General features: G+C 49.3%; 2 protein-coding genes across 4 annotated transcripts; both read right to left on the bottom strand.

Moving 5' to 3' along the window:
* Positions 1-8646: 8646 nt before the first annotated feature.
* Positions 8647-21532, bottom strand: Pdcd2l (programmed cell death 2 like). 3 transcript variants are annotated; one of them, XM_052712311.1, is made up of 7 exons: positions 20863-21532; positions 20572-20744; positions 20385-20445; positions 17270-17637; positions 15529-15639; positions 9737-9885; positions 8647-8825 (listed from the first exon to the last, which is right to left on the bottom strand). In XM_052712311.1, exons 1-7 carry the CDS (start codon positions 20968-20970, stop codon positions 8695-8697), a joined length of 1101 nt encoding a protein of 366 aa, XP_052568271.1. In that variant the 5' UTR covers positions 20971-21532; the 3' UTR covers positions 8647-8694. The 3 variants fall into 3 exon arrangements, with proteins under 3 accessions (XP_052568271.1, XP_052568270.1, XP_052568272.1); XM_052712310.1 differs by having other exon boundaries at positions 17270-17643; positions 20863-21530; XM_052712312.1 differs by having other exon boundaries at positions 17270-17475; positions 20863-21529.
* A 2863-nt stretch (positions 21533-24395) lies between these two features.
* Positions 24396-54259, bottom strand: Gpi (glucose-6-phosphate isomerase). The gene is made up of 18 exons (XM_052712897.1): positions 54031-54259; positions 53128-53218; positions 52808-52876; positions 51219-51338; positions 44138-44221; positions 43895-44041; positions 42186-42257; positions 41445-41489; positions 39264-39317; positions 30760-30820; positions 30383-30426; positions 30137-30289; positions 28995-29124; positions 28764-28840; positions 26470-26598; positions 25067-25142; positions 24866-24932; positions 24396-24782 (listed from the first exon to the last, which is right to left on the bottom strand). The coding sequence occupies exons 1-18, from the start codon at positions 54150-54152 to the stop codon at positions 24647-24649; spliced, it is 1677 nt and encodes a 558-aa protein (XP_052568857.1). The 5' UTR covers positions 54153-54259; the 3' UTR covers positions 24396-24646.
* Positions 54260-54951: the final 692 nt, after the last annotated feature.

Raw genomic sequence — 54951 nt, 5'->3', positions numbered from 1 at the left:
TATGACTCTATATGTAAGGAACATGTGCAAATTAAGAAAATTGTTATCTCGAGGCAGTGGTGGCGCACGCCTTCAATCCCAGCTACACAGTGACACTCTGCCATGAAAAACAAAACAACAAAAAGAGTACACTCACCAAGCACTCAGGAGGCAGAGCCAGGCGGATCCCTGTGAGTTCGAGGCCAGCCTGGTCTACAGAACGAGATCCAGGACAGGCACCAAAACTACACAGAGAAACACTGTCTCGAAAAACCAAAAAAAAAAAATAAAAAAATTGTTATCCAAGCAATATATATTATATTGGCAAAGGATAGGACTCGATGCTCACAAAGAAAATGGATATTCTGGGCTGAGGATGTTGGGTGTGTTTACCATGCTCAGAGTCCTAGGTTCCAGTCTCATCACCACAAAAAGCAATGTTGGATGTGGCGCAGGAGGCAGAGACAGGGGAGTCTCTTTAGAGTTCAAGGCCAGTTTATTAGATAGCCAGTTCCAGGGTATTCTAGGGAGATTCTGCCCCTCACAAACACACATGCTTCACACCAAATAATATTTTCATTTATTACATTATAGTGCTATTATAAAAATACAAAAACGAAAGTCTGAAATTATGTTAGTGCAAAAGGAATTGTATTAGACAATAGATTTTAAATTATAACTAGGGTTGAACACACTTTCATTAGTCAAAATGGGAACGATTACAGTCTGCACATTTTTGTTAGAAGTTTTGTTTTGTGGCAGGGTCTCATATAGCCCTGACTTGTCCATTCTCACTATGTAGATCAGGGGCTGGCCTTGAATCGACAGAGATCTGCCTGCCTCTGCCTCCTGAGTGCTTGGTGAGTATACTCTTTTTGTTGTTGTTGTTTTGTTTTTCATGGCAGAGTTTCACTGTGTCACCTTGGCTGTCATAGAACTCACTTTGTAGATCATGCTGGCCTCGAACTCACAGAGATCTTCCTGCCTCTGCCTCCTGAGTGCTGGGATTAACAGCTTGTGCCACCACCGCCTGGCTGTGTGTACTTCTTAGATGTACCTGCTTCCCAGAGACTCAGAAAGTGAAAGTGGTTCAAGTTTGGCTTCCAAGGAAGGCATTGGAGTTTCTTATCGGCCCAACCACTGAACTGATCATGGCTGGTTGCTATATACCTTCCATTTTTAAAAAAAAGTTAAATTTTACAAATGTACAGTTGAATTGATTGAACCTTTTCCTGCATCTTTGACCGTAGCTGGGGCATCTCCACCCTTTGTGTTTCTGGTGTAAATTACTTGGGCTCTGTGCTTTGCAATCAGGTTGATAAGCCATTTGCTAAGGGACTCCTGCAGGGCTGAGTCTCTGAGACCAGAGCTGGGGTAATAAGCCTACATATAGCCGGGCGGTGGTGGCGCATGCCTTTAATCCCAGCACTTGGGAGGCAGAGCCAGGCAGATCTCTGTGAGTTCGAGGCCAGCCTGGGCTACCAAGTGAGTTCCAGGACAGGAGCAAAGCTACACAGAGAAACCCTGTCTCGAAAAAACAAATAAAAAAAATAAATAAAATAAAATAAGCCTACATACAATGGGGAATTTCCTTCCAGTTGTCAGATGGAGCTTCGTTAAACAGCATTAGGTGAGTGAGTTCTAGGGGACCTGACGCCCTCACACAGACATACGTGTAGGTAAAACACCAGTGCACATCAAGTAACAATTAAAAAAAAAAACACAGCACAAGGTGCCGGAGCTTCTCCTGAACGAGCCTGGGGACCACACTCCTTTTTGGCCTTGCCCCCAGATCGGCTCAATGGATTTGTCTTTCTTGGCCAACGTTCTGGCATCTTTCTTCTTGTCGTTCTTGGGAAGTGTAGTGAAGTGCAGGGAGCAGTGACAGGCACTGCAGCCTCAGAAGATGTGGGGAAAGCTTAAATCCACTTTCCATCATGTCAGCAATCCAGCTGACAACCGTTCACTGTGTAGAATGGGAGAGGACAGAATGACAACCAAAACCAGTTTTCAATTTTCAGTCTACTCATGAGGCACCCACTTATCAAGCTTCTTCACCTTTCCAATTTGACTGTTGACTGAATGGTCCATGTTGAATTCTGTGAAAACCACCCCTGCAGCTGTCAACTCCTGATGTCATCCATTCCGCTCTTCAAGGCTCTCATTCACTGCGTCTGCAGAACTCCCTGAGCCACCACTAAGTGGGAGTCAGCCAGCTGTTCCTGAACTGCTGCTCTGTGGACTGTTACTTAGCAACCAAATGTGCCATTGATGAGAGTCATCTCTGCTGCTTTGTCGCACATCCTGAACTCAGATCACAAAATTACTCCGATCTGTTTGCCTCTGCCTCCTGAGTGCTGGAACTGAAGATGCGTGCCACTACCACCAGGCTTCAAATCTGCATTTTGTCTAACATAATTTCCATAATATAAAATAAGCTGCAAGCAAGTCATTAAAAAAAGGGCAGGAAATGCATATCAAAATGGTATACAGCATAGCCACATTATCAGTATACTCCATGGGCTGGAAAGATGGCTCAGATGTTAACAGGACATACTGCTACTGTTAACATAGTAGAGGACCTATTTTAAGGCAGCTCACCACTGTCCGTAACTCCACCTCCTGGACAGGAACACACACACACACACACACACACACACACACAGCATACATTCACACAAACATGCTCTCATACACATAAAAAATAAAAATAAACATTAAAAATATATTCCAATATTAAACAAAATTTCAGCGATACAAAAACTGTAATTACTTTTGCACCCATCAAATATATACTGTGGCTTTAGTCAGCCATTCAGGGCTGGTAACTCTCAAGGCAGGCCACAGAGCTAGACAGAATGCCTCTGATGGAATCAGGTCACAGGAACTCTGATCATTCCCGACTTTTCTGTCTTGGAAGTGGCCATAAAGAAATTCCCAGGGGCTGGAGAGAAGACTCAGCAGTAAAGAGCACTGGCTGCTTTTCCAGAGCACCTGGGTTCAACTCCCCGTACCGACATGGCAGCTCACAACTGTCTGCAACTTCAGTTCCAGGGGATCTAACGTCTTTACATCAGTGCACATAAAATAAATTTAAATAAATTATTTTTTAAAATAAGAAATTCCCTGATTTACACTGATCCCAGTACAGGCAGTGTAGACAAAATTCTAAACAGTCTTATTAAATAAGAAACACGCCTAACAGCAACTTTGAAATCTTCAAAAGGATCACAGGTGGGGCTGGAGAGATGGCTCAGCGGTTAAGAGCACTGGCTACTCTGCCAGAGGTCCTGAGTTCAATTCCCAGCACCCACATGGTGGTTCACAACCATCTGTAATGAGATCTGGTGCCCTCTTCTGGCCTGCAGGAATACATGCAGACAGGAAATTCTATACATAATAAATAAATAAATCTTAAAAAAAAAAACAACAAATAATTGAAAAATAAAGCCATAGTTTTAAAAAAAAGGATGACAGGACCCCACAATGATGATCCCACACAGACTATGATAAAGCTGTTAAGCTGATTACCACCACCAAAAGATCTGCTTTGGACTACAAACTGCTCAGGGCAATTTCAAGATGGCTAGCTGAGATGATCCAGATTCACAGACTACTCGAGCAAGGACTCGAGACAAGACCTGCACTTTCGCATTATGCAGATACTGGACAAATGATACAACTAACTCTCTCAGGACTTGACAATTAACACAAAAATGTTCTTTTCAGGATTCCCTAAAGATGTCTTCGCCCCCCAGAAAGCAGGAAGTAATTTTAAGAATACGACACCCTCATTCCCAAGAGGTGGGATATGTGGTTTTTGGTAGTTTGAGTTACGGATATTGTCATTGTTTATGATGGTTGGTTACAAGTTGTTAATTGTTAATGGTAAAAAAAAAAAAAGCTAAACAAAGGAGATTAGATACAAGGTTCTTGTTTAAAAAAAAGAAAAAAGAAGATATAGAAAAGTAGATCATTGAATCTACTCTGAAAAAAGAGAAGATATAGAAATGATAAAAGGTTGATTTACTCAAAAAAAAGAGAGACTATGGACATGATAAGATAAAAAGGGAGATTATTGAGTCCACTTTTAAAAAGGAGCGACTTGTTTTAAATAGGATAAGTAATGAAAATTTTATCTGCATTTGTCAGATGTTAACGGACTGGACATTGTTAATATATTATAATGGAGTATTTTGTCTGAATCTGTCAAATGTTAATGGACCAGAGATTGTTAAAATAATTCTTGACTGTATATATTGTATATACTTATTGGATAGTTTTTCTTGTATTAGTTATAAGCTTTTTAAAATTTTAGACAAAAAAGAGGAAATGTGGTGATATTGTGTTCCCCAAAATATTGTGCACCCTAATAAACTTATCTGGGGTCAGAGAACAGAACAGCCACTAGATATAGAGGCCAGAAAATGGTGGCACACACACCTTTAATCCTAGCATTCCAAAGGCAGAGATCCATCCAGATCTCTGTGAGTTCAAAGCCACACTGGAAACAGCCTATGGTGACTCACGCCTTTAATCCCAGGAAGTAATGGCAGGAGGCAGAAAGGTATATAAGGCGTGAGGACCAGGAACTAGAGCCTGGTTAAGCTTTTAGGCTTTTGAGCAGCACTTCAGCTGAGATCCATTTGGATGAGGACACAGAGGCTTCCAGTTTGAGCAAACAGATCTACTGAGGAATCGGCGAGGTGAGGAAGCTGTGGCTTGTTCTGTTTCTCTGATCTTTCAGCGTTCACCCCAATATCTGGCTCCTGTGTTTTTTATTAGTAAGACCCTTTTAGATTCATGTTACAAGGCAGCATTAATTAGATGTACTTTTTCTCTGCGTGTCTGCACGTATGTACACGCACTCTATGTGAAGGCTAGAGGAGAACTCAGGGTATCTTAATCACTCTCCACCTTATTTCTATTTTTCTGTGTGTGTGTGTGTGTGTGTGTGTGTGTGTTTGAGTTCCTTTGCACCATGTACATGCAGAGCCTGTAAAGGTCAGAAGAGGGGTCAGATCTCCTGGTTCTGAAGTTTGTGAGCTACATTGTGGGTGCTGTGAAACTAAACCCTGGTCCTCTGCAAGAATAGTGGGTGCTCTTAACAGCTAAGTCCACCCTGGTTGGTATTTTTATGCATTTGTCTGTGGTTCTGTTTCTCAGTTCATGCTCATCAAAAAAAAAAAGAAAAAAACAACAGTAACTCTAAAGACAGAAAACAGAAAAAATTGCCATTTGAACTGTTGACTTTCTCTGCAGCTGATTGGCTCACCAACCACACACAGGCTAGCCTAGAGGATTTCTTATGCTACTACCTGGATGTATCAAGTGTAGGAAGGACAAGAGGGCCTCACCAGGGCAGAGGGCACTCCTGCATATAAGCTGAGTTCTCCCCCCAGCACTCAAAACACCATCCTGAAGCTAATCTCGCAAATGCCCTTCCCAGGAGGCTGGATATATGCCCTGCATAATGAGTTCTAATAGGAACTTACACTGTTAAGTGCAGGAAGTGAGAGTTGTAAGCCACTCCCCATGCAATAATCCTGTTCCACTGTGCCTCTCTATTCCCGAGTCTTTAACAGAGCACTAAGTGTGTAACTTCCTTTTTTGACATTGCTAGTTCTACAACCCACAGCCTCACACACAGTGGTGCATCTAAATGGGTGTATAGCAGACTTGTTTTCGTCACATATGGTGATATTTTATTTGTACTGAAATGTGATTTTATTTGTATGTTAATAAATAAAGTTGCCTGGGGGTCAGAGCTAATAGCAAGCCATAGCAGAGCAGGGCGTTGATGGCGCACACCTTTAATCCCAGCTCTTGGGAGGCAGAGCTAGGTAGATCTCTGTGTGTTCAAGGATACAGCCAGCATGGAGACACATGCCTTTAATCTTAGTACCAACCATAGAAGACCTGGAGGTCTGTACAGACAGGCAGTGACAAGGCAGTCATGTGGTTGGGCAGAACAGAAAGTCTACATAAAGACAAACACACGGTAAGGCTCTGACCTCTTGGGCTTTCATCTTTGCATTGGCTCTGTGTTTCTTATTTAATAAGACGGTTACTTCTACAGTCACATGTCACAATGTCTTACAGGACTGCAGGAAAGCCTCTGTTCAGCTGTATGGTTTAAATAGGTAACCCCCACCACAAGTACACATAACCAAACTCAAGGATGCTTGAGCAGAGCTGGGGAGATGGTTCAGTGTGTCAGAGCACTTGCTGTGTAAGCCTGAGGCTCTGATTCAGACCCCAGCACCCACATAACAAGTGGGTGTGGTCTATTAAGGCCTGTTGCTCTATAATTCTAGCACTGGTGGGGATAGAAACAGGAAGATCACTGGGGCTCACTGGTTGCCAGACTAGTAGAAATACATGAGCTCCAGGTTCAGGGAGAGACTGCGCATCAAATAAGACAGAGAATCCTAGAAGAGGTCATTGGTGCCTTCTTCTGACCTCTGTGCACCTACAAACACACACACACACACACACACACATGAATGTAGGTTTGGTCAGCAGCCTATCTTCACCTGAAAGTAGGAAAGGGAGAGACAGAGGGAGAATGGTTACTATGAGGACAGCCTGGAACTGTCTCAGAAAACTAAAAACGGGTCTGGGGTTGAAGGTAAGTTGGTGGAGTGCTTGCCTAGCATGCCCAAGGCCCAGTTTTGATCCCCAATACTCTATAAACCAAGCATGGCAGTATGTTCCTGTAACTTTGGAAGTGGAAGAAAGAAAATTAGAAGTTCATTATCATTAACTACACAGCAAACTGGAGACCCTATCTAAAAAAGAATAAGCAATGTAACTCCTAGCAATCTGAGAAGGTGGGAATGGCTTTTTTTTTGCGCGCGGGGGTGGGGGGGGGTTGGGGGGGGGTGGGTAGTGCTAGGGATGAAACCAGGGCCTTGCCAAACTCTACCACTGAGCAACCTCCCAACCCAGCTAACTCCCTTTATCATCCCCATTAGTACCTGCCTTAAAAAGATCCAGTTAAGCAACAATTCTTCTTGCCAGCCACCTGAAGGGCCGCAGCTGTGGATGTAATCCGTCACTTTCTGCTCTAGTTGGAGTAACTGGTCTAGCCAGCTGAGGCAGTCACTGTCTATAGCACAGACACCACAGAGAAACCGGTGGTGCTTTCCTGGCACGGCAGTGAGCGAGAGATGAACAGCTCTGTGCAGTGCTGTGCTCAGCCAAGCTCTGCGGGGGCCTCTCTGACCAGAACCTTCAGTTTGGACACACAGCCACTTTCCTTCAGAGAGCTCTCACCAGTTAACTGTGCACATGACCACACCCCACTCATCAGGACTCCTTCTCCTCACTGCAGAGTCAAGAGCATGCTGGAACATGATTAGCGGGAGTGTTCCCACACTGCTGTCAGGGAGAAGAAACGAAGGGGCTAGTGACACAGAAACGGAATGCAGGAAGGGGAGACTGGGCAAGCGGACAGTTAGATGGTAGGCCATGGCACGGAGATCCTTCCTGGGATGCTGCAGGAGCAGAACGCTGAGTGAGGGGTCACAGGGCAGGTCTAGGCAGCCAGGTCTAAGGGCAGGACTCTCTGTAGGGCTGAGAAAGGGTGCAGTAGGGTACACTGGAGGGGGATGGGAAGATGCTGATTGCTGCACTAGAGACAGAATGCCTACCAGGGTGTCTGTGGACAGAGTCACTGTCCTCCAGGCCAAGAGGAAACACTGTAAATGCTACCATGCAGATAGTCCCTGATCCACGCAGTCATGAGGGGCAGTCAAGCCCAGCACAGTCTCCAAAAGAAAGAAAAGGGCAATATTAAAAATAACTGTTAAGCCTGGTGGTGGTGGTGGTGCACGCCTTCCATCCCAGCACTAGGGAAGCTGAGGCAGGCGATCTCTGAGTTGGAGACCAGCCTAGCCTACAGAGTGAGTTCTAGGGCAGCTAGGGCTGTTACACAGAAAAAACCTGTTTCCAAAAACAAAAAACAAAACCAAAACAACAAAAAATGTTAATAGCCAGGTGGTGGTGGTGACCTATACCTTTAATCCTAGCATTTGGGAGGCAGAGGCAGGAGGATCTCTGTTAGTTTAAGGCCAGTCTGGTCTACAGAAAGAGTTTCAGGACAGCCAGAGTTACACAGGAAAAACCCTGTCTTGCTGTTTGGAACCTGGGGCTTATGCAGGGATACTTCACTCAGCCTGGGAGGAGGGGACTGGACCTGCCTGGACTGAATCTACCAGGTTGAACTGAATCCCCAGGGGAGTCTTTGCCCTGGAGGAGATGGGAATGGGGGGTGGCAGCGTGCAGGAGGGGGGAGGACAGGGGAATCCGTGGCTGATATGTAAAATTAAATTAAATTATAAAATTAAAAAAAAAACTGTCTCGAAAAACAAACAAACAAACAGATAAATAAATGACAGTTAAAGCTGGGCATGATGGCCCTTACCTGTAATCCTAGGACTTGGGAGGCTAAGGCAGGTGGATTGTAGAATTCAAGACCAACCTAGGCTACACAGAGAGACCATGTCTCAAACAAGACAAAACAAAAGAAAAACAACAATAAATCAAACAAAAACATTAGTTAATAATTTATATGCTAAGTCTGAGGCAAGAGGATTGCTACAAGTTCAAGGCCACCCTGTCTCAAGGGAAGAGAGAAGCTAAAATAAGGTAAACACACATAGATTTGAATATGAAAATTTGTTTTAATTTGTATAAATAAGAGGAAGTGTTCTACTTAAATAAAAATTCATCTGGGTCTTCTTGTATAATACAGAATTCTTCCATGGGAGTCTGCTGATTCGGAGGCCAGCAACTCTGCTCACATGTGTAAACGAGAATTGTTCCAAATTCCACAGCAAGACCTGAAAAATACCACATGCTCTAGACCCCACCAAGGAGACAGTTAAAAGGTACATTCATGGTAAGGTGGGTGCTGGGAACTGAGCGTGGGTCCTCGGGAAGAACAGCCGGTGCTCTTAACCACTGGGCCATCTGTCCAGCCCCGACCCAAGCCTAACTCATCGTCCTTGTCAAACGGTGTCATGTGTTGTCCAGGCTGTCCTCAAGCACGTCCTGCCTCAGCTTCTCAAGTAAGGAGGACAAGCAGCATATCCCCAGCCCTCTAAGCAGTTGACAGAATTAACTGATTACTGTGTGGGTGTTCCCTGTACTTGTGGAGGTGGAGGGGCACGAGTGGAGGTCAGAGGTCAGCTCCGTAGAGGCGGTTCTCTTCTTATGTGGCTTTGGGGATCCAACACAAGTCAGTAGGCTTGCACAGCAAATGTCTTTACGGGCTCAATTATCTCCATGGCGCTTATTTTTACTTTGTGTGTGTGTGTGTGTGGGGGGGGTGCTTGCATGTCACATACTCCATGTGAAAGTCAGAGGACAACTTTTGGGAATAAGTTCTCTCCTTCCACTGTGGGATTCAGGGACCAAACTCAGGTTGTCAGGTATTTGGAACAAACTCCTTTATCCAATGAGACATCTACTTTACCCTCTGAGCCATCTTGCTGGCCTCTAGGCAATTTTCTTAGATGACAATAAGTTTCATCTTATTGGCAGGCAATACACCATACACATAAAATAATAAACCTTTTTTAAAAAGTACAAATTAGCTTGTTCAGTCTCAAATTATCAAAATGGCTATTGTTCGTAATGGTATTAGAATTTTGCTAGATTACAAATTTCTCACATTTTCTATATTTAATAATTAAAGAAAGCATTTCATTGCAATATCATTCCACACTAAACTCAGTAAAGGGCTTCTCACCTAGGTTAGCACTGCTGAGCATGCTGACTAGTGCTGGCATAAGCTGAAACTCAAACGTCCTCTGGCCTCCACAGCCACTGCAGGCTGGGATCTCAGAGACTTCCGAGGTGGGACAGACCAAAAAGAGAGGCTCTCCACTCCACGAGTACCTAGGGCAGGAGGGAAGAGTCATGCATCAGAGCCGTACACACCAGCAACCAGCATTGGGGCCACTGCAGGCATCACAAGCACACTAGACAGCGAGGAAAGTCTCACAGCTCTCAGCAGAGCATCCCCAGCCACTGTGTCAAGCACGTCGAGGGAACTGAAGTCTTGGTACAATGCCACTGAAGGCCCTAAGGAGAGGCAAGGTTGGGGTCACGGAACCCCTTCATATGTTACTCTTACCAATGTGTTAAGTTTCCTTTGTCTAGTTTCCACATACACTATTTTATCTCATTTGAGACAGGGTCTCATTATATAGACACTGGCCTGAGCTCTCACTATGTAGACCAGACTGGACTAAAGAGACCGACCTGCCTAATTATCACTTAGTTAAGCAACATGCACCGTGATACTGTCTTGCTCCCAAGGAGGTCTGGAAAAAAGTCCACCTTGCTTAGGGGACTGAGTGGTTCTCAGATAATCACTTCAGTCCAGGGTGCAGCCTCACCCTTACCGATATCCACTCTCCTCTGGAAGAATGCTCACCCAGGAGTTCAAGGTGACTAGGTTTAGGACAATGACATCTTCAGCCTTGAAGAGGATAAGACAGGTTGGACAAGACACTTACAGGCTAGCCTTTGAGCCCTGCCCTAAGTTACTCCATACTGTATCAACCAGATTCCGGCTGAGCCGTGTCCTGGTTCCATTTTGAGTGCAAACTCAGAGGCAGGGTGGGTCTGCCTCACCTTGAAAGGACAGATGACACACTTCTCAAGGCAGAAAGGCTGCACTCTGAGCTTACTGAAATAGATGGGAACCACACATGGACATACTCAAACCATATCAGCAAAACCAGGCCTGTAAATTTATCCAACCTACCGAACCAAGGAAGGACCTGAAATCGTCACCTGGGCCCACAAAGAGGACACCTGGGTGACCATGACCTGTTACATGACTACTTGGTGTGTGTTGCCAACTGCCCAAGGGCTTTGCTCAGCTCAGTCCCAGCTGTAGCTATGACCTAAGGGAAGTGCCCTCCCTCCCTCCCTGTAGACCAGTCCTGCCCCTTGTCTCTGCAGCTTGGTTCACCCCACAGCTTGGCAAGGCGTCTCCAAAAGCTTGCCAACTGGATTTGTTGGTATCATCTGTAAACACCCCAGTGACTTCATTGGTCTCTCCATCACCTCTCCACCTCTGCCCCCAGTGAGGCTCTCCATTGCCCTGCACGTCCACTGCAGAGCCCCCACATAGCTGTATGTCCGCACAGGTGCGTCTACCTGCACCTGCAGGGTTGTGTGGTATGGAACCTAAGCATTCATCCTATGATTAAGACCTGAATCAAAGAACCCACGTTTGCCAACAGCCAGATATCAAGGGAAATTGATATTGCTTGGCAGGAGAATCAGAAGGTCAAGGTCAGGGCCATCAGGACAGCTCAGCAAGTAAGGGTGCTTGCCACCACCCTTAAGGACCTAAGTTTTACACTCTATTTATCAGCAAACAGGATTAAAGGAAAGACCCAACTAAGACACACAGTTTAAGCCTGTAATTCTAGGGCCGGAATGATGGCTCAGTGGTTAAGTGCATGTTCTGCTCTTCCAGAGGTCCCGGGTTCAGTTCCCAGCACCCACATCAGATGTCTTTAACTCCAGCTCCAGGGTATCTGACACCCTCCTCTGGCCTCTGAGAACAACTGTACATGCACACATACACAAACACTAAAATGAATCTTAAAAACAAAAGAACAGCATTCAATGTAGGTCAGAAGTGAAAGTGTGAACACAGGACAGGGCAGCACCCTCGGGTGCCATTGCTGAGGTCTTGGGTATGATTCACAACACACACAAAGTGGGGGACAGAGAGAATACATAAAAATCAATCACACACGAACCGAGAGATGTGTGTGGCAAGACTATTTACCTAGCATGTGTGCGGTTCTGCGTTTAATGCCTGGAACTGTATAACTGGACATGGTAATGCAGGCCTGCCTATACACCCCAGTGTGCTAAAGGCAGAGGCAGGATGATCAGATGGTTTTCAAAACCTTTGTTTATTTATATAAATGGATGTTTTGCCTGCATGTGAATATGTGCACTACACGTGTGCCTGGAGCCTGCAGTGACAGGAAGGTGTCAGATCCCCTGGGACTAGAGTTACAGACAGCTGTGATCCGCCATACAGGTGCTAGGAAACAAGCCCAGGTCCTCTGCAAGAACAGCCAGTGCTCTTTCCACTGAACCATCTCTCCAGTCCAGGGTCATATTTGGAGTTATTCCTGGCTACATAGCAACTTTGAGACCAGCCTATGCTATATAAAAAACTGTCTGAAAGAAAGAAAACAAAGATAAAAGCAAATTGAAGATCCATTATACAAGGACCCTGAAAGCCTGTACAGCAACATGAATCAGGCAGGACAGATCCCAAGAAAGGGCAGCATGAGAAACAATAGCAACCCACCAGTTACAGCAGGCTGAACTCATCAGACAGCAGTGCAATGAGTGCATCCTTACCCAATACCCAAATGCATGGGGCAAAACCCAACAGAACCAGCCTGAGTGGTAGTTTACTAGACCTAGCACTGAGCTAATCCTAGCACTAAGACTATGGAGGCCCAGGGAAACTACCAATTCTAAGTTAATCTGGTCTACATAGCCAGTTCCAAGCCAACTCAAACTGTAGAAGAAAGCAAAACCTAAAGTCTGGGGCTGTAGCTCAGTATAGAGTGCCTGCTTAACATTTACAAGGTCCCTAACTGATCCCCAGCCTTAAAAAAAAAAAGGTATAAGAGGTAGAAAACAAATACTTGAAAACGTGGTCAGTGTCCTTCAGTTACAGGGAAGTAAACATTAAAGTTACAATTGAAATACCACCATACACCTTCTGCAGAAACTGCTTATTCCAACTTAATTCTGTGTTCGCCTTGATACTTCTCAGCCTTTCACACACACCCCAACAGTCACATGTGCCTTGGCAACGATTTTGGGACCATGGTCCAGATGTGTTAACCAAAATAACTGATGTTTGTGCAAGCTTAAACATAAAACTAAAATAACTAAGAGGAAGTGTAAACCAAAATGCAGTTGTCATGTAGGGTCTGGAAAATACTTCTGAGCTCTGCAAGAAAACAGATGCCATTAGGCCACCCCAAGCCCTCACTGACGTAACCCCACCTTGAGCACTGTTCTAATTGTGATTTTGTCTTTAAAAACACTTACCCTTGCCGGGCGGTGGTGGCGCACGCCTTTAATCCCAGCACTCGGGAGGCAGAGCCAGGCGGATCTCTGTGAGTTCGAGGCCAGCCTGGACTACCAAGTGAGTTCCAGGAAAGGCGCAAAGCTACACAGAGAAACCCTGTCTCGAAAAACCAAAAAAAAAAAAAAAAAAAAAAAAAAAAAAAAAAAACACTTACCCTGAGCTTGGGCACTGCTGTGGAATAATCCTTCTGTACACTAGAATATGTATTACTCTCATGGGTTAATAATGAAGCTGACTGGTCTATAGCAAGGCAGGATAAAGTTAGGCGGGACAATCAAACTGAGGACACTGGGATGAGAAGGGCAGAGTCAGAAGAGACACAAGCCAGCTGCTGAGGAAACAGGATGTTTAGAAAATGAAGTAACAAGCCATGAGCTACATGGCAAAACATAGATAAGAAATATGGGTTAATTTAAGAGTTAGCTAGTAACAAGCTTGAGCTATTGACCAAGCATTTATAAATAATATTAAGCCTCTGTGTCAGTTATTTGGGAATGGTCAGGACAGGAAAACTCTGCCTACAGGGCACCAAGAGATTTCAGAGGTGCAAGTCTGCTCTTGGTCTCATAACTCTGTGTGTGTGTATGTGTGTATGTGTGTGTGTGTGTGTGTGTGTGTGTGTGTGTGTGTGTGTGTGTGTGTGTGTTTGTTTCGAAACAGGGTCTCACTATGTAGCTCTGGCTGTCCTAGACTTCACTCTGTAGACTGGGCTGGCCTTGAACTCAGAGATCCACCTGCATCTGCCTTCTTGAATACTGGGACTAAAGGTGTACACTAGGACTCAAAACTTTGGTTTTTTTTTTTTTTTTTTGGTTTTTCGAGACAGGGTTTCTCTGTGTAGCTTTGCGCCTTTCCTGGAACTCACTTGGTAGTCCAGGCTGGCCTCGAACTTGCAGAGATCTGCCTGGCTCTGCCTCCCGAGTGCTGGGATTAAAGGCGTGTGCCACCACTGCCCGGCGACTCATAAACTTTTAATTGGCTTAATCAGTGTGGTTGCCAATAACTATCAGGCATGGATCATTTCAATGCCAAGTCTGGTGAAGTGTGCAGGAACCAGGATTATTACACACAGCCCATGGGAAAGAATATAAAGGGTAAAAGACATTTGGAAAATGGTTTGGCTATTTCTTTTAAGAAGTTGAAAGCTAAGGCTGGAAAGATGGCTCAATAGTTAAGAGTACTTGTTGCTCTTGCAGAGGACCCAGGTTCCATTCCCAGCACCTATGTTATGGCTCATAACCATCCCTAACTCCAGTTCCAGGGGATCCCATGCCTTCTTCTGGCTCCATGAGCATCCACATATACATACATTTAAAGAAAGAGTGTGTGTGTGTGTGTGTGTGTATGTATGTGTGTGTGTGTGTGTCCTGGGCTGGAGCGAGGGCTCAGTGGCTAAGAACAGAGGACTCAAGTTCGGTTTCCAGCACCCAAACGAAACAGCCCACGATTGCCTGTCTCTTCTGGATTCTATGGTACCCGAAATCTTGTGCACAAACACACACACATAATTAAAAATAGTAAAAATACATTTTAAAATTGAGTGCCTCCCTCACGCACTCCACTTGAGCTGCTCTGGCAAACATCCTACTCCCTTGTTCCCTCCCCAGGGCTCTGCACTTGCTGGCCCTCTACTAGGAACTTCACAGTGGACTCTCTATTTTCCTATCTTCTCTTGAGAGGCTTGCTCTGCTGTTACTATGAAAGAGCAAGAAACTACTGCAATCGGCCCCACCATTTGTCTCTTCACACACCACAGGACACGCACACCGTCTGTACACTGCTGTTTACCTTAGTAGAGTGCAGCGTCCATGGAAGAGCCTCTCAATAACCCCAGATGCTGCAATTGTTTCCATACAGTGAAATTGGGGAATGGAAAAGTGACTGAAGAACGGATGATTAGCTAGTAAAGAGCAGAGTCCCTAACTCTGTCCACAAAATGAAATTTGCATATTCACCAGAAGATAATACTTTACATTCCTAGTGAGAATGCAAGCTGGTACTATGTTTTTAAGGGCAAATTTGCCAATATCTACAAAAAGTTTAATATCCTTTAGCCCAGCAATCCAGGAAACTGACTGCAGATATTCTCAGAAACAAGTACCTGGTGGAAGGCTCCTAAATATAACACTTCTAATAGAAGAAAGAAAGCTATTTCTTTGTGCATATGCCCATATATGTGGAGACCAGAGATGAACACTGGGTGCCTTTCTCAGTTACTTTGAGACCTCTCTCAATAAACATGGACATAGTATGAAAAAAAAAAGTGCCTCACTGTTGCTGAGGCTGGCCAGGTGACCTTCCCACTTTACCCTGAGGAGTCCCTGGGACTGTAGGTGCTCGTTGGCGTGCTACCTCTACGGTAAAACAGAAACAAAACATGTTTTTTTTTTTACCTCAAAATCTGCTCCTGACAGGCTGCAATTCTCTTCATGAACTTGTAAAACGTTTGGTCTCCACTTTTAATATTGGTCTTCTCATATTTCTCATCCCCATCACTGTAAGAACTAAAGAGAGAAGCAGAGACCACGTGAAACCATGAATGTCTGGAGAACCAGAGCATTCGCAAGAGAAAGCAAGACGGCTTTCTTTCTATATTTTGTTAATTACCACGTGTGGCGGGGGTCGGTGCACATCTGCCATAGCACCTATAGAGGTCAGAGGCCAACTTGCAAGGGTCAGTTCGTCCTTCTTTAGTGCTTTGGTTCATGGTCTGTCTAGATCTACTCTCTCAGGACCCACCAAAGTATGTGATAAAGGAACGGAAACTCTGCTACCCTTCCTATTTCATAAATGAGAACTGAGAACCTAAAATGGCCTCAGAACCTGAGGCAGTTCTGGAATCACAGCAGAATCATTACACAAGGGGCGTTTCTTCCAACTCATCATCCTCTGCTATAAAGACACATGAAGGCCGGGTGGTGGTGGTGACACATGCCTTTAATCCCAGCACTTTGGAGGCAGAGGCAGGTGGATCTCTGTGAGTTCAAGGCCAGCCTGGTCTACAGTGCAAGCTCCTGGACAGTCAGAAACACACAGAGAAACCCTGTCTCGAAAAACAAAGAACAAAAAAAGACCCATGAAAACAGAAGGCCAGCAAGATGGCGCTTGCTGTCAATTACAAAGACCTGAGTTCCACCCCCAGAACCCATATGCTAAAAAAAGAGAAGAGGAACAAATGTCCTCTGAATTTCACACACGGACTGTGGCAGCATGTGCACACCTGCACTCATAAACACAGGTGCACACACAAATTCCTTGTCAGGAATTTTAAAAAATAAAATCAGAAAAGAGGGCTGTGGATGTAGCTCAGCTGGTAGAGCGCCTGCCTACCACCAGGAAAGCCTGGGTTCAGTCTCCAACACTGCATAAAACCTGATCTCAGCACTCAAAGTAGAGGCAGAAGGATCAGGAAATTCAAGGTCATCCTTGACTACAAAGAGAGTTTAAGGCCAACCTGATCTACATGAGACTCTGTCTCAAAATTAAAACAACAAAAAAATCAAAACAGGGTCCAAGAGATGTCTCAGTGGGTTAAGGAGCTCGCTCCCTCCCCCAGAACCCACGTGCTGGTGGAAGATAGCAGATTCTCCTCTACGTCTCTGACCTTCACACGTGCACTCCATGTGTGCATGTACACAAACTATGTAAAAACAACTGTGAAAAAATGAAGAGACTGGGGCTGCGGGCACAGCTCATTGGTAAAAATACTCATTTAACATGGTGCAGCCCTTCGTTCAATCAAAACAGAAACAAATGAACACACCATAGAACAAAAAAGGAAGCAGCCAGTACCACCAACTCCTGTGTGCTCATCTGGGTTCAGTTCCTGAGGGTACTCAGCTACAAGTCTGAAAGTTAATGCATTGGGGGGTGGGAGGAGGGAGGACGGGGGAATCCGTGGCTGATGTGTGAAATTGAGTTAATTATGAAATTAAAAAAAAAAAAAAAGTTAATGCAGGTTGGTTGATACAGATAGCCCTGGCCTGATTCTACTTTTCTCATCCAAGGAGAGCAAAACAAAAGAGCCCAGTCACATCCCTTCTCTCTAGAACTCACCATAGGTACCAAGACAAAAGGGAACCCACTGTGGCAGCTTCTTGCCTGACTCTCTCAACCCTGGTAGCAAGTTCTCACCAGAGGGAAAGCAGGTGCTCCATGTCAACACCTTCTCTCTGCTGGTAGTCCTGAAGAAGGCTGCGGGCATGCTCAAGATCCACGGAGTTCCCGTAATCCTCCTCCTCGGCGACACAGATATAGTAGGGCTGGAACTGTGGCACTTCAGCATGGACCGCCAGCCCTTCCCCTGAAGGGACAGGGTGAGCAACAGCTGGGGCACTGTCCTGCAGGCAGAGAGCCTGGAGCTGTGCAGTCCAGTCTACAGCTCTGACACCATTAGAATCATTTCCCAAATCTGAGGTGGGTGGCGGTGGAGGTGTCTCCTCACTGTCACTGCCCCAGTCCTGTGAGCCTTCACACCAGTTCTCAGCTGCAAGGCCATTACCCTGTTTCTAGAAGAACAGCCAATCAACACAGGCCAATCACACCAAGACGACTTCATCTACCCCTTCAGCCTCACCACCCATCCCTGTACCTTCCAGGGAGCCTGCATATCAGCCCCTTCCCCTGGCACACTACAATTCAACTTCCTGGATTCTAGTCTAACTGGGTATGGGGCTGTATCCATTTAATCCAAGCACTCTTGAAGCAGAAGCAGATAGAGCTCTGAGCTCCAGAGACCCTGTCTCAAAACAAACAGACAAACAACAAAATTGGAGCAGCAGAGCTGGCTTAGTGGTTACAGCATTTGTTGCTTTTTCAGAGGACCCAGGTTTGGGTGGCTCACAACCATCTCTAATTCCAGTCCCAGGGAATAAAATGCCACTTTCTACCCTCAAAGGCACCAGCTGTGCATGTGGGGCACGTATATTCATGCAGACAAATATTGATCCACATAAAATTAAGTAAATAAATGCAAAAACAAACAAACAACAACCCAAACATGTAAGAGGGACTTAAAAACTGTCTTCTCTTTCTGGGCAATGTGGTACACACAGGTCAAGGTTTCTTCAGTCAGTCTGCCCCACAGCCTTTCACTTGTGCTTCAGGGAGTGTAGGGGCTAAAGCAGGAAGAACTACTAACAGGAATTTTGTCTGTGTTGTGCTCTGATGGTCACTGGAATACAGCATTGGTTCAAGAGGGGGGTTCACATTCAGCTAGTCACAATAGATCATAGAGTTTACTGATGGGCACAAGAAAGAGAGGACCCTGGGAAGAGGAGCCGAGGTCAGAAGGTTTCGTGGGCCTTTTGGGGACAGGAAGCGACCGGCAGCAATGTGTTTTTGTGATTACTTATGATTATCTTAGGTTTTTATCTTTAATATTTGTCCCTGAGTTTTAATTTATAATAAATGGCCAAAAAAATCGCTTTAAACTACATTTCCCAGACTCCTTAGCAGCTAAGATTTTAGATTAGATGTATTCAGGGATTAGCTAGTCAGGTACACATAAAAGAGAGCCATAACCTTGAAAAAAGAGCAATGCCATGAAGCAGGCTGGACATGGTGGCTCATATCAGCACTGAGGAGGTTAAGGCAGGATGATGGTCATGAGTTTGATGTCAGCCTGGGTGACACAGATTTCTAGGCTCGCCTGAGGTATGGATCCAGACCCTGTCTCCAAACAAACCAGAGAGAGAGAGAGAGAGAGAGAGAGAGAGAGAGAGAGAGAGAGAAACCCAAAATGAGTTGTTCTGAAAATACAGGTAGAGCAAAGACAGCATGCCAGGATCCGTGACAAGGGCAGCATCCATTCACCTATGTCCTGAGGAGGTAGCCTAGCAGATGGGCCAGTTCTGAGATGTGCTTCTAGAAGTCACTGCAGGACTTCTCCCTGGGCTATCAATTTAGCGAGTAAAAGCTTACACACGTCTTGGTATTTTTCTACTTCACACACAACCATGTATGTGCCACACACATGCATGAATATGTACACTTGCCTACATTCATTCAAATGGGAAAAATTAGTAAACTATGTATCTCAAGTGTAAACTAAAAAAGTCACAAGGCCTGGAGAGATGACTTGGCAGTTAAGAGCACTGGCTGCTCTTCCAGAAGGCCTGGGTTCAGTTCCCAGCACCCACATCAGGTAGTACAGGAGATCAACTGTCTCCACAGATTTGCACTGGCATGCACATATCCACACACATATATGTGTAATTGAAAATAAAGTCTTTAAAAAAAGTCACAAAACTGTAAGAAAATAGGATTTGACGATTCTGAAAGACTACAATTCACTCAATTGCACTTTAAAAAACAGGTTTAAAAGTTTTGTCTTGGGGTCCTGGAGAGATGGCTCAGCACAACACCTATATTAGGTAGCTCTCAAATGCCTGTGACTCTGGATCTGACACCCTCTTCTGGACTTCACAGGTAGACACACACAAAAATAAACAAATTATTTTTGTTTTGTTTTTGTTTTTGAAGACATGATTTCTGAATTGCCTTGGCTGCCCTAGAACTCACTCGATAGACCAGACTGGCCTCAAACTCAGAGATTCACCTGCCTCTGCCTCCTAAGTGGTAAGATTAAAGGCGTTCGCCACCACCGCTTGACTAAACAGAATTTTTTTTTTTTTGGTTTTTCGAGACAGGGTTTCTCTGTGTAGCTTTGTGCCTGTCCTGGAACTTACTCTGTAGCCCAGGCTGGCCTCAAACTCACAGAGATCTGCCTGCCTCTGCCTCCTGAGTGCTGGGATTAAAGGCTTGCGCCACCACCGCCTGGCCAGAATTTTTTTTAAATGTATTTTACGTGTATGGGTGTTTTGCCTGCAATGTATGTGTGTGTGTGTGTGTGTGTGTGTGTGTGTGTGTGTGTGTGCGTGCGCCTGGTGCCACTGAGGCTAGAAGACATTGGAACCCCTGAAACCGGAGTTACACATGATTTCACACAGCCGCCTGAGTACTGAAAATGGATCCTGGGTCCTCTGGAAGAGCAACAAGTGATCTTGGCAGTTGAACCATCTCTCCAGCCTCCAAAATAAATCTTTTAGAAAACTGTCTTAAATAGGGGGTGGTGCTATATAACGGTAACCACAGAAATAGGGAGGGATTTAGGCCAACCAGTTTCTGGCAGTGAACACCAGCTTGGGCTACAGAGGTTAGATTGTGTCTCAAAACAGAGCAACAAAGGTTGTCTTAAACGAGATGCCAATTATAGAAACACACAGTGTGCGGATCAGAGTCGCTTTACCTGGGCGTTCAGAGTCTCTTTCTCTGGCACTTGCAGGCACTGGGAGCGGAACACCTTCCAGCTTAGGGGCGAGACAGATGTCGTGAGGGCTCCACCCCCGACGTCCCGCCCCACCCAGTCTCATCCGACCCAACCCGCCCTCTCCCGGACGAGCCACACTACTAGGCTACAGGACTTCCCTGCCTACCTGCGCGTCCCGCTGCCGCCGCCGCCGCAGCCCGGGCGGGCACAGGCGAACACGTGCAGAAGCCGGTGGAACGGGGAGCCTTCCAGCGGGCAGTACACCTGCACGACCAGCGCGAGCGGCTCCGCGCAGCCGCCACACCGCGGCCCCGGAGCCGTAACGGCCGGTAGGGCGTCCTGAGGGCGGAGCAGGTCCTCAGTCCCGGGGACGCAACTCCGCTCCCCACGCGGGACACCCTCCCCAGGCGGGACGCGCTCCCCACGGGCCCCGCCAAGGCTTCGCGGCCTCGCTCACCGGGACGCCGCCCAGCTTGCTAGCGGTCCAGGCGGCGGGCCCCTTGGGGCAGCCCTGGACCGCCGCGTCTCGAAGTCCCAGCAGCACCGGCTTCCGGACAGCCGCCATGACAACCGGACTCCCACGTGACAGCGCGAGATACGGTGGCTCCAAGGGCGCGCTCTTTGCGCACGCGCGCCGCCGTCCCGCCAGGACGGCCCCGCCCCGAGCCAGATGGGGCCTGCGGATTGGCTAAGGGGCGGATCCCACTGCCTAACGGACTGTTGCGTTGAGACCTGGGCTTGCAATCCCAGAGATCGCAGGTTTTACTTCTGATAGCCTCAGATAGGACCTAAGAAAAAAGTTTACCTGGAAATTAAAAACTGGAGGCGGGATAATGGTATCGCCAGTCAGCAAGAAACAGAACAAAAAGTCCTTAATTTTGAAAGACATGCTTAAAAATGGGTATGGAAGACTGAGGTGAAGATTTCCAGCATGTAATAGGGAGCAGCTCACAGCTGCTTGCAACTCCAGTTGAAGGGGATCCTATGCTTTTCCGGCCTCCGTGGGTACCAGAACACATGGTGTACGTGAAAAAAAAAATTAATGAAGAGCTTTGTTATATTAAATGACACATCAATAAACACATTTGGAAAACATGCATTGCCAGGCAAGGGTGGCTCACACTGGTAATCCCAGCAATTCTGGGGCTTCCCAGTGAAACTCAGGGCAGCTTTGGTCATGGTTTGCGACTATCTCAAAAAAAAAACAAAAAAACCTGGAAGTGAGACTGGAGAGGTAGCTCAGTAAGTAGTGTGTGTCAGCACAAGTCCCCAGAAACAATGTAAAAACAAAAGATCGGCTAGTGGTCGTTTATAATCCTAGTATCTGGGTTAGATATAGGTGGATTCCTGAGGTCCAATGACCAGCTAGTGAGACTGTCTTAATGTAAGGATCGATGGCACCAGAGGAATGACACCTGAGGTAATCCCATGCATACCCTCCACACACATACAGAAGCAGGTACAGCAGGCTGGAAATACACAGGAGTTAAAGATTTCTACAATGCTGGGAAAGTGGTATTCAAAGATCCTGCACCCGAATGGTGGGCGCACCACCAGCCTTCACAGGATTGGCCTCAGCCCTGTCCAGAGACTGGATGAAACCAGCTCATTCCTCTGGTTAGTCCTGGTTTATCACACTAACATGGCAGACTAAGGCTCTCTGGAGTCTGACTGTGATGGTCCCTTCAGGTTCAATCTGCAAACTTGGTAGCTGTTTTATCTCAGCTGGTATTTTCCAAGGGGTAGTGTGTTTGTGTGTGTGTGTGTGTGCTGAATTTAGGAATATGTCATTTTTTTTGGGGGGGGGGTTTCGAGACAGGGTTTCTCTGTGTAGCTTTGCGCCTCTCCTGGAACTCACTTGGTAGCCCAGGCTGGCCTCGAACTCACAGAGATCCGCCTGGCTCTGCCTCCCGAGTGCTGGGATTAAAGGCGTGCGCCACCACCGCCCGGCTTTGGAATATGTCATTTTTAATTGTGTGAATGTGTAGCTATGTCTGTGCATGTGAGTGCCTCAAAGTATTCGACCCTGTGTCTGCAGGAGCAGTACGCACTCAACCACTGAGCCACCTCTCCAGTCTCAAGGGTATTTTAAAATCCATATAACAGACAGACAAAATTCTGGTTCTGGCCAGCCCAGTGTTTATTTTTCACTACTGTGAAAAACCAACTTAACGAAGATTTATTTTGGGTTATGGTTTTCATGCCGTGGTATGTCAGTCAGCCTTGTTAATTTAGCATAGTGTAGAGCCATCTGAGAGAAGCATCAGTCCTGCATCGATCAGGGTGTTTGGTGCTATCTGTGACTGTCTTGGTTACTAACTGATGCAGGAGGGCCCAGCCCATTGTGGGATGGAGCAAGCCAGCAAGCAGTTCCTCTATGGTTCCTACTAGGATTTCCCTCCATGATGGATTGTGATCCGAAAATATAAGCCAAACAGCACATCTAGGGTTCACTGCTTTGAGAACAGGATGGTAGTGTGAGAATGTCAGAGAAGACGGCTCATCTCCAAAAAAGGTGGCAGCCAGGACGCAGAGAAGAAGTTAGCAGCAAAATCTCTTCTACCACTTTCCAATAGCACCACCTACTGGAGACAATCCTTTAACACCTGACCTTTACAAGACATCCTCCAGCAGTGGCTGGCCTCCCCTGAACCTCCAATATCTGCTTTCCTTATTCAAGTCATGCCTGTGTGTGCACATGACAGAGACTGAACCCAAGCTGTGAGCATGCTCTGCCACTGAGCTACATCTGAGACCCCGCTACCTATCACCCCTTTTTTTTTGGAGACAGGTTTCCACTGTGTAGCCAGACAAACCTGGAATTTGCTTCTCTGCTCAGGCTAGCTTCAAATAAGTTGTGGTACCATTTACATTTCATTATTGGGTGTGTGTGGGGGATGGAGGGCAGGTGCATGCCAGCACATGGAGGGGTCAGAGGACAACTCTGGGGTCGGTTCACTCCTTCCACCTTTATATGGGTTCCATGGACTGAATTCGGGTGACCAGGCTTGTGTGCCAAGTGTTCTTGTTCAGTGGCCCACAATGAACAAGGAGGAGAGTAGAGCTATCCAACTGTCACTCAATTCACACCGCAGACGACGGCCAGGACGGGCGTGGATGTCTAAGGTGACAGTCACGATGCCCAGCTAAAACTGTCTTCTGAGGGCTTTAAGAGATGGCTGAGCAGTCAAGAGCACTTGCTGTTCTTGCAGAGGCCTGAGTTCTGTTCTCAGCACCCCATCTGGGTGGCTCACAACCAACCACCTGTAACTGCATTTCCAGGGGAGTCCGATGCCCTCTCTGTCCCGGCCTCCATCAGCACCAGCACTCACATGTACTCACAAAGACACAAACATGACGGGCGGTGGTGGCGCATGCCTTTAATCCCAGCACTCAGGAGGCAGAGCCAGGGGGATCTCTGTGAGTTCGAGGCCAGCCTGGTCTCCAAAGCGAGTTCCAGAAAAGGCGCAAAGCTACACAGAGAAACCCTGTCTCGAAAAAACAAAACAAAACAAAAAAAAGACACAAACACACACATTTTAAAAAAAGAGTTGGATCTGGTGAGATGGTTCGGTGAATAAAGGTACTTGCATCTAGCCTCACAACCTGAGTTCGATCCCCAGAACTGACAAGACAGAAGTCGAGAACTTCCAGAAGCTGTCCTCTGACACACATGCGCACACACCCACACACTAAATAAATGGATAATATAATTTAAAAAGTTCATCCCTAGGTTTTGACACCAAAACAATAAGCAGACAAAAACCTAGCCAGTGAGCAGAAAGTTTTTCCATGTCTTCAAGGTGAGGAGTGGAAGGTGAGGTCAAGACTGGACACCAAGGCGCCCTCCTGACTGAGCCCTGTCCCACAGAACAACCCTCCACTGCAGACCTGCTCACCACTGAGTCAATCGCCAACCAGGGCACAGCAGGGTCACCCACAGCTGATAGATAAAGCCCCACCTCAGGAAACTAAGAGGCTGAGTCCATGCCTCCTCTACGGCATCTTTATTCTAGCTGGGATGTGAATATTGGTCAGAACGATCAGATTTATCAAAGCACTTCAGCCCGATTCTACAGGGAGGGTGCAGAGTGGGTGGACGGCAATCCCATGGCAATTCTCCCCAAAGATTTCAAGTCGGAGCCCACGACCGGAGGAGTGCTGTGGGCAGGGAGGGGCAGGACCATGCAGCGCACAGGATGGAGAGGGACAAGGACCAGTCAAGAGGGCTGCGGCCGAGTTTATTCTATTTTGATGTCCCGCTGCTGCTTGATGAAGCTGATGAGGCCGTTAGTGGAGGAATCGTGGGAGGTCACGGCGGAGCTGCCCTCCAGCTCGGGCTCGATCTTCTTGGCCAGCTGCTTCCCTAGCTCCACTCTGCCAGGGAGGGGTGGAAGAGGAGAGTGAGCCGGGTTCCAGAGCCAGCGGGAAGGCACACCAGACCTTCCTCAGCAACTCACCCCCATTGGTCGAAGCTGTTGATGTCCCAGATGATGCCCTGAACGAAGATCTTGTGTTCATACATGGCTGTAGAGGAAGGAACAGATGGTATCCATCAGGCCGGCCAGTCTGCCTTCCTCCCTTTCCTTTCCCTCCCTTCCTCCCTCCCATCCCATCCAACTGATCCCAAGCCTGGCCATCCCTTCCTCTTCCCCACTCACCAATCAAGGCTCCCAGAATGAATGGTGTGAGCTTGGTGAACACAATAGAGTTGGTTGGGCGATTTCCTTCAAAGACCTGCAGGAAACAAGAAACGTCCTCCATGAGGTGCAGAGTGAGAGATTTCCAGAGCACTCAGTCCTAAATAGGGTGTCTCTACACAACCATCCCCAAGGCTCAGGGATCTCCACAGAAGAGGAGTTGGAAAGACTCTAAGAGCCAAGGTGGTGGATGACTTCAGGGAAACAGTATCTTCCAGACACAACAGGGCTGATGCACTTAGAAACTCATAGACTAAGCTGGGTGTTGGTGGCGCATGCCTTTAATCCCAGCACTCGGGAGGCAGAGGCCAGTCGATCTCTGAGTTCGAGGACAACCTGGTCCCTGGTCTACAGGGTGAGTTTCAGGACAGCCAGAACTACAGAGAGAAACCCTGTCTCCAAAAAAAAAGAAAAGAAAACAAAGCAACTCACATAGACTGTGACAACATGATGCACAAGTCCAAATCTGATAAAATCCCATGGCGGAGGAGGAGTAGACACCAAGTCCCACCTCTCATCAAAACGCTATTGGCAAATACTGGCTGCGGGGATTGGGGAGAGAGCAGTTCTCTTCAGCAGGGCGACACCAGGTCTGTGAACTACACTCCAGGGCAGGACGCACACCAGAGCTGGCCAATCAGAACGGGCTCCGGGGCTTCCTGCTCATTTGCTTCTTATGCTTTATTTTTGGCCTTTCTTCTTTCTTCTTCCTTCCTTCCTTCTTTTGGTTTTTTCGAGACAGGGTTTCTCTGTGTAGTTTTGGAGCCTGTCCTGGATCTCGCTCTGTAGACCAGGCTGACCTCAAACTCACAGAGATCCGCCTGCCTCTGCCTCCCGAGTGCTGGGATTAAAGGCGTGCGCCACCACCCGGCTTTTTTCTTTCTTTTAAGCACATGTGTTTAATCCCAGAACTCGGGAGGCAGAAGCAGGCTGATCTCTGAGTTCGAGGCCAGCCTGGTCTACAAAATGAGTTCCAGGACAACAAGAACTAAACAGAGAAACTTGTCTTAAAAAAACAGAGAAAGAGAGAGAGAGAGAGAGAGAGAGAGAGACAGACAGACAGACAGACAGACAGACAGACAGAAAGAGAATATGAAGTTGAGTGGGTAGGTGAATCTGGGAGTTGCAGGAAGAGAAAGAATATTGCCAACATACATTGTGTCTGGGGGTAGGGGGGTAGGGGAAGCTTTTAGAGAAGAAAGGTACGCTACCCAGAGGCTGGGACACTTAAATCCAGAGAAACAGACCCTCCTACTGTGTGGGACAAGCAAGTCATACCATGAGCCCCTACCCTGACCCCGTCAGGGTCATCCCTCTAGCTCCTACACGTCACCGTAAAGCTGAAGTTCACGAGCAAGGCTGACCTTGTGTGGCAGGAGCTTCTCCAGGTCCTCCGGGCTCTTTCCTGCAGCCTGGAGCTCCTTCTTGGCCTCTTCAGGTAACTTCCCCTTCATCAGGGCCTCAGTCTGGGCCAAGAAGTTGGCCAGGAGGATCTGACAAGAGAGACATGCGGTTACAGCAGCAGGCAGCACCAGAGCCTGCCCAGTACTTCTCAGGTGGGTGAGGAAGGACGGCGCATCTGACGGCACAAGAGCACGGGTAACAGCACAGCTATTGAAGTTTCTTCACCGGGGACGGAACCCAAGTGCCCTCTGCTGAGCTACGGCTCTTAAAAACGGAGACAGGTTTTCACACAGTTACTCAGGCTGCCCTGAACTGGCAGATCTTCCTGCCTTGTCTCGGCTTCCTGGATAGCTGTGATCACCAGGTGTGTACCACCCTGCCAAGCTTCCTAACAGAATGTTCATTACCTGGCAAAGTGTCATGCTAATGACTGTCTTTTAAGACTTTCAGAGAGCCGGGCAGTGGTGGTGCACGCCTTTAATCCCAGCACTTGGGAGGCAGAGGCAGGTGGATCTCTGTGAGTTCGAGGCCAGCCTGGTCTCCAAAGCGAGATCCAGGACAGGCAGGGCTACACAGAGAAACCCTGTCTCGAAAAACCAAAAATAATAATAATAATAATAGTAATACAACAACAACAACAAAAAGAGGGTGAGGCATCAATACCCCCCTTGTCTAGTTGTATTACGTCAACAGTGCTGTATCACAGATTATAGCCCGGGATGTGGTGACACACGCCTCTAATCCCTACAACTCAGGAGTCAAGAGACTGAAGAAAGAGGATTACCAAATTTAAGGCCAGCCTGGGTTGCACTGTGTGACCCTGTTGCAACATGACAGACAAAAAGACACTCAGCTGCCAGTAAGGACCAGACTGCTGGTCCTCCCACAGGGAGGTAGATTCTGCCAGAAGCCTGAATGAACAAGTATTCCCCTGGGAGTCTGGCTGTATCCTAGGCTTTAACCACCAACTTGACATAGCCTAAAGTCATCTGGGACCGAGTTTCTATTGAGAGACTGCCCAGGTCAGATTGGCCTATGGGGGATTGTCATTGTTAAATGATGCAGGAAGGCCCAGCCCACTGTGGGCAGCACCATCCCTAGGCAGGTGGCCGTGGACTGTATAAGAAAACTAGCTAAGCATGAACCCGAGAACAAGTCAGCAAACAGCATTCATCCATGGTTTCTTGTTGTAGAATATTATTTTAACTAGGCAAAGATGTGTTACACCTATTTATTGCTGCAGAATATTACTTTAACGGGGTAAAGGTGTGATGCATTTGTTTATGCTGCATTTGTTTAATGTAAGGATGTATTACACTTGTTTGTGCTGCATTTAATTATGTAAAGATGTGTTGCTGTTTGACCTTGCCTGCCTAGGGCACCTGATTGGTCTAATAAAGAGCTGAATGACCAATAGGTAGGCAGGAGAAAGGATAGATGGGGCTGGCAGGCAAAGAGAATAAACAGGAGGAGAAAGCTAGAGAGAGAAAGAACGAGGAGGAGAGAACGAGGGACATGCCTGGGGCAAGAAGCCAGGCAGGCAGACAGACAGACAGCAGAGAGAAGCAGGGACAGTAAGATATACAGAAGTAGGAAAGGTAATCAGTCCCAAGGCAAAAGGTAGATAAAGAGAAACAGATTACACAGAAATGTGCCTAAGCTAGACCGAGCCTTCAAAACTAATAACAAGTCTCTGTGTCATGATCTGGGAGCTGGTTGGTGGCCCAAAAGGAGAAGCCTGGTATAGTTTCTGCCTCAAGCTCTTGCCCTGGCTTCCTTCGATCATGGACTGTGACCTGTAAGCTGAAATAACTGTTTCTCTCCGCAGGCGTGCTCTTCCTGAGAGCTCTTGTCACAGCAGCAGAGACAGAACTAATACAGGCTAACACCTTCTTTTGTTTTGTTTTGGTTTGGTTTTTCAAGATAAGGTTTCTCTGTGTAGTTTTTGGTGCCTGTCCTGGAACTCACTCTGAAGCCCAGGCTGGCCTCGAACTCACAGAGATCGGCCTGCCTCTGCCTCCTGAGTGCTGGGATTAAAGGCGTGCGCCACCACCGCCCGGCCAGGCTAATACACCTTTTATGAGGTAGGAACCCAACTCTGACGGCCACTGGGCTTCTGATCCCGGGAACTGAGACAACAGACGTGTTGTGTCTCAAGGCAGTAAACCTGTGGTCATTTGCTGTGGCAGCAGGAGAAACGAAGCTAACTGCTGAGCAGAGCAGAGCTGCAGGAGGATCCAGACAGCCTTCTTACCTTGTGATGCAGACCTTTCCGTATGGGGTGCTGGGTCTGGACAGGGATGAGGAAATCACAGGGTATCATCTTGGTGCCTGTGGAGTGCACAGTGGTCATCCATACAACCCAGGCCCAAGAGAGGTACCCAAACAGCCTACAGAAGACACTGCCCTAAGGAGGAGGTCCCAGCTGTCCCAACCTCATCCTGCCAGGCACCATACCCCCTTGCCCAGGACAGATGGGGATTACCTTGGTGGATAAGCTGATAAAATGCATGTTGGCCATTGGTCCCTGGCTCTCCCCACACAATGGGGCCTGTCTGGTGGTCCACCCGGGTACCGGACTTGGTGATGTACTTCCCATTGGACTCCATGTCGCCCTGGAATGAGGACAGAAACTCAACCCTTTACCTACAAGATTTCCTTTTTAAGAACTGTGCCCAGATCCTTCTGGGGTGCCTCAGCTTCATGTGGGGAGCCTATAAATTGTGGGTCCTTAGGCTCCTGAACTTTCTGGCTTAGACTACCATGCCATAAGGGCCATGATCAGGAGAATATGATCTGGAGGCAGGAAGAGGATCTCTTTAAAAATAAACTTTGTTCTTCCTATAGGTGGCCTGAGGTAACCCAGGAAAACGGCCCCCTGCTCTCTTGATCCAGAAAAATCTTTCAACATCATGCAAATTGAAAGGTTCAAATCTTGTTCACTTTAAGAATAATGATGAAGGGACTTGGGAGATGGTTTAGTAGTTCCTTAGAGTGCTTCCTGCTCTTCCAGAGGACCCAATTTCAATTCCCAGCACCCACATCAGGAAGCTCACAACTACCTGTAACTCTAGCTGCAAGGGATCCCATCAAACCTCTTCTGGCCTCCATGGGCACCTTGCATACATGTCACAGATACATACAAATACACATTAAAAGAAAAGGGGAGAGAGGAGACTATGAGTAGGCAGGTGTGCCCAGACCAAACAATAGGGTGGGGCACAGGGTCAGAGGCTCATAAGAGTGCCGATTTTTGCTGCATGTGCTTACAAATGCAGAAAGGTTAGCTGTAAATTCTCTAGTCATGTAACATATCCAAGTGAGCAACGCACCCAAGATGGGCCACAGTATAGGTCACAGGGGGTCCCAGCTCACACCATCACTCAGAATAGCAACAAATGAGAGCCAAAGAGGAAGACACATGCCCACAACCTATCCAGGATGAGTCTGGTGAGGGCACCTCTCACAGTGGTGAAATTCGGCTGATAACACGGACGGAATAGGTCTTGGTTACCAAGATGTGCCATAAACCCAGGAGCAAAGATATGCCATATCCATACCCAAGGGTAAGGGGAGACACTGGAACCTGCCACTAGACCTTTCCAAGCACAGCCTGGGAGCCGGTACCTGCTGGAAGTAGGCAGCAAAACGGTGCATGTATTGGTCATAGGGCAGCAAGGCATGGGTCTCGCACTTAAAGCAGTTGATATACCAGATCCCCAGTAGAGCCAGCAGGACGGGGGCATTCTTATCCAGGGGTGTCTTGCGGAAGTGCTGGTCCTGAAAAAACAAGGTGGGTGGGGGCTGAGCAGCTGTCAGGGAGAGGAAGGAGGGAACAGGACCCATACATGTCCCAGGCCACTCAGCACTCACCATCCAGTGAGCCCCGGAGAGCAGCTGTTCAAAGTGGTCAAAACCTGTGACATAAAAGTAGTATCAAAAGAAGTGACCCTCTGCCCGCATCCGCCTCTGCCCCACCCCCCACCCCCGGTCTTCCTGGCAGTTGGGTCACAGTTGTTTTGGATGTGGAGCCAGAAGACAGGACCTGGGATAAGGAGGGGCTTGCAGGAAGTTTTGCTCTTCAGAGGTGGCTCTGAGCACAAAAACTACCCTAGGTTCTTCTCCCAGAACTAAAAGAATAAATGTTTCTAGGTAGGAGGAGAGAGGCTGGAAGCCTGCGGGACAAGCAAGGCATTCAGGGATGCAACCTCAACCTCACGCTACGAGACTGCCTCCTGCAGGCGACTCACCCACGTGCAGAGCGATGGAAAGTCCAATGGCTGACCACAGGGAGTAGCGGCCGCCTACCCACTAGGAAAGAAGGAAAAGGCATTGAAGGAGGGCAGGCACACCCTAGCCCCCCTCCCTCCTGCCACACCTGTGCCCAGAAAGCCACTCATCCACAGGTACAACTTGGAGGGTTTGACCCAACCCAACTCTGCCCAGTGAGCCAGCAGTGACCCTCCGTGCTGGCCAGCAAGGCAGACACAGTCAATCAACTGAAGATGACGCCATGGCTGGCCTCATACCTGTCAGCTCCCATCTCCTCAGCACTGACGGACAGTCTCATACCTGTGCCAGCCTTTACCTTCTCAGCGTTGGCAGAACCAGGACCTGTGCCAGTCTCTGCTTTCTCAGTGCCGACTGAGGGCTCCCAATCTGTGCTAAACCTGCTTCCTCAGATGTTGACATACATAGACCCTCATACCTGTTCCCAACCCAATCTCCTCAGACACGACTTAAGAGCCTCATACCTGGGCCTACCTTACTGCCTCAGACACACTGATAGGTTGAGTGTCTCATACCTGGGCCATGCCTCATCTCCTCAGCCACTGGCAGTCCAAACGCTCATACCTGTGCTGAACTTACCTGTTCAGACGCAGGCCCTATCACCTCAGCCAGACAGACCCAAAACCTCATACCTGTGCCTACCCTGTCTCCTCAGCCACTGGCAGACCTAGAGCCTCATACCTGCGCCTACCCTGGCTTCTTAGAAATTGGTAGACCAGAACCTCATACCTGTGCCTACCCTGTCTCCTCAGCCACTGGCAGACCTAGAGCCTCATACCTGTGCCTACCATGTCTCCTCAGCCACTGGCAGACCTAGAGCCTCATACCTGCGCCTACCCTGGCTTCTTAGAAATTGGTAGACCAGAACCTCATACCTGCGCCTACCCTGTCTCCTCAGAAATTGGTAGACCAGAACCTCATACCTGTGCCTACCATGTCTCCTCAGCCACTGACAGACCCAGAGCCTCATACCTGTGCCTACCCTGTCTCCTCAGCCACTGGTAGACTGGAGCCTCATACCTGCACCTACCCTGTCTCCTCAGCCACTGGCAGACCTAGAGCCTCATACCTGTGCCTACCCTGTCTCCTCAGCCACTGGCAGACCTAGAGCCTCATACCTGCGCCTACCCTGGCTTCTCAGAAATTGGTAGACCAGAACCTCATACCTGCGCCTACCCTGGCTTCTCAGAAATTGGTAGACCAGAACCTCATACCTGCGCCTACCCGGCTTCTCAGAAACTGGTAGACCAAAGTCTCATACCTGTGCCTACCCTGCCTTCTCAGGCACTGGCAGACCCAGAGCCTCACACCTGTGCCTACCCTGTCTCCTCAGCCACTGGCAGACCCAGAGCCTCACACTTGTGCCTACCCTGTCTCCTCAGCCACTGACAGACCCAGAGCCTCATACCTGTGCCTACCTTGTCTCCTCAGGAATTGGTAGACTGGAGCCTCATACCTGTGCCTACCTTGTCTCCTCAGGAATTGGTAGACCAGAACCTCATACGTGCACCTACCCTGCCTCCTTGATCAAGGACAGACCCACTAATTTATACCCATATCTACTAGTCTCCTTTGTTACTGACAGACCCAGAGCCTCATTCTCACACTTACCCTGTCTCTTTGGTCACCAACAGACCCAAAACCTCACACCTGTACTTCCATCTCCTCAGATACTGACAGACCAGAGCTCATACCTCTACGGGCCATCTCCTCATATGTTGACTGATCCAGAATCTCGGGCCTGTACCTACCATGTCTTCTTGGTCACCGACACACCCAGAGCCTTGGCCCTACCTGTACCTTGGTCCCACAGCGACTAACACCTGCACCTACCATGTCTCCTCACACACTGACAGACTCAGAGCCTCAGACCTGCACCCATTCTGTCTCTTCAGGAACCAACAGATCCATAGCTTTGTAACTATGCTTACCCTGCCTCCTCAGACACAGAAAAGCACAGAGCCTCCTTCCCGTGTCCACTTTGCCTCTTCAAACATGGAAAGACCCAGAGGTGCTGAGACCAGTTATAAACAGAGCCTGGATCTGAGGCAACAGCACCCGGCATCCAAAGAGGCGTATACAAGTCCTGTAGCAGAAGTAGCCTTTTACAGAATTAAAACTCAAAGGAAGTGATAGGAGCAACTTCCTTCCTCAAGTCTCTCAGACTGACACAGGACTAGAAGCCCACCAGCTGCAAAGGAGAGGTGCAAGACCACACCTACATTAGATGTCTTGTGGTGTTTGGATGGAAGTGTTTTCTGGAAGTCTGGGGAGACAGGCTGGGAGGAAGCACAGCACAATCCACAAGATGGAGGAGGAAGGGGAGAAGGACAAAGCTTCGTGGAGCTCTCAAAACTGCGGTCTGAGAGCGAGGCACAAACGAAGACAGAGGAAACCCCCAAGGGACCTGAGGTTATCCTGAATGACGACACCCTGGACTGGGGGTTGAGGAGGCCGACACAGGAGGGTCACACAGGTCCAAAGACCCAGAAATACAGCCAAGGTCCCTCTGGCTAAGACATAATGATTCATCTGGAAGGATCCAGGTTTAGGAAGAGCTTCGCAACCATCTCATAGGCCCCCTCGGGAGAGATATGGACTCTCAGGTCTTGCCTAGTGGACTGAAGGTTTTGAACCTGAACTGGGCGGTCAGTAGCCCTCACACTGACAAGGTTAGCTTCTGACCTTAGCTGAGAGGAACAAGGCCAGATTTCACTTCTCAGGAAGCCTGGCAATGCCAAACAGGGTCTGACCTCCGGGCCCTCACAATCGTACCATTGGTAGTAGGGCAACACAGACCAGACAACAGTGAGAAAGTGAGGCCTAAGGCCACAACACTTGGGCCTGGCTACAGATCCCTAGGCCCCAGCAATAGCCCCAAGTGTGGCCTGACTGAGGACAGGTAGCACAGTTGGCTTAGAGCACCCCACCTTCTCTCTCTGACCCCCACACATTATTGTAACTGGTTGGTGTTTCCTTCCCTTTCCTTTCTTTTCCTTTTCCCTTCCCCTTTTGCTTCCCTTCCCTCCCTTCCTTCCTTCCGGACAGACCCCAGGCATGTCTATCTCTGGTTTCAAAGTCCTTGCTTAGCGGACCCTATCTACATCCATTTAAATTAGGCCTTGCAGATAGCCTAGAAGACCCACAGCACTGGTCCATTTGAGAGGTCACTCCAACCCACATGAGCTTAGCCAGGGCGCCCCCACAAAGACTCAGGGATACCCCACCTTTAACTGAAGCCTGTGGACAACTCAACCCGACCCACACACATTCTTAAGCCCCTCAAAACGACACCCGAAGAACAGCTCTGACTCAGGCCAAGCCGGGCCAGCCTGCCCACCTGTGCTCGAGGGCAGCTCCTTAGACTGCACCTGGTGGGGCAAATTCCCTTCCCTTTTATAAAAATTTATTTATTATGCATGCGTCCGTGGCTACCAGAACTCATCACAGATGGTGGGGAGCCACCATGTGGGTGCTGGGAATTGAACTCCGGACCTCTAGAAAAGCAGCCAGTGCTCTTAATCTCTGAGCCATCTCTCCAGCCCCAAATTCCTTCCTCTTAGTTTGACCTTGCCTCTCGTGATCTCACCTCCCAAGCCGGGCTTACCCACCTGTGCTGGACCCTTGGGTCTTCAGAGCGCATCTGGTCAGCTCTACCTACAAGTACTTGAGCCTGCCTCCAGAGCATATCTGGTCAGTCATCTCTATATGAGTTTGGCCCCGGCTTCTCAAACCTGGATGGCCTCTACTCAAGCCTGGACCATGCTTCTTCAGGGCTCTCCACCAAGACGCAGGTATAACTCCTACCTCTGACCGAATCCAGCTTTGGAAAGGGCCAGCTCTACCTACCAGTGTTCAACTCCTCAGGCCTCGGTCTATATCTGGCAGATCAACTGTCTGCCTCTGACCCTGGCCCTCTAGAATCACAACTGATAAGCCAGGGCCACCTACCTGCATTCACCTTTAATTCTCACACTTCCAAAAATGTATCTGACAGGCCAGGCGTGGTGGCACACGCTTTTGATCCCAGCACTAGAGAGGCAGAGCCAGGCGGACCTCTGTGAGTTCGAGGCCAGCCTGGTCTAGCTCTGTCTATTAGTACAGCATGCCCCCTGGCTTCTGACTCTCCTTGGTGAGTCACTGCAATCTATCAGGATGTTGACCATGGCTCTTCAAGACCACACCTGGAAGGCTAGCAAAACATCTCGGCTTGTTGGACCATACACCAGACGGGCTAGCTCCACTTACCTATATGAGATTCTGGGTTTTTCAGACCATGCCCGACTGGCCAGTTCTGATCCTGATTCCTTGCCCCACATCTGTCTATCTACCTGATACTGAATCCTCATATAATTCCTAATGAACCAAGTCCACTTACCCGACCCTGACCCTCACACTCCTAAGAGGCCAGCTCTACCTACCTGACCTAATGCATTTTCTTTCCAGGCTCCCACTATGACTTCTTAGATCTCAGTGACATGCCAGTTTTGTGACCCCAGGCCTTCACAGACTGTCACTGACAAACCCTGTCTACCCACATGCTAATGTCACTCTCACCAGACTGGCAGTCCGAAAGATTCAACCTCGTGCCAGGAAAAGACTCCACGGGCCTTACCTAAGACTGACCATATCCCTGTGCCTGGTCACACTCAACCTTACCGAGTAAAGTTTCACGTACTAGGCGTGACCATACCCGGGTAACCCAGAGACACCCACACATGCCACACCCCCTTAGTTTCCCACTCAGACATGTGCTCCATCCATCTTGTCTTACTTCATTTCTTCAGACAGCACTCAAACATCCAATTCTTCTTTGCCTCTGAGGCCTCACCTGACAGATTGCCTCTGCCTGCTTTGCTCGACTGGACTGACCCGAGGAAGGATTTAATGACGAACTGCAGTGTCTCACATCAACCCACCTCTGCTGGTTGGGCAGACTAAATCACTCCCATTGTGCATGGCCAAGACCGGCAGACTTGGGATCCCAGCCTGGGGCTGACCTCAGCAGCCTCTTCTGTACCTTACCTGGGAGACCAGGGCATACAAGCCCGACCCTTAGCAACTTCCTCTGCCAGTCTTACCGCACAGACCTGTAAGGGCCTGGCTTCAATGCCTTCTGGATGGATTAGGAGACGCTAGACCACCTACCTTCGCGCTACCAAAACTGTTCCAATGTCACTAAATCACAGGGTCGGACCTGGTTTCAATCAAGACTCAGTTCCACCTGCCCTTGCCTTCCTCCCATTTCCGGTGATACCGGGGGCTGATCCAAGGACCTGGACCCTGCCAAGTAGCTCTATCTCCCATCCCTGCACCTTTAGTTTCAATGTCCATACTAGACCAAGCCAGTTCCACCTACATGTGCCTAGCCAGACTCCTCCAGCTCCAGAGGAAAACCAGTCACACATTCTTGTCCAATTCCGGCTCCTGAGACCTCAGCCATGAGACCACATCTCATAGACTCCACCCCACACCTGAATGGATGCTACCTGCTAATCTCAGAGTCTTCTGTTGCCAGTGTTAGACTCGGGCCTTAGGTAGTACATTCTCTCAAAGAACTGGGTCTCCAAACCTTTATCTTCCTTGAGTCTCTCAAACTGCACCCTGAAGACACAGGTCCTCTGCTGTGGAATATTCCTTTATACTGTGTGAATATGTCACTGTGACTGGTTTAATAAAGAAGCTGACTGGCCAAAAGCTGGGCAGGAAGAGAGTGGACAGGAGAGCCAGACTAGGAGAACGGGGTCAGGAAGAAGGGCAGAGTCAGAGGAGTTGCCGGCCAGATGCAGAACAAGTCAGACACACAAAACAGGACAGAGGTAAAAGCCACGAGCCTCGGGGCAGCACACAGATTAACAGAAATGGGTTAAGTTGTAAGAGCTAGTTAGTAACAACCCTGAGCTATGGGCCGAGCATTTGTAATTAGTATTGAGTTGGTTATTTGGGAAGTGGCTGCTGGGATGGGAAAACTTCCACTTGTGTTTGACCTGGTCGCCTGCCCCATGCCTCACCTTTTATAATCCGTCTATTCCTGCTCTTCTCACACCACCACCCTACACACCCAATGACAGAGCAGCCTGTGATGCCTCGGAAGGGCTGGCCAGGATGCTGAGAACCTGGGTTCACCTCATCTTTCAATCAGCTAACTACTATCCAATCCTCACTTTTCAGAAGCTACCAGAGACTCTAATATGTGCACATCTGGGTCCTCTTCCTACACAGCTGGGCCAAGGTCACATGACCTTGACTTCAGACCTCAATTATCAGAACTATTCTTTTTTGGTTGTTTAAAAACAAGGTCTCACTACATAGCTCAGGCTGGCCTTGAACTTGTGATCCTCCTGTCTCAGCCCCCTGGGATTACAGAGATGTGCCACCATACCTGGCTGATGTCATAGCTGCACTTCTATCTTTCTTTGTCCTGGCATGTCCTCTCATCGCACCTGTACCTGTCCTTACTCCCTTTCAGACCTGATTCTAGCTCCTGAGACCTCTGCCACGACAACAGACACACCTTATGGACTCCATCAGACAACCTGAGGAGAAATGGCTTGCAAATGTCAAGTCTCAGATGTCAAAATCAGTTCTCTGATGTTGGACTCAAGCTGGGACCCCGAGAGACTCTACAGCCCACTAGCTTACCTCTGCCGGGTCCAGATGCCAGACACACTAGGCAATGTCACGCCAGACCCCAGCTGAGTCTCATCACTCACCCGTACCCTGTACTGGACCCAACCTGAGGACTGGCCTTGCCGGCAGTGCCGCACCTGACCTGCTGGCTCGTTATCTCACCTGAGAGACTAATCCAGAGTCTTCCCGCATCCCTGCTCCTCAGACATCATCTCCATTCCGCAGTATCCACCCACACCCCTCCTCCTCATGCTGTTGGGGTTACGTGTCCATGTGGCCTGATCCACGAGGTCTCCACGGCCGTCACTGCCAGCCCTGGACCCTGTTCCCTGCAGCTAAGTGCCACTCTCTGACCTTGCCTGTCACAGTTTATCAATTTTCTGTTCACTCCAGTTACAAAGAGCGCCCCACTGTGTTGGGCTCCATGGCAAACAGGGGACACCCACTCCTCCCGTGAAACCGTTTGCTCAGGTGCTGAAGCCTAAGGAGGAAGGGGACAGGCCCCGCCTCTTTTATCAGGCAGGCAACATTCGTTAGAGGCCACAGTTCCCCAACGGGTTCCTCATCTGAACCACAGGATGTGTGCCAAGGACGATGTACAACTGGTCCCGTCTAGACAGGCATTAACTCATACACAGTGGGTGGCTTGGGACATGGAGCTTCATTCTCCTCCAGAGATGAGTAAAAAAAGCCCTTAGCCCAACTGTGGTTGCACATGCCTGTAATCTGAGCACTTGGGAGGTCAAAGCTAGAGGATCAAAAATTCAAGGCCAGCCTGAGCTACATAGTGAGCTATGGGCTAGCCTGGGCTAAAAATAACTAATTGAAAAACTCCTGATTCAGCCTGGCAGTGGTGGCACACGCCTTTAATCCCAGCACTCGGGAGGCAGAACCAGGCGGATCGCTGTGAGTTGGAGGCCAGCCTGGGCTACAAAGCGAGCTCTAGGACAGGCACCAAAACTACACAGAGAAACCATCTCAAAAAAAAACAACAAAAAAAAGGGGGTGGTGGTAGGATGTGGGGTGGGAGCAGCTCAGTGGTATCCTAGGCACTAAAAACAAACTTTTTATTTATTCATTTAATTTAATGAAAAGGGTATATTAGAGCTTTCAAAGCTGGGTTACCCTGTGGCCAACGATGTCACTAAGAAAAGCGCTCCAGTGCAACAGTTGGTGGGGAGACGCCCTGAGGGGCGACACCTTCTCAGATGGACCCAAGACCCGTGTTGGAGAGCGCCTCTGCCTGGCCACGGCCACTGCACCCGCAGAGCGCGCACATCCCCAGCAGTCCTGCACCCCACGCCTTCACAGTCTCTCCTCCCAGCACTGCTGTGCTCCAGCAAGCTGCAAGGCCAGTCCCTCGGCAAGGCTGCCTCCCGGTGAGTCCGCAGGACTGTCTGTCCATCTGTCCTAGCAGCTGGCCTGGCCTGGTGTGCCTCGACTCCAGGTCCACCGCCTCCTCCCTGCCACCCGCCCCCGCTGCTCCTGCAGTCTGCTGTGGGTCCTTTCCCAGGACCTGCCTTGCCCTGCCCTTTGGCCTTTACAGACCATGGCTGCAGCCTGGAGAAAGGTCAGGCCTGAGAATAACTCACCTCAAAGGGCAGGGATGGCTCTGGTTACCTCACAGTGGGTGCTGCTGGAAGGCACCCAGGGGAGCCGCTTCTCCCACAGAGGAGCCTCCCTAAGGGCCGCTCTGCCTCTCCCGACGTGAGACACACATGCAGCAAGTGCTCAGGAATGCTGACCTGACCTCATAGGCCCCTCCTGCTGGCTCAACGGCCAGGACCCGGCTAAGGACACGCCCAGCACACAGCACAGGAAGTGCCTTACTTACATCCCAGAACTCGAACATGTTTTGAGGGTCGATTCCAAACTCCTTCACTTTGGTCTGGAAAGTACAAAGGGAACATCTGTTAGACAACAGGAGCTGCAGGAGGGGAGGAATACTGCCAGACAGCCCCACTTCTTCCCAACCCCGTGTGGGGAAGGGTGGAGCAGGCTCAGGGTCGAGGGGGACCCCCGAGATTGCGCACTCCGAACTGGACACCAGGCCAGCTCACCTCCAACACACCAGGGACTCCGCACCTACAGCACCCCCTCCTGGTGTCTAAGAACCAGACACCACACAACCATCCCCCACGTTCTGCCCTTAACATCTGGAACTCCAACCCAGAGGCTACTGTGCAGGCTGGGCGACGAGGCCTGGACCACTACCCAGCCTTCCCCCCTTTGAAGGTGACGCCACCCGAGAGCTCCCAAAAGAGACCAGTCTTGTTCTCAGGTGTCTAGGCCCTCAGGCAGGCAAAGCCAACCACCCCATACTTATCCTCGGAGATGTCCACGGACATAGCTCTGCCGGCAGAAGGCAGACAAGGGGCTGATTAGCAGCCTTCAGACATCCGGCTGGCCCTGTACCCTCTTGGCAGCATTAGAGGTAGAAGTGGGGAGGGGTAGCAAAAGGTCGTCGAAGGGCCTAGGTATGGTTCGTGGTTCCCAGCTCTACCACCGACTTGCACAGCACCGCCACACGGCAGGGTTCAAGTTTACCTCTGACTTGCTGAGCCAGGCGGAGTGTCCCCTACCTCATACAGTCTCAAGACCAAGCCAACTTTGGACAGGAAGACATGATCTGAGCTCTAATCCCATCAGTACCACCTCACATAATCCTTAACCGGAACAAAAGGCCACATCTGGGGCGCCGGAGAGATGAGGCAGCAGCCAAGACCACACACTGCTCTAGCATAGACCCGAGTTTGGCTCCTCACAGACACCGGGCTGCTCATAACCAACTGTAACTCCTGTTCCAGGGGACCTAGAGCCCTCTTCTGGCCTTTGAAGGCATCCTTACCTCATGCACGCCCATGCACACCCCATCTCACACACACACACACACACACACACACACACACACACACACACACACACACACAATATACACACATACACATAAAATGAATCATAAAAAAAAAAGTCATGCTGGGTGGCGGTGGTGGCGCACGCCTTTAATTCCAGCACTCAGGAGGCAGAGCCAGACAGATCTCTGTGAGTTCGAGGCCAGCCTGGTCTACAGAGTGAGTTCCAGGATAGGCACCAAAACTACACAGAGAAACCTTGTCTTGAATCCCGACCCCCTCTCCCCCCAAAAAAAGCCACACTAGGCAATGGAGCAAATGCCTTAATCCAGGAAGCAGAAGCAGGAGGAGCTCTGTGAGTCTGAGGCCATCCAGGACAGTCAGGGCTATACAGTCAAGCCCTGTCAAGAGTTCACAACCAGGGAAGACGGCTCATGGTAAAGGCACTTGCTGTGTAAGCCTGGAGCTCTGAGTTTAATCCCAAGAACCCACATAAAGGAGGCAGGACACTCCACAAAGTTGTCCTCTGACCTCCACTGTAACATGTGTGCCCACACATACATATCATGTACACACACACCTGCAAAACAATAAAAAATAAAAAAAAATACATCCAGGGCTGGCGAGATGGCTCGCTGGTTAAGAGCACTTATTCTCATAGAGGACCCAGGTTCAAATCCCAGTAGGGTGGTTCACAACCATCCCTAACTTCAGTTCCAGAAACCTAATGCCTTTTCTGATCTCTGTGGGCCCCTGGCATGCATGGAGTGCAGACACACATGGAAAACACTCATACACATAAAAAACAAACAAACAAACAAAAAAAAAACACCACCACAAACCCACATTCATTTACCAGGCCTAACAGCTTTGGTGAGAAGCAGGATCTACCCTGCACATCCCACATGGGGAGAGACATGTGACAGTGTGCCGAGGGCCAGGGCGTGCTCATGTGCATCGTTCTGGCCTGGGAGATGTGGGGACATCATGATCCCACTGACTCCATGCCGTTCTCAGGATTCCAGACACTGAATGGAGGCAGCAGGAAAGGCCGGCTGGCTCTCAGGGGGTCATCGATGCCAGCGACCCAGCCATGATGCAGCCCTGAATCAGGGGACTGGGCTTTCCCACGAGGGCATGTAGGATGCCGCGCTGGCACTTACCGTGTTCGTAGACAGGGCGACAAAGTGCTTGGCAACCGCAGAAGGCTACAAGAGACAGAGGCATATTATACCAAACCCATCCCAGAGGGACGCCCAAGGGTGGGGATGCCCCGTCACCGGAGAAAACCAGATTCTACACAGGATCAACTGTTCTCTGGCTTTGGCCCTGAGGCTGTTAGAGGAGCCCACAAAAGGTCACGGTCAGGAGGGCAGGAAGCTGATGGCACATGACTGTAATCCTAAGGGTCATGAGTTCAAGAACTGCCTAGACTACATAGCCAAGACTCTGCCACAGACCAATAAACAAAAAAGTTGTACAAGGACCACAGGCCAGCCTGTCCATCCACACCCAAAGGCACACATGGCCAAGGAGGAAAAGGACCCCCCCCACACACCCCGCAGTGTAAAATGTGTGTGGTCCCCGAGAGCAGAGCTGATCCAAGGTGCTGGGGACTTAAAGGATCCTCAGTCACAGTACTATTAAAAATGAATGAATTACTGAAAGGGCCCTTAGCCAGTTAAAGCAGGTTCTGCTGGTCCCTGGGGACAGAAAACAAAAGCTGTCCAGGGAGGGAAGGGGGACACGGGACCCGGCCCACCCGCTGCAGACCCACCCCGCTGCAGACCCACCCCTCAGGAGACCCACCCGCAGGAGACGCACCCCGCAGGAGACGCACCCCGCAGGAGACGCACCCCGCAGGAGACGCACCCCGCTGCAGACCCACCCCGCTGCGCACTCACTTCCTTGGCTGTGTTAAGAAACCACTCCTTCGCCGTCTCTGCATTGGTGATGGTCTCCTGGGTGGTGAAGGTCTGCAACAGAATGTGGCAGTGAGCCCAGCTCAGGGTCGGCGGCAGAGGCCACCCTGGTGACTACTTAGCTCCTCAGCACGACCACAGGCATCCACAAACACACGTCCTAACACTGCGTGTGTTAATTCTAGCAGTTCACATCCAAGGGGGGAAGGACTCAGACCCCACCAGAACCCAAATCCTGCAGGTCAGGCATCTCCCAGGAGAGGGGCTGAGCATATTCTGAGCTCTCTCCAGCTCAGCCTAGGCTGGATTTCACAATTCAGGTGGAATTCTATTTTTCAATTTTATTACATTTAGTGTGTGTGTGTGTGTGTGTGTGCGTGTGTGCGTGTATGTGTATGTGTGTGTGTGCGCGTGCGTGTGTGTGTGCGTGTGTGTGTGTGTGTGCGCGCGCGCGCGCGCGTGTGTGTGTGTGTGTGTGTTAGGCCTGACACACGTGATGGAGTTGAGAAGACAACTTTCAGGAGTAATTCTCTCCTACCATACAGGACCCAAAACCAAACTCAGGTCAAATCAGGCTTGGTGGCAAGCCCCTTTATCTCCTGAACCATCTTGCTGACCCTTCAGATGGACTTTTTATTATTTTGTGTGTATTAGGGTACATAAGGCATAAACGGTAATAAGCAAACCGTTCAGGTCTCAGGCCAGGGCTCTGAAATCAGAAAGGTACAACGTGTCAGGCATGGTGGTAGACACCTGCACTCCCAGTGCTCAGGGGGCTGAGAGAGGAAGGGAACTACACTCAACTATAAAAGACCCTGTCTTAAAACCCTGAGGGGGGCCGGGCGGTGGTGGCGCACGCCTTTAATCCCAGCACTCGGGAGGCAGAGCCAGGCGGATCTCTGTGAGTTCGAGGCCAGCCTGGGCTACCAAGTGAGTTCCAGGAAAAGGCGCAAAGCTACACAGAGAAACCCTGTCTCGAAAAACCAAAAAAAAAAAAAAAACCCTGAGGGGGAACAGTGGAAAGGGAAGGGGGAGGAAGGGAGGGCTGGAGACACACAGAGAAGAAGGTAACGGATCTACTAAGAAAGAAGTATCACCCAGCACTCAGGAGGCCGAGGCAGGTAGATCTCTGAGTTTAGGCCAGCCTGGTCTACAGAGAAGTCCAGGACAACCAGAGGAAAAAAAAAGAACACGCCTTTAATCCCAGCACTCAGAAGGCAGGCAGATCTCTATGAGTTCGAGGCCAGCCTGGTCTACAAAGCGAGTTCCAGGACAGTCAGGGCTACACAGAGAAACCCTGTCTCGAAAAACAAACAAACAAAAAGAAAGAAGTACCAGAGACATGTTAGGACACGGACCAGTCTGCAATCTACTTGAGTAGCTGAGGCAGGAGGATCTCAAGTTCAAGGTGGACCTGGGCTGCATGTGAATTCAAGGCTAGCTGGGGATGCAGTTCAGTGGTAGAAGACTTGCCTAGCATGGTTGAGACCCTTAGTTCAGTCAGCAGGAACACACACACACACACACACACACACACACACACACACACACACACACGAGGGTCCAAACTGAACAACCTCCTTTGCTGTCAGACATGGGACCATCTGAGGGCAGCTGCGTTAACTTGATCCTCCACTCAGACTCCACCGCCCAGGGCAGTCCGCCCGCCCTTCCTGCCCCCAGCGCCATACCTTGGAGGCGATTATAAACAAAGAAGACTCGGGGGTCAGGTTGGCCAGCGTTTTGGCAATGTGAGTTCCATCAATGTTAGAAACAAACCAGACGCGGGGACCTCCTGCAGAGTACGGCTTGAGAGCTTCAGTCACCATGAGGGGTCCCTGCGGGAAGAGAGGACACGGCTCTGAGGACACGGCTCTGAGGAGTGACCGCTCCCCGCTTTCACCGTCTCCCAAGGTAAGCTGGGCTCTCCTTACCAGGTCGGAGCCTCCAATGCCGATGTTGACGATGTCCGTGATGGATTTGCCGGTGTACCCCTTCCAGTCGCCACTCCGGACCCGCTGGCACAGAACCAGATCACATAATTAACCCAACGTACATGGAGAGGCCACAGCTCAAAAACGTCACCCCTTCTGGGTCATTCTTGCCTCAATGACAACTACTAGGCCCTCTCAGGAGCCTCTGGAGGCCACAGTGCCAGATCCCTGCATGTTCTGTGCCACACGCTATCCTGGTCCACTGTCGAATGCTGTCTGAACAGACTCAGGGAGCCAACAGTGCTTTCTTGTCCCTGACTTCCAAATGTTTATTTCAAGAGGCCTCCAAAACCCCATTCTGAGGAGGGCTGGCTTCCTAACTTTGTGACAGGGAGAAAGGAGAAGAGAACCACTTGTTTATCTCATGGTATAAACGTCTGCACAGGGCTGGAGAGATATCTCAGTGGTGAGGAGGATGGGCTGTTCTTGCAGAGGACCCACGCTCAGTTCCCAGCACCCACGTGGTTAACTCACAGCCACCTGTAACTCCAGTTCCAGAGGATCTTATGCCCTCTTCTGACCTCCATGGGCACCAGGCACACACACAGTGGACTTAAACACACACACGCGCGCGCGCGCGCACATGCACACACACACACACACACACACACATAGAAAAATGCCTACAGAAAGGGAGAGATGTTCTGATCTGACATCTCTCACTGAGCTACTCTGACATACTGCTTCTGCAGGGCTTCCCTGTTATTTCTGATGATGTTGTAAGCATCTGCTTTGATGTTACTTTGCTCAGGTGACTCCAGTTGTTCCTTGGGATGTTGTAATACCCAATTTGACAATTTGTTATCTGCTATTTTTAACTTTTGCTTACTACATACATAATAAACTTACGTACTCAAAAGCACGTCTATTGTATGTCACTCTCTGTATAAACACATTCCACACCAAATGGCCTGTATGTCCTCATTGACAAAGTGGGACTTAGAGCGAGGCTGTCAAAAATTTTAAAACAGGGGTGGACTCTTAGCCAGAGACCAACCCTTCTGACAGGTCCTGACCAGGGACAAGCAGCCAGCCTCTACACAGTGATGCAAATAATTTCGGGTCAAATCCTAGGCCTTGCAAGAACTCTACCGCTGAGCTAAATTCCCAACCCATATGGTTTTAAGATAGAATCTTACTATGTGTATAGCCCAGGATGACCTTGTACTGGTAATTCCTCTGCTTCAGCCTCCTGATTGCTAGGATCATAACCTATGCTACCATATCTAGCTGCTTCCAAGTGACTCTTGCCTCCTGGTACATATCCCGGTAGAATTCCCACCTCTGCATAACAGCTGGCCTGTGACCTCACTAGGACATTGGAAAAATGGTACTGTGTGAATGGGAAGCTTGGTCCTAACAACCTAAAGCTTTTGCTCTCTGATCCTCCCCAGACCGATGTATCACATGCATACTGTGCCTGTGGAGGCCAGAAGAGGGCATCAGATCCCCCAGAACGGGAATTACAGAGGACTGTGAACTGTCATGTGGGTGCTGGGAATCAATACGGATCCTCTGCAAGAGCAGCCAGTGCTCTTAACAATGGAAGCATCTCTTCAGTGTTCTGATTTCTCTCTTTAAGGAGTCCACCCACCATGTCCTCTGGACACTCAGTCCTGCGACTAAGCCCATAGGAAAAGGAATTGAGAATTCCTTCCATAGGCAGTACCAACTTGCCATTCACAGAGAGAATCTTCCAGAACTGACACCTTCAGAGAACTGCAGCATGGGCCTACCCTCTGAGCACAACTTCAACAGAGCCCCCAAACCAAAACAATGCAGGTAAGACTGTGCCCTGCCCCCCCAGCTTTTGACCCAGAGACACCATGTGAGATAACGATGTCTACTCTCCGTGAGCCAGGTTCCAGTGTGACTCCTGAGCAATGATCTATCACTGAACTGACACAAGTCACAGGATGTGATTCTACTAAAAACTTGAACAAGGGGCTGCAGAGCTGGCTCAGCAGTTGAGAGCACTGACTGCTCTTCCAGAGGACCCGGGTTCAATTCCCACCACCCACAAGGCAGTTCACAACTGTCTGTAATTCCAGTCCCAGGGGATCCAACACCCTCTTCTAGCCTCTGGGCACTGTATGCATACATACACACACTACACTGAAGTACACACGGGCAAAATACCCGTAACACATAAAATACAATAAAACATTTGAAACCTAAACAAACTGGATGTGGTGATAGCTTATGCCCGTACTCCCAGCACTCGGGAGGCTAGACTATCATGAGTCCAAGATGACTCTGTCCCTAAACAAACAAACCTAATGCTTTGACAGAAAGCTTTAAGAGTAAGTGATCCTGGGGCTGGAGAGATGGCTCAGAGGTTAAGAACACTGACTGTTCTTCCAGAGGTCCTGAGTTCAATTCCCAGCAACCACATGGTGGCTTACAACCATCTGTAATGAGATCTGGCACCCTCTTCTGGCCTGCAGGTATACATGCAGACAGAATACTCTATGCATAATAAATAAATAAATCTTTAAAAAAAAAAAAAAAAAAGAGTAAGTGATCCTAAAACAGACTGGACAGTCCAGAGGCAGCTGCTGGTATGGGTTTAAAGAAAGGGCAGGAAAATATTGCTGGGAATTCTAGGGAAAAGAATTTTTGTAGGCCAGGCTTAGTGGTGCAGGATTTGATCCCAGCACTCGGGAGACAGACAGGCGGATCTCTATGAGTTCGAGGCCAGCCTGGTCCATAGAGCAAGTTCCAGGACAGGCTCCAAAGCTACACAGAGAAACCCTGTCTCGAAAAACCAAAATAAATAAACAAATAAATAAAAGTATAGCCGTAACACTTTTGTGGGGCTGGAGACAGTGCTGCGGTTCAGAGCGTGCACTGCTCAGCCTGGCGGTGGTGCACTCGGGAGGCAGGGGCCAGCCTGGTCTACAGAGGGAGTTCCTGGACAGCCAGGGCTACATGGAGAAAACCTTTCTTGAAACACAAGAAAAGAAAAGAAAAAGCATGCACTGCATTTGCAGAGACCCCAAGTTCAGTTCCCAGCACCCACGTGTGGGCCACAATGGCCTGTAGCTCCAGAGTATGACACCCTTCTTCAGGACTCTGTGGGCACCCACACCTGAACTCACATGCACACACCCACACAGAGACACACAATATACGTACAATAAAAATAAAATAAATCTATTTTTAAAAGCCCTTTGTTTCCAGGCTAGGTGGTGCACACCTTTAATCCAGTACCTGGAAGGCAGAGGCAGGCGGCTCTTTCTGAGTCTGACCTACAAAATGAGTTCCAGGATAGCTAGGGCTATGTAAGGAAATTCTGTCTCAAAAATTAAACAAACAAGGGGCTGGAGAGATGGCTCAGAGGTTAAGATCACTGGCTGTTCTTCCAAGGGTCCTGAATTCAATTCCCAGCAACCACATGGTGGCTTACAACCATCTGTAATGAGACCTGGCGCCCTCTTCTGGCCTGCAGGACATATATGCAGGCAGACTACTGTATACATAATAAATAAATCTTTAAAAAAAAATTCTTTAAAAAAAAATTAAACAAACAAAAAAGCCCTTTGTTGGGCTGGGGATATAGCCCACTTGACAGAGGGCTTGTCTAGCATGCACTAGGTCCTGCATAAACCGGGTAGCTCACACCTGTAATTTCAGAACTCCAAAGGCAGGGAGATCAGAAGTTCAATGTCATCCTCAGCCACATATCAGGGATGGGCTATATGAGACCCTTTCTACAAGCAAAGATCCTTTGTTAAACTTCAGAGACTAAAGCAGATACACACAAACACTTGGTCAAAGACAAGGTTCCCGAGAGGCATCATGATACCATCTCGGTGGGCTCAGAAGCAAAGGTATAAAGGAATTCGTCTTGGCCCAGTGAAATAGCTCTGTGGTGGGAGAGCTTGCCACCAAGCCTGACCCCGAGTTCATTCCCTGGGAACCACGTGATGCGTGAGACCTGATTCTCACGAGCTGGACTCTGACCTCCACATGCACTGTGGCCCGTGTATGCCCGAGTACAAATGTAAGAACAACAATTATTATATATATTATACATGTTACATAGAACTCACCTTGAAGAAATCTGTGCACACAGCTCTTGTCTAACAGAATGACACCCCAACCCCCCACAATAAGCTTCTTGAAACAGTCTCTCAAGACTTACTAAGAACTAATGTCTGAAACTGTATCTACCTGAACTGAATGGAGCTAAGTGAGGCAGATAAAAGATACTTAAGAGACCTTTAGCTGCTCAGCTTCTTACTTTGAATCTCAGAGACTAAGGTACTAAAACAAAGTACTCCCCCCCCAACACAAATTATGAGAAAGACAGACTTTTAATATAACCTTCACGAAGGTGGGGCTTTAGAACACACGCCATTTCTTCTTCTTGTTGTTTTGTGCTTAGAAATAGTGTCACCACTGTACCCCAGGCTGGCCTCAGATTCATCATCCTCCTGCATCAGTCCCCAGAGTGCTGGGAAGACAGGTGTGTGCCACCACACCTAAGACACCGTTCGGTAACTTCCTAGTATTTAATCAACAATACAGCAGGCCAGTGCAGCCACAGCTACCAACCATCGGATAAATGACGGCAGCTTTTCCCTTCAATTTTTGTTCCCCGTTTATTGTAAATTTTCTTTTTCTTTTTTCTTTTTTTTTGGTGTTTCAAGACAGGGTTTCTCTGTGTAATACCCCTGGCTATCCTGGAACTCACTCTGTAGACCAGGCAGGCCTCGAACTCACAGAGATCCACCTGCTTCTGCCTCCTGAGTACCGGGATTAAAGGCGTGCGCCGCCACCGCTGGCTTTATTGTAAATTTTCAGTTGGTAGATGACACATATTTATGAGGTACACTGTGATATCTGATACATGGATATACATAACCAGCAGTTAAGACTGACTAGTCTATGCACTGCTTCAAACAGTTAGCATTTCTCTTCTCAAGTGCTTGCCTGTCACATGCCGGACTCTGAACTCAACTCCCAACATCACAAAGACAGACGGACAGACAGACATGGGTACACCAGCTTCTGTTGTGCTAATCAGTTGAGGGGCTCACTGGTCAGCCTACGCTGGCACTGACCTTGTGGTTCTTCTGCCTTAGCTTCCTCACTGCTGCCCTCATCGGCATGAACCACTGTGCCTGACCCTACTGTTTCCTTTTGAGAGGACTAGCCACAGGAAGTGGAATTCCTCACTGGGACTGCCATTGGTGAGCAGTGTGTGTTTGTTCCTTGGGCTTTTTGTTTTGAGAAAGGGTCTCCTCATGTAGCCCAGGCTGGCCAGGGCCTGGTAATCCTCCAACTTCAGCCTTCTAAGTGCTGGGATTACAAGCCTGTCCACCAGAACCAGGCTGCATATCTTGAACTAAAAATACCTAGTCAGCCTGAGTCAGCCAGTCCAACAGCCAGCTGTAAGGGAGTGTAGTCTGTACCAGCACTGGGGATAACTAATACCACACTGTCCACCCAGCATGCCTGAGCAACACAGGAGGATCAGGGCACTGGGGTCCCACTCTGCCACACAGCAGAGGGTGAAGGATGCCCTGTTTCACACACAAAACCTCAGGGGCATTCTGAAATCCAGATTCCCACCAAGGGTTCCTAGCCTTCCTCATCCCAGGAAGCCCTGCATCCAGGTGGCTGCCAGGCCTTTAAGATGAATGCCAGTGTCATTTTCAAGTCTGAAAATGGCCCTTGGCCAAGGCAAGCAGCCTTTGACCAGCAGTCACCCTCGGGAGCTGTTGCGAGCCGGTGCTTTCGGTCACAAACCCAGAACAATTACAGCTGACCAGATGATCACGCTCTGAGCATGTCCAACCCATACAGATACACACCCGCACACACCCACAGGATTACCCTTGTACCCCAGACTTGGTAACACCTACCATCCTGTGCAGGGATACCCTGGGGATACACACCGAGGCTACGGTGGATTATAAAGTAAATTCAGCTGGTCTCTATGGCAACCCACACTGCCTCCCCAACCCCCACATACACTTGATAGTAGAGGAGGTCAGCTGGGCATGCTGTGACACGTCTTTTTTTTTTTAAGATTTATTTATTTATTATGTATACCGTGTTCTGTCTGCACGTATCCCTGGAGGCCAGAAGAGGGAGCCAGATCTCATTACAGATGGTTGCGAGCCACCATGTGGGTGCTGGGAATTGAACCCAGGACCTCTGGAAAAACAGCCAGTGTTCTTGACCTCTGAGCCATCTCTCCAGCCCCCTGTTTTGATTTGAGACAGGGTTTCTCTGTGCAGCCCTGGTTGTCGTGAAACCCGCTCTGTAGACCAGGCTGGCCTCGAACTCACAGAGATCCGCCTGCCTCTGCCTCCTGAGTGCTGGGATTAAAGGCGTGCATCAACACTGCCCTTGTGACGTCTTTAATCCCAGAACTAGGAAGGCAGAGGCGCATAGATCTCTGTGAGTCCTAGATCAGTCCTAGAACACAGGCCAGTTCCAGGCCAGCCAGGAACTGTTAGTTAGATTCTGCTTTGAAAAGAAAGAAAAGAAAAAGAGGGAGGGAGGGAGGGAAGGGAAGGGAAAGGAAAAAAAAACGAACAAAAGGTCTGTGTGTGGTGCAGTCATACGCATGATACTGACCCAGAGGTATGTTTCACATTTTTCTAGCAGAAATTAGCTGTAGGGAGGGGACGTGGGCTGTAGCTCAGTTGGCTATCATGTAAAGCCTAAAGTTTTGACACTCCATACCCCTGCTACCCCTACCACCAGGAACAGGTTGTATGGCGCACATCAGCAATCCCAGACCTTGAAAGATGGAGAGGGTGTGCTCACTCTGAAAAGAGCTGAGGGAAATTCAGGTCTCAGCAGAGATGCCAGGGTCAGCAATCACACAGGTCACCCCTACCTGAGGCTGCAGCAGGGCCTAAGTCCTGCCTCTAGGGAGAGCAGTGGGCCAGATTCCTGAAAACACACACACACACACACACACACACACACACACACACACACACACACACACACACACACACACACGGCCGAAGGCTCATCTAGGCTAGCATCAGCTTACCTGGCAGAAAGACTTCATCTTCTCCAGAACCCTGTTGACCTCTGGCATCACGTCTTTGCCATCCACCACAATGGGTGTGTTGGACCGGTTCCGGAGGGCCACATGCAGCACAGCCCGATCCTAGAGATGAACGTCGGAGAATGAGGAACTACCACACACTCTAGAGTTAGAATGGTCCCATCTAGGAGAGGAACAGTGTGGCTCAGCCCTCTGCACCACACAAGCAGGTCCCCAGGCATCCATTACCACCACAGTCTTGTACAGAGAACCTATTTCAGGCTTTGGAAGTGAGTCTGAGGACAGGGAATCCTGTGCCTACCTCATATGCTGTGCACAGTCAGAAGCAGATACAGCAGGACCTGAACATGCCTAAAAGGCTTTTCATGCCTGAAGGACCCCAGGGCATGAAAGGTTGACTAAAGAGAACAAAGGCCTAGTGGTGACAACAGAGGTCAGGGATGGACCAATAAACCCCTTCGGTGGACCTAACACAGCCTCAGCCCTCCCGAGGAGAGGACTTCTGGTTTGTTGCACCTTCTAAAACTATCCGGAGGCCTCAGGATGTGAAGTAACACAGGCAGCCAAACAGTCTTACAGCCACAACTGCCACAAACTAAAACGTCACTGGAGTCGGCAACAAGCGCCAAAGCCGCTCAGCTGGTCACAAGAGCGAAATGGCCCATCCAGCTAAGGACACTGGCGACCCTGGGAGGAAGCAGACGGCTAGGAAAGCGATCACAATCCAGGGAGCGGTTCCTAGAGAGTGGGAGAGCCCGATGCCAGCCCATCCACCCTATCTGGCCCCATGACTCCCCATGTTCCTTAAGCAAATGCACCCCTGCAGGAAGCCCTCGACTGCGGCCTCGCCCACACAAGTCCAGCTGCTTCTAACTGCACCAGTGAGCTCCAAGCCTCGGACTCCTCACAAGTCAAAAGACCCAGGGCTGGAGAGATGGCTCAGCAGTCAAGAGCACATGCTCCTCTTCCAGAGGGCCAGAGTTCGCAGTATACACAATGGTGGCTCACAACACTTCTAACTCCTTTTCCAGGAGAATCTGACACTTCTGTAGGCACCTGTACTCATGTGCACACACCTACACACTCATAATGTAAGGGAAAAAGAAGACACAGAGAACAAGTGTGGAGTGTTTATTAGGCCTGCAGGCTTCCACACTCGGGGACAGGACTCCCCAACACGTGTTTACCTCCACTTCTTCACTCCTACTGGGTACTGCCAAAGAAACTAAGGGCAACTTGCAGCAAGGACCCATCAGAGTACCAAAGCTGAAAGTCTCCAAGACACTGTCTGAGCAAGCCTTAAGCAGATCTCTCCCTTCAGGCTTGAGCTGGCCCTCCCTGGACAGACACTAGGAACTGCTCCAATTTGCTTGCCAAGTCCAAGCTGCCAGTCTCGGAGAAGACACACCCCAAAGCTCTGCAGCCACCCCCACAGAAGAAAAGCCTTTAGCACCTTCAGGAGGTAAAAGCATTGCTCAAGAGTGAGGGAGAAGACACAGGGTGGTGAGCAGGGGGGAAGGAAGAGGCCTGGGGTGGTTATGCTGAACCTGGTGTCCACTACAACTGCTCACCTCCGTGTAGTTGATCTTCTGGCCACTGAACATTTTGTCCCGTGCAGCCTCCACGCCCCTGGACTTAGCCTAGGAGGAGAAGACACTAAGGCCTAATGTCCCATCCCCACTGGTCATCCCAAGTCCAAACCCCCAGTGAGGCTGATAGATGGTCTCAGCCTGTTTTCCTTTCCCATTGCCTTCCAAGAGTCTGCTCAAATAGCAGGCCCTGGAGACCCCTGGGAGACCACTCCAAACCTGAACCTGGAACCCAAAACACCACCCACCCCCACGTCCCCACATCCAAACCAGAGAGCACAGTTCCCCAATCAGAACTTTACCAGGTCCACCAGTATCTCCATCACCTCCTTGTTCACGAGGTTCTTGGAGTAATCCACCAGAATATTCCCATGGTTGGTGTTGAGGTTCAAGCTGCAGGAAGATGCAGAAGCTGCTGGCCACACCCAAACCCACCCTCTCTGCGCCACAACTCCAGTGGCAGTGCCTGTTGCATGGCCACATAGTCTGGCCTGCAAGCAGTATAGTGGAAAAAACCATGGCACAAAAAAGATGCAGACAGATCCTGAGCCAGGAGCACGGTTTAGCTGGAGACGGGTGCAGCTGCCCTGCAGGACCACTCCACCTCCGAGCTCCCCTCCATGCACCTTGTCTCAGACTGACTAGGGAAGACCAACGCAGAAGTACAAGGACTTCCAGTGAGGAGCCACAGGTGGTCCTCTCATGTCCCTAGCCTTCCAGCATCAGTGACAAGGAATGCCCGGATGCATCACATGCACGATTCCCTCCACCCTCCCTTCCATTTAGCAGTCGTCCACGGGCTCTCTGGCCTCTGCATCGTGCCTCCACGGCTCTATTTTTACCCCGTGGCTGCCAGTAAATCTCAGCCTACCCATCCTTCCCGACCCAAGCCCACGAGAAACAGGTGGGAGGGGACAGCTCTCTCCTGTGTGTCGCGTCAGCAAGGGCTCCTCCTCCTCCTCACGGGTGGTTAGAAATCCCTTCTTGAATGGCTGAGACTGGAAGGCGGGGGCGAAGGGACAGAGGGGTCCTCGTGGGGGTGAGGGGCACTCCTCCTCATGACTAAGCAGCCCTGGCCCTCCGGTGACGCGGGTCCCAAGTCCCACTCCAAGGAGGAGTCAAGGACAAAATGCGGCCCCGGCCTGGGCCCCCGGGGGGCGGCTGGAGGCTCCGGGAGCTCCTTGGCCCCGACCCTGCGCGCCCACCTGAAGTGGTTGAAGCGCTCCGGATCCTTCTCAAAAAGGTCCCGCAGATTGAGATCGGCGCTGTGCGCACGGTGCCATTCCTGCAGCTTCTGGAACATCGGGTTCCGGGTGAGCGCGGCCATGGCGGGACCGGAGAGTTACACGGAGCTGGACGGGCGCGGAAGAGGAAGAAGCAGCAGCAGCAGCGCGCAGCAAGCTCCGCGTCCGTGCGCGCCGCGGTCTTTATGGCGCAGGCGTCCGGCCCCGCCCCTCCCGGCCCCGCCTCCGGCCGCCTCGGCCGCGCCCCGCCCCTGCCCTCCGCGCCCGCTACGCGACCTTGCCAGTGGCTGCGGATCTGGGGGCCTCTGCTGGCCCTCTCTGTAATACAAGTGTGGCCATTTGCGATGTCCCTTGGTTGACTTCTGCCCGGAAGTGACTTGAAGGGCAGAGGCGGAGCTTCCCATGCCCGGTCCGCTTGCTTCCTTCCTCCATTTATTTAATTCAGCAAAACACTATGGAATAAAACTAGAGGACTCTACCTCTAACTCTTGGTTAGAGGTATCACTGCAAGGATTATGGGTACATAAACCAAATAAGTAAATAGAATTTATGGAATTTCATAGCTGGCAAGTGCTCCTGAGAAGAGGCAAACTGGATTGAGCAGGAGAGATGGGTCAGTGGTTAAGAGCACATATTACATACATCTCTTGCAGAGGTCCTGAACTGAGTTCCCAGCGTGCACATAGGGTGGCTTACAACTGCCGGCAACTCCTGCTGCAGGTGCCTTTGAATTCCAAAGGCATTTGCATTCTCCTGCACATACCCACCCCGCACACGTAGTTAATAATAAAATTATACGCATATATTTAAAGGCACATTGGAAATAGGCACTGTAATTTTAAATAGATGATTAAGAAAAAAACTTGCTCTTTATTATATTTG

Source organism: Peromyscus californicus, unplaced genomic scaffold, assembly GCF_007827085.1.
Source record: "Peromyscus californicus insignis strain IS unplaced genomic scaffold, ASM782708v3 Scaffold_4__1_contigs__length_199733344, whole genome shotgun sequence".
NCBI classification, from domain to species: Eukaryota; Metazoa; Chordata; class Mammalia; order Rodentia; family Cricetidae; genus Peromyscus; species Peromyscus californicus.
The sequence above is the reverse complement of the archived record's forward strand: the minus strand, read 5'-3'. Positions and strand labels throughout refer to the sequence as shown.

Coding starts and splice junctions, on each gene's coding strand:
- Pdcd2l (XM_052712310.1), bottom strand. CDS start 20,970: ATGGCGGCTGTCCGGAAGCCGGTGCTGCTGGGACTTCGAGACGCGGCG. Junction 9,886..15,528: donor TGTCAGGAGCAGATTTTGAG/GTAAAAAAAAAA, acceptor CTCCTGCCCTAG/GTACTCGTGGAGTGGAGAGC. Junction 8,826..9,736: donor GCTCAGCAGTGCTAACCTAG/GTGAGAAGCCCT, acceptor GGTATTTTTCAG/GTCTTGCTGTGGAATTTGGA.
- Gpi (XM_052712897.1), bottom strand. CDS start 54,152: ATGGCCGCGCTCACCCGGAACCCGATGTTCCAGAAGCTGCAGGAATGG. Junction 42,258..43,894: donor TGTTTATAATCGCCTCCAAG/GTATGGCGCTGG, acceptor ATTCTGTTGCAG/ACCTTCACCACCCAGGAGAC. Junction 30,290..30,382: donor TCTCCGGGGCTCACTGGATG/GTGAGTGCTGAG, acceptor TTGTTTTTTCAG/GACCAGCACTTCCGCAAGAC.